This window comes from Callospermophilus lateralis, unplaced genomic scaffold (assembly GCF_048772815.1).
Source record: "Callospermophilus lateralis isolate mCalLat2 unplaced genomic scaffold, mCalLat2.hap1 Scaffold_8674, whole genome shotgun sequence".
Lineage (NCBI taxonomy): Eukaryota > Metazoa > Chordata > Mammalia > Rodentia > Sciuridae > Callospermophilus > Callospermophilus lateralis.
In genome coordinates this window covers 1-53,336 of record NW_027516774.1, presented here as the reverse complement: position 1 = coordinate 53,336, position 53,336 = coordinate 1, and the positions used below count along the sequence as shown (strand labels likewise).

Below are 53,336 nucleotides of genomic sequence, written 5' to 3'. Positions count from 1 at the left end.
ATCCCCAATAAAATTTGCCATCTTTTTAAGTCTAAAATTACCATTGCAGACAACTCTAGTTTGGAGAACACCAGCTTGATTAAAATGCTCCTATAAACATCTTACTTTTAATTATTTGTATACCTGAAAGATATGAACATATTGAATATAGAAAGAAGAGTAATAATACCATAATTACATATTTTTTGGTGTGTGTGTGTGTGTGTGTGTGTGTTGCTGGAGATTAAATCCAGGTCCTTGTGCATGAAAGGTAAGCATTCTACCAACTGAGCTGCATCCCGAGCCCCCTATATTGATGTCTTTATATTAAACAAGTTTAGATTTTAGAGAAAAATTTAGACTCTGTAATGTAATACAATACTCAGAAATAACAGTTGCTGTTTAACCAGAATTGTACAAACCTTAATTTCTTTAAGACTAGTTGTTCTAGAGCATAAAACGTACCAAACAAAATGTTGGAAGTGAATTAATGTTTTAAGAAATCCTTGTCATTTTAACATAGAGATAAAATTTTGGTTTATATCATTATATTAGTATTTGACATTAGGGAAAAACCTTAAATAGCTTAAACTGTTTGTGTTTCTTATTTGTAACCAATTTAAATACATTCAAATCTTTTAAAATAGACCATTTATTTATATAGACCTTTATATTACTGAATTAGACCCACTTGTTTTTTACATTCTGAGATAGAACTTATGAATTCTCAAATTTAGAGAATTTTTTAAATTTTAATAAAATAAACTATTTCATGTTATTTATGGTAATTTAATTGAAATGTACTTGAAACCTTTGGTTTCTATGTACATAGAAATATGCCTGCTGGGACTTTTAACTCTTAGTAACATTGCTTTCAGTGATGACACACAGTAATCTTAAACCATTTTTTAAATAAAAGCACCAATTATGTTTAAGTATATTACCCTATGAATTTAAGAAGTTAAGAGTTCTTTATTTTATATTTAGTAGCATTTTGACTCTGTAGATTAATTATATTTATGATCAGTCCCATATATGTCAAATACAATTTACTTATTTTAAAAAACTAAGGTATCAGATAAGTGCATTTAACAGCATTAGTAATTTTTTTCTATTGAAGAGAAAAATCCTAGAAACAATGGATATTAAACATTTCATATACATTAATATTTTACTAACAACTGTTTAACCACCTAGAAAAGCTTGTGAGTTAGTAACTTTCCAAAACATCTTTATTTTATTTGTTTACCCAATTTAAATTGAATTTTTCAATCATGTGAACCAAAGGTATTTGTATCCATTTTTTAAATTTTAATTTATGAGCTCATATGACAATTTTGGTACCAAACATATGTAGACATGACAGTACACGTTGACTGACAATACATGATGTACATACACAAAACAAACAGTCAAAGCCTTGTAAATTATGTTCATTTTTTTTTAGAAAAACTATTGGATTGAGAGCTAACCCTTGTAAATTGACTTTGAATAAATCAGAGTGTAAAAAAAAATTGTAATTGGATAAAATAGGTCTGAATGGTCTCTTTGGGACAGCCCCTCAGGTTGGGTCCTGATCTACATTGGTTTTTCTGGTCTTTTGGATAGTGTCCACTAAAATCTTAGCCTGGCATTTTGAAAAACCTTTATCAGTTGGACTGTCACAATTAAAAATCTTTAGGGTTACCTCTAATAGTTGGAAGTTACACATGCAAAACTGTAAATTTTTGTGACTATCTGGGTTTGAGAGACAAAAAACAAAATTTGTAGACAAAATTACACTTTTACATATTTTAGAAATGGTAATCCTATACAATTCTCTAATTCTAATCTGCCCTTTATAGGAACTGACATTATCTACTCTGCTGGCTACTGGCCAACTTCCTAAATGAAGTCCTATGGATCAATAAGATTCAGGAAACATATACAATTGTTCAGTTGGACAATAGACATTTTAGATCAGGAACAACTTCTTTGTATAGTCTGGTCATATTCCAGAGGAACTTGTTGGTGTTTCTGAGTATGTTAATTTGTGCTATGACAAGATACTTTCTTCAATTTGAAGGAGGTAGAAAATTGATTCATGAAAATATAATGCAGTCATCAGTTCTACTAAAGTGGAAAGTAGACTCAGAGGTCTTTTGATAAAGTGAGGACTTAGAATTAGAGAGAGGCGTCCAGACTTCCAGATCCCCCATGACTGGGACACTGAATTGGCACAATTATGTCATTAGTTTGTTGCCAGATTGGCAAAACAAGACTAATTGAAGGGTCATTCTGGGAACTAACTGGAGGTATGCATGACCAAGGTCTGCAAAATATCTGTTGAAGGAGTAGAAATGAATAGACATGACAATCTCTTATTGTCTTACTAAACTACAGATGGGCAAACCAGAGAAGTGATGATGTTACATGTCGAGTTGTTTTGGATACTTAGCTGTGAACTGGAGACTCTTATCATAGGAGATAAGAATCAGGACACTGTACCCATACATATTAATGACCCATTAGATAAAAATATGATGAAGCACAAAACTTAACCAATGAGGTTCATTGCTTTAAATTTCAGAGGTAAATCAATTATAAATCCACAGAGATTTGTTTTTTTTATTACCATTGTTCATCTTTGTGAATACCCCCTTCTCCTGTTTATGCAGAGTTGTACTCATTGTGTTGAAACCAGCTAATCTCCACTTCCAGTCTATTACCAGAACTACAAAATCTATATGGAATAATAAAATTGCCAGAAGAAGAGGGCAAGTCATGAAGATAGATCTAATTTCAAATTTAGGAACAAAAAATCTCATATTTGTGTTTTTGGCCTGTTACAGGCCAAAATCTAGCCTTGTCCAAACTCCAGCCCCTTTGCAATAGCTGGAAAGTGCTGGAAGTGGACCTGCTCTTGTGGAAAGCCATGCTTCTGCTTTGGCAAGGTGCCCATCTCTCATCTCTTCATCTCTTTCCATTTTCTTTCAGCTAGATCATTCTCAGAGGCATGTAAACATATATTTTTTTGATAGAAAAAGTATTGATATATGTAATTTAATATTATTCTTTGAGCCAATGTAAAAATGAAGACTCTGGAATTAAGTTGAGCTTCCTTTGCTGTGGAGATGGAAGTTTCATCATAAGGTGGAGGTATAGTAGTTGATACCCATTTTCTCAGAGGACTTGGTATAGGTAATTCCAAGGGTTTCTGGCTTTTAAGATCTGGGCTAGGAAATCAGTTAAAATCCTAACTGACTCACCTCAAAAATGTGACCTGCTGCTTTTTTTCCCAGCTTTAAAAAAATCTATTGATATCCTGTATATTAGGAATTTTAATCAAAATGTGCCTTGGAGAGGATGTTTTTTATATTGCCTATTTGGGTTCTAAATGTCTCTTGTGTCTGAATTTCTACCTCATCCTTAAGATTTATAAATTTTAAAATCTTATTTCATTAAGAAATTTATGCAATCATTTTGTTTGTATTTCTCAAATTTCATCTCTAATATTATCTTAATGTTGAATATTTTGTCCCTGGTCTCTTAACATATTTTCTTCATTTTCAACTTTATTTTCAAGTTTGTATGCTTTGTCTTAAAGGCCTGAGAATCTGTCTTCAGTGTGGTTTAATCTACTAGTGATGCTTTCAACAGAATTTGGTAATCCCAGCAACAGCCAGGATCCCTGAATCCTGAACTCCTACACACCACAGAATCAGGCAACAGACATTATCTGCAACTTCTGAGCAGCCACCTTGAGTGACAAATTAGAAGCAGCTGGTGGGAAGTTCATGGCAACCAGGGGAGTGACCCATGTGTCCCAGAACCTCCTGGGATACCCAAAGCCAAAGAATGATGGACATCTCCTAAAGGTCCCAAATACTGAAAAAAGCCCTGTCAAAACTCAAGAATTTTCTTCATCTGGGCATAGTTTATTATAAATAGCTCTAACAGTTATTGTGAATAGCTCAACTTTGATTATGTATATATTACTTTTCATTTTCATTTGGTGATTGTTAACTTGATAGCCAATATTGTGTCCTGAATCCTTTTGATTGTGTTTCTTCTATTTTTAATTTTGAGTTAGGGTTTGAGTCTCAGGGTGCTAACCACTGAGCAACATCCTCACATCCCCAGTGCTGCTTAATTTTGTTTTGAGACTAGGACTTCTATGTTGCTCAGGGCTTTGCTAAGTTGTTGATGCTGGCTTTGAACTTGTGATCCTCCTGCCTCAGCCTCCCAAGCTGCTGGGATTACAGATGTGCCCAGATCTCTTATAATATTTTAAATCTTTAATTAGAATCATCCTCTCTGTGTGTGTTTTCCTAGATCAGGTTCACATAGGTTCCTCTTACCTTTCTTTTCCTCTTACATCACCTGCTCCTGTCTCAAATCCCCTTAATCATCTTTTTCTTCTTTTTATCTTGGTAGGTACTATTCTTAAATACCTTTTCTTTTCTTCTTTTGACCTGTTTTTTCTCTACCCATTTTTAGTTCCTATATTAAATTATATCAATTTTACTAAATTTAATAACTAACTTTTTAACATATCCCATCACTATATCAAAAGTTCACATACTTGAATTGGAGAAACTGTGAAGAACAGTATCAACTTTTTCATTTTTCACGAGTTTGAATAGTAGCTGGCTATGCTTTGAAGAAATGGTAGTAAATAGGGTTTTGTGGCTTTTGTCAAAGAGGTGCTGATACAGGGAACAACAGAAGAGTTAAAACATGAATATTCAGATATTCACCAAGCACAGGACTTTGAAGAGAAAAAAGCTCATAAAATGGTCACTTACATAAAATAAGCAGTGATAATCACCTCAAAAAATGGGTAGATGCACAAACAATTTTAAAAAGCAAGGGAATAGTCACCCCATTATAGCCCATAACACTTCAACAACTGACTACAGTGATACCACAGTGGATAAATTATTGGGGAAAGAATTTAGAAAATTTATAGTTAAAATGTGCAATGAGCTTGAAGAAGAAGTAACAAATGAAATTAGAGAGAAAATTCAGGAAATAAAGACCATTTCAATAAGGTGATAGAGATTCTGAAAAGGAGCCAAATAGAAGTCATAGAATTAAGATGAAATTAAAATTAAAATCCAATTAAACTTTAATGAAAAGCATCACCAGTAGATTATACTAATTAAAGGCTGATTTTCAGGATTTAAAGGCAAAGTTTAAAATCTGAAAGTAAAGTCAAATAGAAAGAAAAGATATTAAGAGATCATGAACAAAACCTGGGATAACATCAAGAGACCAAATTTAAGAATAACTGGAATCAATGAAGTCTCTGAAATAAACTAAAGGAATAAACAATCTTTTCTAGGAAATTACATTAGAAAAACTTTCAAATTTTAGGAATGAGATGGAGATCCAAATACAAGAAGCACACAGGACTCCAAATAGGCAAGATTAATTAAGAAAATCCTCTGCAAGGCACATCATGGTAAACATACCTAAGATACAGAGTTTTAAAAGGTGAAAGAGAAAAACAGGAGTTTGTTCATATATCAAATGATCTCTCAACTCAGACTTAAAAAGCCCGGAGAGATTGTAGTAATATATAACAAGCCCTAAAAAAAAATGGGTACCAACAAAGATTACAACGTTCAGTCAAATTATCCTTCAGAATATAAGAAAAATAAAAATATTCCATGATAAGAAGAAACTGAAAGAGTTCATAATCAGTAAGCCTGTACTACAAAATATATTTAAACATATATATCATGTAGAAGATTAAAAAATGGAAAATTAAAACCAGCATGAGGATAAATTGTAACAGAAGAATTGTCAGTTAAAGGAGAATAAAGTTTGAATTATGCATTAAAAAAACTCTATAACAACATTAAAGGTAAATGGTCTAAGCTGTTCAATCAAAAGACATACACTTGCTGATTGAATTAAAAGAAAACAAGACCCAAACCATATTCTTTTTGCGAGGGACTCACAATTACAAAGACATCAACAAATGAACGTGAAAATAGAGAAAATCTATAACGTGCAAATGGTAACTTAAAGAAAGCAGAAGTTGATACTCTTATCTCAGACAAAGTAGAAATCAGGTCAAACTAATCAGAAGACAAAAAGAAGTCACTTTTTACTGGTTACGGGAATCATCCAAAATGTATTGTTATTGTGTATATTTATGACTCAAACATTGATTTATCTACTTATATAAAACAAATGCTTTTCAGTATAAAGAAACAAGTAGCTTTGAATAAAGTAATATTTGGTGATTTGAACACATCCAACTACACAGGTTATCCAGATATGATCTAAGCATAGATTCTTTAGAACCAAAAAAAAAAAAAAAAAGAAGAGAAACAACAAAAACAACAACAACAAAACTATTAATCAAATGAACTTAACAGACACCTATAGAATATTTCATCCACTGACAACTGAATTCACTTACTTCTTATCAGTGCATAAAACATTCTCTAAAACAGATCATATTTTAGGGCAAAAAATGAATCTTAGCAAACACAATAAAAACTAGATATTTACTTGCATTCTAGCAGATCAAAACGGAATACCATTTAAACATCAGAGAAAAAAAAACCATTCTAACATCTGAAGTATGAATAATACATTTCATCTTAAAGAATTGGTCACAGAAGAAATCAGGGTAGAAATAAAAAAATAGGAACAAAAATAGAGATACAACATATAAAAATATCTGGGACAGTATAAAGGTGGTTCTAAGAGGAAAGATAACAGTACTGAGTTCCTACATTTGAAAAAAATAGAAAGTCATCAAATAAATAATCTAACATTAAACCTCAGATTTCTAGAAAACAAAGAAAGTAGCATCAAAATCAGTAGAAGAAAAGAAATAACTAAAATTCTAGCCAAAATCTATTAAATTGGGACTAACACAAACAATACAAAGAATCAATGAGACACAGAGGTGTTTCTTTAAAAAGGTAAAGAGATTGATAAATGTTTGGTCAAGCAAACCCAAAGAAAGAACTAGATTAACAACATTAGAGATAAAAAAAGAAAACAAATATCACCACAGAAACTACTAAAGACCAGACTATCATCAGACACTATTTTGAATTTTATATTCCAATAAGCTAGAAAATCTCAAACAAACTTGCATATTCCTATAGATATTTGACCTACCCAAATCACTCCATGAGGATATAGAAAACTTAATCAGAGCAATATAAAGAAATGAAATAGAAGCAACCATTAAAAGATTTCTAATAAAAATCCAGAACAGATGAATTCTTAGTCAAGTTCTACCAGGCCTTTAAATTCTCCTCAAATTATTCTATGAAAGAGAAAGGAAGGGAAGACTGCAAAATTAATTCTATAAAGTCAGTGTCACCCTGATACCAAACAAAGTCACACCAAGGAAAGAAAAATTCAGGCCAATATAATTGATAAATACAGATGTAAAACTTTTTAATGAAATATTGACAAACTGCATTAAAAAACATTATAACAAGACAGTGTTACCATGAAAGTGTTTCATGTCCCTGGGCTTTTATAAACTCAGGCCCCATATTTCTCTGGGACACTTGATAAGTATAGGGTGGACATTGTTATGTGCTATAAGCTCAAAATTCATACAAAACCTTGACAAATTAGAATTAAAAAAAAAAACTATAGAAGAACATTCATAATATTTCAAAATGATAACAATCTAATATCAGTATAAATATTGTTATGTATATTATAGTAATATAGGTGTAACATATAAAATATAAATAATGTATAATTAATGTCCACATTGCTAACATAACATAAATAATTATAATATTTCCTAACATAAATATCCATAATGATTATGGATCTATATAATAACCAACATATTATTTAAATTAATTTTACTTTTAAATGAGTCACTATAAAATTTAATTTGCAGGCTGGGGATGTGGCTCAAGTGGTAGCGTGCTTGCCTGGTATGCGTGTGGCCGGGTTCAATCCTCAGCACCACATAAAAAACAAAGATGTTGTGTCTGCCGAAAATGAAAAAAATAAATATTAAAAAATTCTTTCTCTCTCTCTCTCTCAAAAAAAATGTAATTTGCACAGGTGGCTTGCATTATCCTTCTATTAGTCAGCACTGCTCTGAAGTTTGCATGAAAAGAAGTGATGCAGAGAAGCAGGAACAGCCATGCTCACTTCTTCCTGGGGGAGAACATCCCACAAACTCTTCCCATGGCCCCCAAGGACCTCCTTGTTCCTCAGGCTGTAGATGATGGGATTGAGCATGGGGGTGAGGATGGTGTAGAAGACAGCCAGATTCTTATCCTCTGCTGGGGAGCAGAGACTCTTGGGATGGAGATAAATACAGACAAAAGGAGCATAGTAAAACATCACCACAGTTAAATGTGTGGAGCATGTGGTGAAGGCCTTTTTTCTTCCCTTTTTTGAGCGCATGTGGAAGACAGCAAAAAGAACCCGTCCATAGAGGCAGTGATCCCAAGGAAAGGGACAAGGAGAAACAAAACTGTTCTCACAAACACCATGTACTCATAGACCCAGGTGTCCACACAGGCTAGGGGCAACATGGCTGGAATGTCACAGTAGAAGTGATTGATGACCCTGGATCTGCAGTAAGGAAGATGAAGGGCATAGACAGTGTGTGCCAGGGAGCTGATGGAGCCCAGTATCCAAGTTCCTATGATCATCTTCACACCAGTCCTTTTACTCATGCGGATGAGGTAGTGGAGAGGGTGGCAGATGGCCACAAAGCAGTCATAGGCCAGGATTAAACCTTCAGAACCAGCCATGGTCAGGAAAAAGAAGCTTTGCACACCACAGCCCAGGAAGGAGATGCTTTTCTGGCCAGAGAGGAAGTTGTACAACATTTTGGGGACCGTGAGGAGATGTACATCAGGTCCATGAGGGAGAGCTGGCTAAGGAGAAAGTACATGGGGGTGTGGAGCTGGGGGTCCAAGAAGATGAGGGCAGTCATCCTTGAGTTCCCCAAACAGGTGAGAACAAACACAGAGATGATCAGGAGCAAGAGAAGCAGGCCAGTTTGGTTTTGAGGAAACAACCCCAGCAAAGTAAAATCATTTGATGTTTCATTCCATTTCTCCATGAAAATGCACTGCTTTAACTTTTTAAAAATGAAAATAAAAATAAAATTTGAGAGAAGTAAGTTTGTAATTAGAAGATTCCCTGATTACAATTTTTGAATTTTTCAAAATGTTTAAACACCGGTCTGTGCTCAGTCTGCCAGGCTAAGCAGTCGGGCCTGCCACTGAGCAGAAATAAGAACGCATTCAGTGCTTATTGCTCCCACCTCTACCTTTTGTCTTTATGCTGAATCACAAAGCTCTTCCCCTTGTTCAGTGTTCCCTGTGTTATTGTTTTGTCCATACATCTTCCTTTTCTATTACATTGTTCAAAGGGAAACAGTAAAACATTTCTCATTTACTCAGGTTCTACAAGAGGATCAGAAGGATGAACTGCTAAACATGATGTGCTGGACCTTCCTGCAGAAAAACTTACATGTCCTCCTTTTTTCTCTAATTGATCCCCAATGTCCAAGTCCACAGGGACAGAAGCCTTGGCCATTTCACCTGACTTTGCTGACTTGAAGATGAACTCAATTCAAACTTATAGCAAATTTCTTTTAACCTGCTCACCTTCACATCTCTTGCCTGCTGCCCAGAATTAGTTTCAGGAGGGAGCAACCCAGCTATTTCAGAACAGGATGGAGAACTGTCAGTGGTGTTAGGTAATGGTGACTAAAATCCCCTTCTTTTGTAAATTAGAGATCTAAGGAACAACCAGATGTAGGAATCACTTATGAGTCTTCTGTTGGATAATAGCTACATTAGTAGCAGCAGAGATTATTTTCTATAATATGCTTGGTTTCCAGGGGAATTTTTTGGAGAATGTGACTAAGTTAAATTATGCTGTGAAAAATATATTGTTCTATTTGGGCAGAGGTAGATGATGGTTTTGTGATAATACTAACCCAGTTAGAAATTCTACTATAATGAAAATTTGATGTAGACAAATTATGATAAAATGAAGATTAAGATACAGGTAAACAAGTCTGTCCTACCAGATACACCACTGACTAGGAGACTGAGTTGGAATAAACACTTGAAATACAAGTTTCTTGACCAATAATTTAAACAAGAATAATTGGAAGGACATTCTGAGAAACAAGTGGAATGCCAAATATTTGCAGAGTATCTGTTGCAGGATAGACATGTGGATCTATTATTACCTTATTGAATCCAGATGCTGACAAAACAGAGATGTGTGCATTCAAGTTCTTTTGGATACTTTACTTTGACCTGGATCTCTTTTCATATCATGATATGACAATATTATTTAATGAAATTGTATTCAATAAATATTTGTAACTCATATCATGGAAATATAAAGAAGTATAAAAGTTTTAAAAAATGACTTCCAGTGACACTGCTACATCAATGTTCATAGCAGCACAATTCACAATAGCAAGACTTCGGAACCAACCCAGATGCCCTTCAATAGATGAATGGATAAAAAAAATGTGGCATTTATACACAATGGAGTATTACTCTGCATTAAAAATGACAAAATCATAGAATTTGCAGGGAAATGGATGGCATTAGAGCATTTTATGCTAAATGAAGCTAGCCAATCCCTAAAAAACAAATGCCAAATGTCTTCTTTGATATAAGGAAAGTAACTAAGAACAGAGTAGGGACAAAGAGCATGAGAAGAAGATTAACATTAAACAGGGATGAGAGGTGGGAGGGAAAGGGAGAGAGAAGGGAAATTGCATGGAAATGGAAGGAGACCCTCAGGGTTATACAAAATTACATACAAGAGGAAGTGAGGGGAAAGGGAAAAATAATACAAGGGGGAGAAATGAATTACAGTAGAGGGGGTAGAGAGAGAAGAGAGGAGGGGAGGGGAGGGGAGGGGGGATAGTAGAGGATAGGAAAGGCAGCAGAATACAACAGACACTAGTATGGCAATATGTAAATCAATGGATGTGTAACTGATGTGAGTCTGCAATCTGTATACGGGGTAAAAATGGGAGTTCATAACCCACTTGAATCAAAGTGTGAAGTATGATATATCAAGAACTATGTAATGTTTTGAACAACCAACAATAAAAATTAAAAAAAATTACTTCCATTGTTTCAAATTTCAAGAGAGCCTATATTATAAATATAAAACTTTTTATTATTTTTGCTCATCTTATGCAAGTGCCTTCTGCCTCCCTCTTGTGCCAAGTGATGCCCACTGTACCTGCCAGCAGAACTCCATTCAAGCTAAGCCCACCTGCAGCCTGGGATCACAATCCACATGGAATAATAAAACATGGCTCGAGAAGTGTGCAAGCCATGATGACAGACCTTAGGTTGATTTTTTGAACACAAATATTATAGTGGTCATTTGAAACATGTATTGGTTAATTTGAATTGTCTATTTGATTGAATTAAAAGATGCCAAGGATTAAAAGATGTCAGTGAGGGTGTGTCAAGGAATGATTGGCATATGGGTTAGCCAATTGAAATGGAGACTCTCCCTAAGCATGGGAAAGAATAAAAACTGGAAAAACAGGAAAGCAGCAGCAAATGCAAGCTCTATTTTTCTTGCATGTTTTCTAGATTGCTGCTGTGATCATCTGAGGATATCAGAATATCTCCGTTTCAATCTTCCAAAGCCATGCCCCAGAAGTTTTTGTTCTCGGACTAGGTTAACATTGTTGGTACCTCCTGTTCTAGGGCTCAGCCCTTTGGACTGCACAGCTTCTGGTTTTTCCAGCTCTGCAGCCTGCAGAAAGCCATAATGGATTATCCAGCTTCTGGTTACATAAGCCAACCTACTAAGTCCTCCTGTTATAATTATACTTCCTGCAGATTCTGTTCTTCTGGAGAATACTGACTAATACATTAATTGGCACTGGATGTGTTGTAAGGATGAATTTTCTTAATTGATTTTGTGGGTTTTGGAGAGGCTGTCTAAACTGGTTAGACCTAATGTTAATAAAGTCTCTCCTACTGGTACTAAAAAGAGCACTGATAATTCATGATGTGAACTGTTTAAAGAGATTTGTAAAGTAACTACATTTGATACTACCAATTCACCACTTTTAAAAGCAAGATGTTTAGTGACTCTGTACATGAAAGCTTTGAACAATTCTGGAAAACTAAGAAATATGATGATGTTTATTGGTGGCTTCTGGTTTCATGGGAAAAAGTAACATAGGAGAATGATGAGATCAAAAATTTAGTTTCTAAGCTGCCATCACATATAATTGATCTGAAAGCTGCTAAGTGTATTCTGAAGGAGATTCTTCTCTCTTGTAGTCAAAGGGCTGAGGTTGCTGAAAACCAAACACAAACTCTAATTGTGCAATTGGCTGAATTAAGATGGATGTTTAACTCTGAGCCTCAGAAGGTGTCTGCAGTTAAAGTGAGAGCTCTGCTTGGAAAAGGATGGGATCCTGCAAATTGGGATGGTGATGTATGGGAGGAGGCTAAAGTGGCTGGGGTCATTAAACTTCCATATTATAATGAATTTGTCTTGCCAGAAATCCTGAGTTCCCACCCTTAGCCACAACAGAGGAATCCCTATACACACCTTTGTGGCATTGGCTTCTTCACCCTGGCTGGAGGAAACTTATGGAAACAGTAAAAACCTTCTGTGACTCAGTTGCTCAGCATGAAGATGTTCATACTCCTTAGGACCTACCCTCACCACCCACGTTTGCCTCCCGGCCTATAGCTAGGTCTAAATTCAAGCGGATCTCTAGAATTGACATGTCTTGAAAATAGATCAATACCTTGCTGAATGTCACTCCTCAACCTTGGCTCAGGGTTGTCTTGTGTCATTACTTACTTGGCCTCTGTTGTCCAGGTCTGAGAAACACACTCATAAATAAAAGCAAATCATTGGCCTTAACCCCTAGGTGAAAGGAGACTGGACCCATGGCTTCTCTGCATCTCTATAGAGATCTCTAAGATGTGAAGATGAAGAGGTACATTTACTTGAAAAAGAGTCAAGTAGTTTACCTAGAAAGTGACTCATTTATTGCTGCCCTCTGGACATGGGTTAGCAAGGCAGTGAGATTTGAATGTGAAACCCTCAATATGGCTGCTGTGTTTTATCATGTTTCCTGAGGATGATGTTCAAAATGACAGTTGTAAACCTTTGGTTTCTGATAATGGAGATGATTCCACAGAAAGGCTGCCTCTGTCCTGGATTAGGACATGGTCCCCACAATGTTATTTTAATTTGTCTGTTTACCCAAGATTATTGATATGCTCTGTGAAAATACTTGGCACCTCTCAAGTCTGGAAAATCAGTGGCCTGTCTCCACCTGCTACTCCTCTGACAAAGGCTAACTTGGACACAAAGCTCTGCAGCCATGTGATCCTGCAGGAGCCAGGCAGGGGGCACCCTTCCCACACACTTCACATGACTTCTCCTGCAGTATTTCCTAATTCAAGGAGAAATGATGGAGTCTGAATCTTACTGATGCTTTCACTGCAAGTGAAGTAATAAAGTGGAACCTCCTTTCTCAACAGAAAAGTCTTAACAGAGTCTCTCGAGAAATCTTCACCATGGCTGATTTTAGGACTCTCAGCAAATGAGTCTCTACAAAAGAGTTCAATGTAGATAAACTTCCTATTTTCATGTTGCCCTGTTTCCTTGGCCACTGGCTGGGAAGAAATCAGCACTCCAGATGCTGGTCACCCCATACTAGTTTTTCACAAACCCATGTATACAGTATAGTAGTTTGTAGAAATGTGCAAACAAGGCCTCTGATCTTGAGCTGGGCTTCACAGAGATGTCTATATTTTTAGCATAAGTTACCAAACAGACTCAATGGTAACAGCTGGAAGGAGGAAAGAAAGGGGAGAAGCAGCTCTCCCCTTCTTAGATGTTGTTCTTGTAGAGTTAACTTGCCCAAAACAGTAAAAAAAAAAAAAAAAAAAAAAAAAAGCTGCTTTTATGTGAATTTCTGCAGACTGTGAACTTCTGAGTCCCTCTCCTTATATACTGGGTATAAAATTCTAGAACTACCTGAGCTTGTGGTTCAGGGGATTCATTGATTACAGCAAAAGCTGTGCCCTCCAACCTGGTTGCAGCCAAATAAAACTGTTTCCTGCTATCTTCAGTGTCTTGCCTCATCTGTCCCTACAACAGGTACAGGACAACACCAAAGCTATAGATGACAGAGTTAATACCATGTTGAACTCTAGCATTAACTAATCATAAAAACTAAATGCTTTTCTCCCTCACCATTATAATAGGAGCTAGGAAGTGCTGTCAGCAATGAGGGATAGGGACATCAGCTCTTTTCATAATCTTCCTGGAATCCAAGGGGGAGGCTGGGTGAAAACTGGCCAGCCTGTCTCCTCAGAGCTGGGGGGCTGATTGGAACTCTGTGGGTCACAACTTCATCCTTCTGCTGAGGAAGAGGGTGCAACTGACCTTATGTAAGGAGGGGGTTCTTCCACTTACAGAGCTATGACATGAAGGCCAGGAGACTCCAAGGAAGGCTTGGTTTCCATGAGGCTTCCCTCAGAACCTTAGGCCAGTCTCCTCGCCCCCACTGTCTAGTGTGCGCCTGCTCTCACCACTTGCTGGTGCCCACATGTGTGCCTGTCATGTGGAAAACATCCCATGCATCCAAACCACACAAGTGAAAGAGGCCATAAATCATTTACTTTGGGAAAACAGGAGGCATGGGACTGAAGCCATCTGGGTCATCTGATCTAGCCCAAAATATAAGACAGCCCTGGGAAGAATCTTGTCATTACTACTATTCTTTTTATTTTTAATATTTTACTTTTTACTTGTAGTTGGACACAATATATATATTTTATTTATTTTTATGTGGTGCAGAGGATTGAACCCAGGGTCTCACACGTGCTAGGCGAGCACTTTACCACTGAGCTCCAACCCCAGCTCCAGTATTGTTCTTTTCTGCAGTGTGTGACAAAGTGTCCATCCACCAGTGACCCCAGATTTACCTAGACCAAGGCATCCTCCCCTAGGCACATTACCTTTCACTTTGAACATGGGCAAAAGAGAACGCTGAAAGAATTTCCCTGGATATTTGTCTAGACATGCATCCAGTATGGAAGGAATAGAACCTGAGGTGGGCAGAAGATTTTCAATCCTCTCTTTCCATTTCAAATTCCCCTCTAAAGGAACTCTTGTTTCTAGGCTGTTGGGCCTTCCCTTGCCGCCAGAGAACAGGCAAACGTTACCCCCCAAGCCCTTTGTGGCTCTAATGACTGTGGAAAATATGGTCGCCCACTAGGGCTAACGCACACCTCTGTGGGTCTCAACTTCCTACTCAGACTCTCCTAGATGGCCAGAGTCCCAACCTGCATGCACTCAAGCAGCCAGGAAGGAGATATGGGTCATACCTGAGTCAAAGTTCCTCATCACATTTCCTCTTCTGGGCCCCAGGTGCTGATGAAATGTGGGGGTGGGGGACTTACACCAGTCTGGGATTGTCACTGTCCTGGAAATGGGTCTTGCAGTGGTCTGTGTAGAGCCCCATATTGCATCTGCAACCCAGGTGGCCTGGGATCCTGTCCCCAAAGAAGCAGAAGCAGTCTCCAGAACTCAACCTTCTCATGGGAGTAAGATGTGGCATGTCTGCCATTCTGTCATTGCTTCCCCACCCATTGTTCTCAAGGCATCCCATTCTTCTGTGTAGACATGAGGCCATGTTTCCAGTCCCAAAGTCAGCTTGTGTTTTCAGTTGATCCTGGAATCATTCATCTTGGTAAAAATGTGAAAGGATGCTTCCATAATCCAGTGGAGGCCATGAAGGCCAATCATCTAATATTCTGTGGACACTGCCAGCTTTTGAGTCTGCAGGACTCTGTAGAATAATTTAATTCTAAACTCTAATTGAACTCAAACTAAGGACTTTTTTATTTTATTAGTAAAATATTTTGCTTTGTTCCAGGTGTAGTGGTGAGGACTATAATCTCAGCCACTCAGGAGGCTGAGGCAGGATGATCAAGAGTTCAAAGCCAACCTCAGCAGAGGTGAGGGGCTAAGCAATTCAGTGAGACCCTGTTTCTAAATAAAATGCAAAATAGGGCTGGAGATATGGCAAAGTTGTTGAATGTCCCTGAGTTCAGTCCCAGGCATTCCCCTTGCCAAAAAAGCCCCCTGTTTCTTCTGATGATCAGAATCACAGCCTCTGGGACAGGAACTCATGTGCTGTTCCTTTGATAGAAAAAAATTTTTAAATACATTTTCTCTCAAAGTCATGTTATTATTGGATTGGCATTGGGGCAGAGAATGAAACATTCAGTAACACCTTAACTGCATGTTTTCATGACTCATAGCTGTTATCTATCAGCAAATTTTTGGTTTTGAAACGGTTTGCCTGATGTTAGGAGAAGTACTATAGCATAGCTTAATCATGCTGTGTGCTTCCATGGTGTATGATTCATATCCTTCTGTTTTCAAACTATATATTTGCATCCAGACAGTGACTCCTGTAGATAATATAGAATTTGACCTTGTTTTTATTCTGCCTGATGATCTCTAGCTATGGATAGGATTCTTTAGTAATTTCACATTTCATTTTACTGTTGATGCAGTTAAAAAATTTATGTCTGCCTTTTTACATTCTTCTATTTTCTTATGTTGTTTTTATTCCTCTATTCCTCTTTACTGTGTGTGTTTAGTTTTACTGGGGATTGAGCCCAGGGGTGCACTATAACTGAACTACATTGTCTGTCCCTTTTAAAGTTTTACTTTGAGAGAGGTGGAGGCCAAGATGCTGAGGCTGGCCTAGAATTTTTGATCCTACCAGCATGGTTTGTACCACCATATCAGGCTACAGCTCTATTTTGTTTTGTTTGCTAATGAAGAATGTCTTCAATTATTTGTTTTCAGTGTTTTTATGTATTGGTCTAGTGATAACTTATCATGTGTGAGAAATATGCTCACTTGTCCAAACCCAAATAATTGCCTTGTTATAGACCTGAGCCTTCTGAGAAACTGAGGCAGAATAAAGATCCCCTTCAAATCTCAATTCTTGCAATCAAGTCAGAAAAATTTCAGACATGTCACCTGGTAATAGGCATGAGTTTATTGAAGGGATAGGAAAAGGGGAAGGGAATACTTTCAAGAGAGAATGTGGTTTCTCTCAGAGAGGAGAAGTACACTGTGCTTCTCCTGCACTCCAGTTTTATTGTGTTATGGGCCAGGCTTTATGGGCAGTGACCAAATAGGCTCCACTTTACCTGAGATTCCACATCATTTAAGAAATGCTTCTCCCATGGAAAAGCACCACCTCTGTACTCATTAATAGTTACCTAGCATAGCACACTTGGCAACACAACATAGCAATTCTTATACAATATAAAATTGTTCTTTTTTGTTCCATTTTTCTTGGGTAAGATACCTTGTCAGATTGATTGTCTGGATATTAGTAAACATTTTCTAATGTGTACTGTACTAGGATCATTTTGACCCACTTCCTTCTGCTTGCTTGCTGCTATGCCAACCTGGAAAGCCCCGTGAGAAATGCCAATGTACCCATTGCATCATCTTGCTAACTGCCCAATCCATCTTCTGTACCTCTGCTTGCAGCTATGTCAACCCAGATGTGATTTTTGCCTTTAAATATCCTAAAATGCTCAGTCTCAGGGCTCTTCTTTGCAGAGACAGTTATGGGTCCTGTGGGGTGCAGTTGCTGGTTGGCCAGCTAAATAAAAACTCCTCAATTTGTACAAACTGGTGTGTTTTCTAAGTGACTGGCCCCACAACAATTTGTATCCCAGAGAAGTTTCCATAGAGGCCTGTGCAGGTCCACACACTTGACTTTTGGCTGACTGTAGGGTGACATCAGATTTTCAAGTCGCCACTGTCATGGCAACTCTATGTCACCTTGATCCATGCCGAGTGGTTTTAATTGGATTTATTATAAAAAAAAAGTTATCCTTATCTTCCAAAATCTTGCCTGTGGAAAGGGTCACAAAAGTCTCCCTGCAAAGTAATTTGGGTTCCTCTAAGGGTGTTTCCTGACTGTATTTCTTCTGCAGATAATAGGTGGTTTGCTGAGGAATGTGACATCATCTGTCCATGTTGGCTGGGCAGGGTTGGAGGTAAATTGCTTTTTGGCAAGGAAAGCATGTGGGGATCAGCACAGTGGGCCCATTTTATAGAATAATTCTCTTTACATTGTGTTCCCACTATTGACTTCAATCTTTACCCTAAAAGACTGAGACAAAGGTACAGAGAAAGCACAGCTTTACTGATGGTCTCACAAGATGGAATGTCTGGGAAAGCAGGCACATCCAGAGCCGTTATGATCAGCATTTTATCCTCAGGTGCACAAGGTCCCCTCTACCTAACCCAGTTTCTCATTGGCTAAGTAATATTGGGTGTTCATCTTCCGGATCATCACCTGGGTTCCACTGTCTCCCATTGGGTCATTTAAAGTAATGTGTTGCCAGACACAGTCACACATACTTGCAACCATAGGGTCTTGGGAGGCTAAAGCAGGAGGATTGCAATTTCAAGTCTCTGAAACTTAGTTATGTCCTAAGCAACTTAGCAAGACCATGTCTCAAAATAAAATAAAACTAGAAGGAACTGAAAATTTGGCTCAGTGGTTAAGCCCCCTTTAGTTAAATCCCTGGTATCAAAAAAATTATATTTATGTATTTAAAGAAATATACCATTAGTTGTCTCCACTTTCCTTTGTTATCTTGCAGCAGAAAAGTCTTTGTGTATTGAGTGCATCTTGGCATGTACAGAGTTTTTACTTCTTCTAAACTAACAGATATTTCTATCTCTGTTGGTCAGGTTGATCTCTTCACCTACCTCCTGTGGTGGTGAAGGTGATCCCCCACTCACTGTCTTGACAGGGTCACAGTGAGAAAAAGTGCTGGCAAAGCCGCTCTCCCACTGTCTTGACAGGGTCACAGTGAGGATGAATGCTGGCAAAGCCGCGCTGATTGGTGGGAAACCAAAACCATGAGACCCTTTTTTATGTAATTGGGACTTTTCATTTTCATGCTTATGTTCTTGACAGGAGGCATGAGCATGTTAAATACCAAACAAATTAAATTTCAGATGGCTGAAAAATAACAGGTATTTCATGCCTTGGAGGCTGTTCTACTACCCCTCAGCATATCAAGGACAAAGTAGAAGGCTGTTCTTCTATCTCAGTTCATTGAGGACAAATCTGACAATGGACAACAATCATCCTCTGAAAAAGGTCATGAGAATTTTAGGCACCACATTGATTATATCAACTAGAACCCAAGCCCGTATTTCCAGCCTCTTAGAAAACCTAATCATTATGCTTATTTTACAAAGTTCACCACATGTAGTCTCATTTTTGATTAAGGAAAGTTATATTATACACTTAGGAAAGTTAAAACATATAAAGATATATTCTTCTCTTTTTATAAACCCCTTTTTACTTTACATAGGGATATATGATGAGCATAGTTAATATTGGTGGAAAGTGGATTGATGTTTAGAACTTACTTTCTATTGAGAAAGATTATAAAGATATGAGAACAAGTGCACCTTGACTGAGAAACAAAGAAACTCTTTGAGAAAGCAGCTCAACCAGTTTTATGAGAATAAATTTAGGAATTAATTAAAATAGCTTTATAAGATACAGTTTTAGAATAATGTTAGAAATATTATTTTATTTAGATTCTTAAGTTTAGAAATTCTTAAGTTTTTAGTTGTATGGGTTTCTGATATGTTTTAAGAATGATTTATAAACTTTAGGATGTTTTAAGTATAAGATTTAAGGGGACTTTTTTAGATGGGAATTTTAGATTAGAAATAAAGTACAAGTGTACTTTAAACTTAAAGGTTAATGATTGGTTAGGAGACTGAGAGTCTGGTTACGTAGTTTGGCATTAGTTAATAAGAAAATAGCATATCTTGCGGAAAATAGTAAATCTTGGGAAAATCTGAAAAATGTAAATTAGTGACGTATTTTATTAATGATTCTGTACTTTTAATAATTAAATAACTAAAGGTCATATCCTGGAAAAATGTAAATTAATGTTACATTTTTTGTACCCCCCAATCATGGTTAAGGACATGTCATGTCTTGGCAAAGTTTTAAATTATATAATCAATGACGTATTCTGAATCCATAATGATGAGAAAAATTGTAATAAAAGATGAACCAGAGAAAGCTGCATTAGAGTTCTCTCTGGAGATTGCTCCAATGGAATGACTCCTGTCTCATCTTTTCAATGATGCCACTCATCCTTCAGGACTCCCTGGACCCCGCTAGGGCAGGACCCCGGCACTGTGGGTCAAGTGTATTTCAGGTGCATGAACTCTGGATCTGCCACATGCAGAGGCTGTGGTGCTGTTTGGTAACCTCCAATTATGCTCTGTTTCCCATCAGGCTGCCTTTCCTACATTCCAATTTTACATTTAAGGGCTAAATACTATATTCTGGAAATTGATCCCTGGACTTTTTATTTCTCACACCATGTATATCTCATCAGAATCATCCACATATTCATTCTAACAATTCCAGATAAAGAGAAACATTATCCTACATAGCTCTATATTGCCCTACACATATAGCTGTATATCCCTTTTCTACATTCTGCTTTTGCATATTATTATTTTATATATCATACCTATAAAATTATAGATTGAACAGTAATTGGCTGGAATAGTTTTAGCATTATGTAAAACTATGTAACTATGTCTTTTGAGGACATTAAAGGGAGAGAAATGGTATAATTAGAATTTTTTTCTTTTTTGTTATGGGGGATTGAACTCAGGTCCACTGACCATGGAGCCACATCCTCAATGCTATTTTGTATTTTATTAAGAGATTGGTTCTCACTAAGTTGTTTAGTGCCTTCCTTTTTCTGATGCTGGCTTTGAACTAGCAATCCTCCTGCCTCAGCCTCTGAAGCCACTGGGATTACAGGAGTGTGCCACCATGCCCAGCCTAATCTTTTTTGTCATTTTCTTTATTTAATCAATAATAGATTGGAGTCACCATCTGGAGTTATATTCTAAAACCCATTACATATATGCTCCCTCCCACCTTCTTTGTACTACATAAAAAGGGGACTGGGGATGTGGCCCCTGCCATGGATTCAATCCCTAGAATAGGAGAGAGAAATCAAAACAAAACAAAACAACAACAACAACAACAACAAAAAACACCTGGAGTTCAGCTTTCAGCCCTGGACAGGTGTGTGGCTGCTTTTCCACACTTGTGGAGATATGATCTTTATACATTAGCCCCCCCTCCCCTTGTTCATGGGCGATTTTGTTAGGTAGCATGAATTAGGGCCAGTGTGCAGGATGTGGAAGACTTCACAAAGTCCAAGTTTACAGTAAAGAAAAAACTTTATTTACTTTCCAGGAAGGGGTAGATACCACAGGCCTTATCTGCCCCAAGTATATTTTCATATGCAGGCTCTATGAGCAGAGCTGAGCAGGGTTTTTGTTTCTTTCTGGTTTGACTATCAGTTGAAACCCAGGAAGCTGAGAGCACTGGGTCAGCATCTGGGAGTATGTTGCTTTCCTGGCAGGAGCAGGTGGGCTTGTGGATTTTTTAAAAAAATGTAGGTGTCTTTGAATGATTGACATGGGAAGAACACATGAGAGGGGGGACTCCTCCTGAGACACAAAGTGAGGTCAGTCTGTGCAATGAAGTGATGGGTGTCAAGGGGACAAATGCACATGAGCTCACAGACATGTTATGGGATCCATGGATGCATGGATCCTCAAAGCCACAGATAATAGCAAACCTTACATAGAGTATTTCCTATACATACCTGCCCATGATCATTCTTTCTATAAAACCTCAAAATCCTTGTCAGCCCCTGAAGACAGGGCTAAGCACAGGGTTCCCTTGTCTTCCTGGTGCAGCTGCACTAGTCAAAGTTCCTTTCCTGCTTTTCATCATGACATTTTTTTTCTATTTGGTTTTGGTGTAAACAGCTGACCTGACCTATGGGATCACCAGAGTCAGGCCACTGCCTAGGACTCCTCTAACCGTAGAATGTAGAACATGTACAAAAAATGCACAGGCATCCAATTTATTTCCACTGCACATTGCTGCCTTACAGGATTGCCTCCTTCTCCCACCCGCCTTCTGCTGGGGATGGGACACTGAGCCAAGGCACCAACACTAATTACTTCCTTTCATAGCTCAGGCTGCCTCCTCTAAAAAACATTGGCAGGAGGTGATGAGAATTACTAAAATAATTGCCAAACTGTTTGCATTTTTAGATATCATATATGTGTGACAAAAGTTTCAATTTTTTTTTTTTTTTTTTTGAGGTACTGTGGAATAATCCCAGTGGGATTCGACCTCTGAGCCGGGTCCCCAACAGTTTTTACTTTATTTCCAGACAGGGTCTCACTGTTTGCAGAAGCTGGCATGAACTTGGGCTCCTCCTGCTTCAGACTCCCCAGGAACTGTTGTTATCATTGCTGTTCCTTTCCGTGGTGAGGTTACAACCTAGGGCTTCACCTGTGCTAGGAAAGCCTCTCCCTAGAGCCACAGCCCAGGCCCAGAGGTCACCTTTTGTGCCGGGTTCCCAGCAAAGGCTTCCTTCTGGGATTGGTTCCCAGAACGCAATGAGGCCCGCGAGAAACAGGGCGGGGCCCAAGGATCTGTCCCTCTAGCCTAGGTCTGCCATTGATCGGGTGATGTTAGCTGTCACTCACTTTGCGGAGCCGCGCCTGGAGGCGGTCCATCAGGGAAGCCCGGTGGAACTGTCCAATCAGGTGCGCCGACGGCGGGGGAGGGCGGGCTTCCGAGGCCTGGCGGGCTTTAGCGGTCTGGCGGTCTTTTCTTCTTCAGCAACTCCGTTCCTACCTTTCAGAGCCCGTCGTCCTCGGCTCGGAAGACTCAGGTGACTGCGCAGCCTGTGTACCGCGCTAGCTTGTGTGCCCGAAGGTCCCTCGAGAGGACATCGTGTTCCTACGGAAAGCAGAAATGGCAAGTTAGCGACCAGGGCTGAGGGCACCTGTCAGCGCCTGCCTTGAGGCCTGGAGTGCTGGTGAGCTGCGGAGCCTGGCAGAGTCGGTCCTTGCTGGTGGCCCGGTCTCTGTCCCCTGGTCCCGCGGGTTGGGCTGAGGGGCAGGTTCTTGAAGTCAGAAGCAGGCGTGCGGCCTTCTCCCCCCCGGCAGGTAGCCCTAGCCGCGGTCCCCTGGGCCTGAGGGCCGGGCTCTGTGGCTAGTCCCTGAGGTCAACTGCGGACGTGCAGTTCCCGCTGGTGGCCCTGGGCCGTGGCTCTGAGTGTTGAGTGGGCGGCTCGGGTCCCTGCTTGCCCTCCCCTCCCTGCCGGCTGTGTACTCCTACTCTTCCACATGTGTCCCAAGTAGGACCTCAGATCGCTTTCCTTCCCCCACTTAGGCGCCTTTGAAGTTGGCTGTGGGTGCTGAAACTGCACTTGCCCTCTGCTTTCTGAAGCGCCATCTGCTCCACAGCTTTGTCAAATTGTCCTTCTTCCTGCTGTTTCCAACGGACACATCTTAGCAATTTTCATTTTTCCCCCTCGTGAAATATTGCAAAGCATCTATCTATCTATCTATCTATCTTTCTATCTACCTATCTATCTATCTATATTGGGAGCAAAACTAGGGAAGCTTTGTCAGTGACATCCCAGCCCCCCCTCCCCGTTGTTTTATTTATTTATTTTTTTAAGAGATCTTCTCCCAGGTATTTTGGATGCTAGCCCCCAAAATGTGATCCTCCTGCTTCAGCCTTCAGAGTCCCTGGGATTACAGCCTGTGCCACTATTCCTGGCAAGAATAACACTTTGAAAGCATTTGTTTTCTGTTATAGAATATTATACTTGAGGGGAAAGAATAATCACCTGACACAAACTGTGTTTGGGTAAAGTAAGTGTTTTAAATGAAATAAGGGAGATTGTATTGGTACTAGGAATATTGAATCTTGGGGTACATCACCAGCCCTTTTTTGTTTATTGTTTTTTTGTGGTAAATTATTTATTTTACTTTGTTTTTATTAATTATACATGACAGGAGAATGCATTTTTTGACACATCATACATAAATAGAGTGTAAGTTCTCCTTTTTCTGGTTGTACATGATGTAAATTCACACTGGTTGTGTAGTCATATATGCACATAGGATAGTAATATCTAGTTCATTCTACTGTCCTTCATCCCCATCCCTTTTAAGCTTTATTTTTAGACAGGATCTGGGTATGTTGCCCAGCCTAGCCTGGAACTTGTGATCCTCCTGCATCAGCTTCTCAAGCTGTTGGGATTAAAGGCCCTGGCCATCCCACCCGAGGAAAATAGTTTATTTTGGTTCAAATATTAATGATGATAGTCAGACACATGAATTCATCTCATCCTGAATGATGTACGTGTCCCACCCTGGAAGAGATTCATAATTATAATTATATTTATATACCCAGCCCCCTCTATAATTCTTTTTTTTTTAATTTTGATTCAGATTATTGCCAGCTTGCTTAGGGCCTCACTAAGTTGCTGAAGCTGGCATGGAACATGAAAGCCTCCTGCCTCAGCCTCCTGAACCTGGGTTTTTTGAAAACTGATTTCAAAAAACACTTTTCCTGCAGCATTCTTTATCAGATTTTAGGTGATGGTTGACTGGATAAACAATAATCTGCTGTTCTTACCAACTGCAGGCTGTTTGTTTAGTTAAATTCTTTTAAGGAATTTCTGCTAATTTTTCACAGTGATTGTTTCTAACATAGAAGAGTGAAGGTTGTTTTGAACATTAAGATAATCCTGTGGTGATTTTAGTACAAAACACAGAAACTTGGATGAGATCTGCTGTGTGCATTGTGTAGCCAGTGACCAGGGTCTCACACTGAGATGTGAGGCCACTATCCTACATAAGAGAGGGGCTGTCTGAAAGGGGAGTGAAGGCCACACCATGCTTGCTATTCTCCACTGTTCTTCATGACTGCTTCATGTGGCTGTGGTGAACAGTTCAGGGCTTTTGGTCATGATGATGTTCTTGTTCTGATGGTTCTGCTTGTGTTTCCACTTTTCTCTGGAGGGCAAGCTTGTGGAGCACTCCCTCTCCCTGGAGCCATCGTCATTTTGGATTTAAATGACTTTTCTTCTTCAAAGATCAGTTGATGTATTTGTGTGAGTGTATTTTGGGAGCTCTATTCTGGTGTATTTTATGGCAGTACCAGGATGGTTCCAGGTTTTCAGTTCTGTTCTGTTTCATTGCAGTAGTCTGATGGTTCCAGACTCTCTATTCTGTCATTTTGGTGTATGCTGATCTTTTTTTTTAGTGCTTATGATTTTTATAGAATTGTGTAGCTTATGACAGTACTGTGATGGTTCCAGACTCCCTGTTGTGTCATTTTGGTGTGTTTATCTTTTTCCTTACTGCTCATCATTTTTGTAGAATTGTTTAGCTTATTCTATAAAACTAAATTTCCACTGGGTGCAGTGGTGCATGCATGTAGTTCCAGAAGCTGGGGACACTGATGCAAGAGGATGACAAGTTTAAATGCTAGCCTCAGCCACTTACGAGACCCTGAGCAAGTTAGTGAGTACTGTTTCAGACCACAAATGTGCTGGGGATATGGCTCAGTGGCTAAGTGCCCTTGGTTCAATCCCACCTTTTTTTTTTTTTAATTTGCCCCATAATAAATAAATAAATAAATAAGCAAGCAAACAAATAAGTAAAACTACATTTCTTCTATGCTTTTCAAAAGTGTTAGTCTTCCACATTTGAATGTATAATAAATGGACTTTTGTCTACAGAATAGAGGGATGGAATGCCTTTTGCCACCTAGATTCCAGTTTGCCTACAGCATCATTGTGATTTCTCTCCATGACATCTGCTGTCACTTATCTTTCCATTCTGGGAAGGCCAGCTCATGATGGCTTTCTCATGGTACCTTTCTAATCTCTGCTGATATTGTGGTGCTCAGAATGTCACATGTTTTAAGTCCTTGAGTATGGTTGTATGTCAGTGGTAGGGGCACCTTCTGGTGGGTGATATTTTTGGCTGTCCCATCACTGTGCAGACACCATAGTGTGCTTACAGTTGTACTTGTGGTGGCCTGTTTCACACCCAGACTGTGTTGAATAGGTGAGGATCAGGCTGATTTACCTCACCCTGGAAGTGCTCCCATGTTTGGTTTATTTGTAACAGCATCATTACAAGCATGAGGAATCTCTTTCTCAACAGACAACCATTGCACATGTGGCCTATCTTTGTTCAAAGGGCCCTTGAGCAGAACATGGCTATGTGGCACGTAACTGTACCTTATGCTAATGAACTGGCTACTGTTCAGAAGAAATTGACAGTCATTTATCATTCATTATTGCTATGAAAATTAGAAAAGTAGTTTCTGCTATTTATTAAGAATACTGTTTTTTAAACTTATATAAAACTTTGTAAGGGTGTTATTTGGACAAGGTGATATCTTGGGGTGATATCACCTATTTCTAAGACACATGCTATCTTTCCACTTACCCCATTCTGCTTTTACAGTAACCAAATTATCAAATTGTTGTGTTTATTAATCATTGTACTTTACTAGTTGGCTAAAGTGGTTCTGGAGTAAAGCACCTGCAAATTGTAGTTCTTCTCTTGGTGCAATCACACAGGATGAGCTCAGTCCCCAGTTAATACATTGTGACCACCTGTGTGAAAGATTTTCTAAATGTTTTCTGAGGGAACTCCTTAGTGACCCCACACCAAGAGTTTTTGCATGGGGGCTGAATATAGGCACTTTTTAAAGGAAGAAACAATATACTTTAAGAAGGAAACAGTAGATCAGTAAATGCCAAGTTGTTTACATTAACTGAGTAGGCACAGTAAACCACTGTGGTTGGCAGGATCTGTCCCAAATGCTGAGTTTCCTGATTCTAGCAATTTCCTAATCAGTTAACTTTCTTTCTAAGTATAAGTAATATTGGGGGTGCTAATATCTGCTTTCTACTCCACAGGAATTGTTAGAATGGGTATTGGAGGTGCAACCAACAAAAAAGTTAGGAGTGATGTGGGAGCCTGTCTTTCTTACTGTGAACTCATCAAAGGAAGGCTGTAAAACACTCTACTGTTTTCCTTTTGAGTGACCCAATTACAGTGTTGGAATAACTAAGGAATTGAGTGCAGTAAAGATTTGGTGGACCAAATCATGGAATTGATTGTGAGTCCAGAGAATCATTATACATCATGCTTCTTGAATATTGATTCCTCATTCTGTCAATCTCTCCTGGCCTCCACCATACATTTGGGGGATATTTTAGATCTCGGTGACCCTTGAGGATGTGGCTGTGAACTTCACCCAGGAGGAGTGAACTTTGATGGATCTACCCCAGAAGAAACTTTACAGAGATGTGATGCAGGAATTCCTCAGAAACCTGGCTTCTATAGGGAATAATGATGTTTCTTTATTTAATCAAATAGAGATCTAATGTTTATTTTGGTCATTTATGTGGAACGTGAAAAGGAAATCATTTGGTGAATTATTGCAGCAAAAAAGGCACCTAGAATTTGTTAAGGAATTTCTAGTTCCTAAGAAGTCATAATGATAATTCTGGATTGGTGTTCTGGGTTGGGGGAGGGAAAGGAGAAGACAAGAACATTGAAGATCAGATTGAAAATTCTGGGAGCAATCTAAAGTAATCATACTCATAAAAGGAAGCAATGTCCTTGAGGGAATCTGAGAATGTCATATTTTTAAAACAAACCAACTTAGGAATATTCACAACTTGAAATTAATTTATTCTTATAAGATTTTTTTTAACTGGAAATATATACTTAACTGTGACAGATATTCAGTCTTCTCAAGTACTTGACATGCTGAAAATAATATGAAACTGCTAGTGTGAATATCACTATTTGGATAATAGCCATAGGGAAGCTGTGTTGCAAAGGATTGTTTCCTTTGAATCTCTCTTATTTTCAGGCAATTTGAACAAGTCAGAAAATCTCACCGTTACCTGATGTTGGTACTAATGTAAGCCTAAGACCCATGAATAAATACAAAATCATGAATGAATCAAATATTGATAATGTGGCGGTCATTATTCCAAGAAGTCATATGGTAAACCTCAAAGGTAAAGAAGATAATGTGGGGAAACTTTCAGTGAGATTCATAACCCGACAAAGATAAATTTTAATAGCGTAAATCCATGTGACTGAATTATGTATGCAAAAGACTTCATATGTCCTTCTTTCCTTCATAGGCAGATTACATCTCACTCTGAGCAGAAAAGCTACAAGCATGAGGAATGTAAAGAGAACCCGTGTGAATTTAAACAGTATAGGAAATCACTGGTTTCTTTCAAAAGTGTTCATACAGAAATGTTAATATAACCTCAAGATGGACTTTATAAAAGTACAGTAAGTGGGAAAGTCTTCATTTGTTCCAGTTCCATTCAAAGACACAAGGAAACTCATATTTGGTGGCAATCCTATTAATATAAACAATGTAGTAAAGCCTTTTCTTCTCTCACAAGTGTTCAAAGACACATGATTACACACAGTGGAGATAAACCTTTTCAGTGTAAGGTATGTGGGAAGGTTTTCATTTTCATTCATTATTTAGAAGACCTCATTCTGGAGAGAAATCTTATGAAGGTGGTCAACCCCCACCCCCCTTTTTTTTTACTCAAAAGTCTTCAAATCTCATGATTATGCACACTGGGAATGGAAGTTTTAAATGTAAGTTATGTGGGAAAGTCTTTGGTTAGACCAGTTTATTTAGAATACATCAGAGAACTCATACTGGAAAGGAGCCCTATGAAAGTAAGCATTGTGGTAAATGCTTTCCTAAACCCAGTTACCTTCAGATCCATGAAATAATGCATACTGGAGAAAAGCCCTATAAATGTAAGCAGTGTGGCAAAGCCTTCACTCATTCCTCTCACCTTCATGTGCATGGAAGAACTCATACTGGAGAGATGCTCTACAGTGTGGAAAAGCCTTCACTCAGTCATCTAACCTTCACTCACATGAACAAATTCAGAAGAGAAGCCCTGTGAATGTAAACAATGTGGGAAATCCATCACTAGTTCCAGTCACCTTGGGATACATGGAAGAATGCATACTGGAGAGAAGCCTTATGAATGTAAACAATGTGGTAAAGCCTATAACACTTCCTCTTATCTTCAAATACATGAACAAACTCATACTGGAGAGAAGCCCTATAAATGTAAGCAGTGTGGCAAAGCCTTCACTTGTTTCTCTACCCTTTACTCACATGAACAATCTTAAACTGGAGAGAAGCCCTATGATTGTAAACAATGTGGAAAAGCCTTTGTTTCATCCAGTGAACTTCACTCACATGAATGAACTCATACTGCAGAGAGATCATACTAATAGAAACAATTGGCAAAGTCTTCTGTTATTACTTTTTCACTTATAAACATGTAGAAAGTTTGCTGGGAAAAAATTCTTTGAATTTAAAATGTGGTAAATTAATTTTCCTGTCAACTTCAAAGACAAGAAAGGGCTCAAACTGATGAATATATTTCTCTATATATTTGTCCCTGGGATTAAGTCTGGTGGTTCTCTACCCCTGAGGTACATTCCCAGTTCTTTTTTCTTTTTTCTTTGGATACATGGACTTGCTGAGTTCCTTAGGGTCTTACTAAGGAACTGAGGGAGGCCTCAAACTTACGATCATTCAGCCTCAGCCTCCTGAGTCTCTGGGATTACAGGTGTACACCACCAAGTCTGACTGAATAAGTTTTTAAATATGAAAAATATGACAAATCATTCCATTTCCCCAGTTGTCTTCAAAGCCATTTCACTCACACTTGAAAACAAACCCCCTAAATGTTTGATGTTCCATTTTCCTGTTCGTATATGAAAATACTCATGGAGAGAAACCCTGTGAATGGGAGAAATGTGGGAAACGTTTCAGTTTTCCCCGCTTCTTCTCTGGACTAGGAAGATTCTTATTGAAAGATTTATGCCAAATAAATAAATCCTGTGCAAGTAAGAAATGTAAAGTCTTCAGATGTTCTAGTTTTGTTCAGTTGTATGAAAAGACTCATACTGTAGAAAATCCTGTAAATAAGCAATGTGGGGCAGTATTCAACTTTCACAGTTTCCTTCAAAGACATCAACAGATTCACATCAGGGAAAACCGTTCTGCCCTTTAAAAAGTGTGGTAACACTTTCAACTTTTCAATTGTCTTTAAAAAGCATGAAAGAGCTCATTCTGGAGAAAATCCTTGAATGTAGAAATGTGGTGAGGCTTCCAGTTGTTTCAAATCCATTCAGATTTGTTCAGACTTAAGGGAATTTTATTTTATCTATCTATTTATCTATCTACCTATCTACCTATCTTTATATTTATTTATTTTGGTATTAGGGATTGAACCTAGAGATGTTTAACCACTGAGTGATATCCTAGCCCTTCTTAATTCTTTTTTTTTTTTTTTTCCAATTTTGAGCCATGGTCTTACTGAATTTCTTAGGTCCTCACTAAGTTGCTGACTCTGGCTTTGAACTTGTGATCCTCCTGCATTAACCTACTGAGCCTTTGGAATTACAATCATGTACTGCTTTCAGCAAATGACCTCTTTCTTGAGAAAACTACTATAGGTGTGTGAAAAGAATGTTTGACTTCATTCCTCCTCTTTTCTATTCAGAGGTAATGGAATGGCACCCTGGGGTGGAACTAAGTGTTGCATCAGTGTGAAGATGTGAAAACAGCATTCTTTGCTGGGTTAAATCTCTTTTTACTTATTATTAGATTCAATTTTCCTGTATTTTAAGTTTTTTTTTTTTTTTTTGCATCTGTAGTCAACTCTCACATATTATGACACGATCTTATACATACTATGCATAAATATGTGTGTAAACCTAGTATATAGTATAATTTTGTATATAGAAGTATATATTATATAGAATAGTTGACAAAATTTCTAGTTTAAATTTATAAACATTTATTTGCAGCATTTTAATTATTTTTTAAGTTTCCATCTATCTACTTCCTTAAGAACATTTTCTTTCATATTTTCTATTTTTTTCCACTAAAGACCTTAGCAAATAAATCATATTTTAAACCTCTGGTTTCATACTTAAAGTTAACTTTTTAGAGGCCCATGTGTAATTCTAATATTTTCTGTCTCAAATATCTTACAATTTTATATATGTTGTGATGGAATAAAAATGTGAGAGGTTTTAAATATGATTACCAAGGTCAGAGAACAAAGGAGGAACAGAAAAGTAAAATTATCATCATCATCATATCTGCAGTGCTTAAGCATTGATCCCTATCCTTATCTCTCTTTTTTTTTTTTATGTTGCTACAGGATCTTTCTAAATTCTTCCCAAGGGCCTCATTAAGTTCCTGAGGCTGGTTTTGAACTTGTGATGCTCATGCTGTTATCTTTTATATCACCAAGAATACAGGCATATGCTAGCATGCCTGGTTCCTGGATGTTTCTTGATACCCTGATGTAAATCAAAACATGCCTTGTTTGTGTGTAGTTTCCAGGTGTTGACCAATTCAGAAGCAAGAATTTGTTTCTAATGGGTTTATGTACATTTATGTCCTTCAAGCTGGAAGATTCTATGCTTCTGTTTTTAATAATTATAGCTTGGCTATTCAGTATCACTTTTAAAAGAGAATTTTGAAAGCTCCCCAGGACTACTGAAAAGTTTCTTTCAACCTAATAAGACAATCTGGCAATTTCCTAGTTTTATATATTTGATTCAGTAGAAATATTTCATATTGGTCTGTGATTAGTTGATGCAGAGTCTGGGTTTCTCTGTAATAAATCCATTTGCCAAAGGCAGGAGTTACAGGTGTGCTAGTGGCCAGTGTGAAGCACATGAGTGATTGCAAGTGTCCTGGGGTGGGGGCATGCTCTGTAGGAGTTCAGTCTTGGTGAGTACATGAGTGCAGGAATCAGACTCCTAGGAGGGCCACAGTATCTCCTGGCAGGAGCTGCCTATGACTTCTGGGCAATTGGCTGGTATGTGATGTGGCAGGTGGACGGCTGCCTTCTGATGTATTTGGTTGAGTAGCTGAACCAGTAGGGAGCAATAAGAAATACAAGATTCTTCACTGTACTGATGACATGTTTTGAGAGCCCCAAACCTTAACGTCTTGGATCTTGAGCCACATATTTTCCTTCAAGTATGCTTTTCCCCACAAACTTTTGTAGCTTGATCCTTTTGTGGAGTGAACTGAGATGGATATGAAGAGGTTTTATATAATGGCATAGTGTTCTGGAAATTTTGAAGACCTGCAGCAGATTTAAATTCCAACTCGTGTTACAACTTTATGGAAGATTGGAAAATTCTCAAAATGCTATGACTCATCAGGTGCAGTGCCACACAGCTGGAATCCCAGTGGCTCGTGATGGTGAGGTAGGAGGATTGTGATTTCAAAGCTAGTCTCTACAAAAGTGAGGCACTAACTAACACAGTGAGACCCTGTCTCTAAATAAAATACAGAAGAGGGCTGGGGATGTGGCTCAGTTTTGAGTGCTCCTGAGTTTAATCCCCTATAATTTCTCCCAAAATACATATGAATCAAGTTTTAATATACTGTATGATGGGAGGATGGGCCTGTCCATTATACCACTTTTTTTTCCCTTTGATTTCTCATGGTTTGGTAGTGCAGGAATTCTGTAAAATGAACAAATTCAATAAAAAAAACACAAGTATATGGATTTCTAAAACAATGAGATAGCCAGAGTTATCATATTTTAAACCTCTGGTTTCATACTTGAAATTAACTTTTTAGAGGACATAAATGTACATAAACCCATTAGAAACTAATTCTAGGAGGGCCATAGTATCTCCTGGCACTAGCTGCCTACCACTCTTGGGCAATTGACTGTTATGTAAGGTGGCAGGTGGATGGCTTCCTTCTGATGTATTTTGTTGAGTAGCTGAACCAGTAGGGAGGAGTAAGAAATATAAAAAAATTTTTCATAATGACTATTCCCACAATCTCCTGCTTTGGGAATCCTCAGTAATTGATGGTCATTACTGGTGACCATGATTTCTTTATTCCTAAAAGAGTTGTGAAAGCCTCTGCAGTACAGGAGTCTCTGAAGCTATTAAGAGTGCCTGTCTGTTCAGAGCCTTTTGGTGGAAGAATCCCATATGGGCTTGCCTGATTTGTAGATGGCATCATCATAGAGATTGTGTGAGACTTACAAGTGAGGAACACATTACCACTAGGTCCCCTGCAGCCTAAAAAGTGTCAGATTTGCTTGTTTTTAAAGAGTGTGTCAGGGATCCTTGGAGGAGGATGTCAGCAATGTAAGGTCAACCCTGTGCTCCTGGAGAAAGGGGATGCTGTAAGTCTAATCTCATGGTACATGTCAAAATCTGTTGGGTACTCTAAAAGAAGTACTTGGTCCTTTTAGAAGTAAGTACAATTTTCAGTAGAATTGCTATTGAAATAAAGGCAACAGAAAACATTAGCCAAATCTTTCTGTTATTAATGTAGAAAATCCAAGTTATATATTTTTTTCTTTCAGAATTGCCTTCATATTCTCTCAACGATTTGGCATATTGTATCCTCTCTTATTTGTTTCAAAAAAAAATATTTCTCCCTGGATTTCTTTTATGATCGATTCTTCTTTCACAATTATATTATGTAATATTCAGGTGTTATAATGGTTTCTGCTTTTTATCTTGTTTTTTTTTTTGAATTTTATTCCATTATAATCTCAAATGCAAGGAATTATCTCTAATTTTTATATTTGATAGACTTGCTTTGAGCCCTAAAATATGATATTTTAGGGAAAATTCCATGTGCCACTGAAAATGAACTGAATTTGGTTGTCAGTGAATGAAATATTTGATGGATGTCTTCTGGATCCTTTTGGTTAATAATGATTTTTAGTTCTGAAGGCTCTTAAATTAGTATATTTCTGGATGATCAATCTACTGGGAAGAAATATGTGTTGGAATCTCCCAATGTTCTGGTTTTCATGAATCTTTATATTGGGAAGGGTTTGTTTATGTGGGTAGTTGCATGAATGTTTGGGGTATAAATATATACAATGATTATATTTTGTTGGATGATTCCCATAACCAGTATGAAATGGCCTTGGAGTATGTTAAAATGCTACTGCAAGCAAAGGAGTGCAGGCATCTCTTTGAAATAAATCATTTCCTTTGTGTATACACCCATTAGTAGTATTGTGAAATCCTCTGAAAGTTCTATTTTTAGTTTCTAAGGAACTCTCCATTTTTTTTCCATAATGACTATATTATTTTACATTCCATCCAACAGTGTTTAAGAATTCCTCTTCTTCAACAGCCTTGTCAGTTTTTGTGAATTATTTTTTTCCCTTTTGTAATAAATAGCCTTTCTAAATTGGGTGATATGACTGCAGTTTAGATTTGCCTTTCTTTGACAATTTATAAAACTGAGAAGATGCAGAAATGAGAAAGTTTTAAATACTAGGATATTTCAGTTTGTGCTTAAAGAAGTTTTATATATGCCTTCTCAATAATTTGGTAGCTACAGTTTTCTATTTGTATATATTTTTTCATTTTTTATTTTGGTAAATTAAATATAAATCTATCCTTATTTTAGATTCATTACCTAAATATATTTTAGGTGTTAGTTACTTAGACCATGCATTTATTTAAAGCTTGTATGTTTATATTTAATTTCAGAATGCAAAACATATTCTTGTGTATGTATATGTGTTACATGTATATATGCATGTAAAATTTTATATGGTTTCATGTATGTGTGTGTACAGTGGAATAGCTAGGATCTAGAAAAGTTCATGAGCTTCAGGCAAGGTACTTACAGCTGTTTCAATGGATAAAAATTAAAGTGGACCTGTTATCTCAATTTGATTTATTTTTACATGAGAAAAAAATGTCCTCACATTATGGAAACAAATGCATATTGGTTAAGGCTGCTTCCATGTGATGTGAAGGCTCTATTTTATTATGTTATAGTTATTATAATGTTAGCAGATTGGAACATGGGTAATGAAATAGATGCTGTGTTGGCTTTTACGACACACAGTAAAGTATATAAGATTCATGTGTCATTTATTTTTATCTCTTCCCTTCTCTTTTTCCAAAATTTTGAATCAGGATAATTTTGGCCATCTCATGGTAGATGAGTCATTGACAATCCTGTGTAAATCAGAAATGGCAGAAATTATTGTAGAGGTTGTTGACTTTGAATAGTATGTTTTTACTTGCTAAAAACTAAGTTATTTAAACATCATGATACATGATGTTATCAGTCTAAACTGCTTGTTTCATGTTGACTTGAAATGACATTTAAAGAATAATTTGTTCTCATTTTTTTTTCTTTTACAAATTATCAAAATTCATACCTTAATGTCATTTACTCCATAAAGACTCAGAATTCTACCTAAATGATCTTAAAATTCATTTGGCTATCCAAATTAGAATGACTGAAGCTCATTTAAAAGTTTTGACTTTTATATTAGGATAAAGATAGATAAGATACAGTGAAAGCATTCACATTAATGTACAATCATCACTGCCATGCATTTTCAGAGGTTTTTAATCAATATAAACTAAAACTCATTAATTAAATGCTCTCTCTCCCCTTCTGTTATTCCCAGACAACCACCATTCCAATTCTTATTTCTGTTAATTTGACTCCCCTGCTTTTTCTTGACTGGCTTCTTTCCCAAAGTATAATCTCTTCAGTGTCCATCATTACTGTAATCTATGTCTATATTTACGTTTTTGTAACCCCATTTATTTTATCAATGTGTAAGTGTTTCACATTTGTTTCTCATTAACCTGAAGATGGACATGGCACACAGATATCTGTTTTAGCACTTCCTTTTTTTTTTTTTTTTTTTTTTTCGTGTGTCTGTACCCTAGAGGTGGAAATGCTGGCCCATTTATTAATTCAAGGATAATTTTTTTTGAAGAATCACTGTATTGCTTTCCATAGTGGCATCACCATGTCAAAATTGCCACAAAACCCAGCAAAGCTTCAAGTTCTGCACATACTTGTCCAAACACATTTGTCTTTTATTTTTGGATGAAACTTTTCCTAGTTGATGTGAAATGGATTCTCATTGCAGTTTTGATCTTCATTTCTCTGATAAGTACAGATACTGGGCATGAATAATGTTTTTATAATTCATTTGGATATCCTCTTTTGAGAAATGCAGTCTTCAAGTTGTTTGGTCCTTTTGAGTTTCCCTTATTCATTGAGCTGCAGGTCTCTTAATGCTCTGGATATTATTTCTAATCGGATGTGTGATTGTGAGAATCTTTCCCTCCTGTGCTGCCTTTGCACTTTCTTTCTAGTATCTGATGATACAAAAAAGTTTTAATTTTGATAAAGTCAAACTGATTTTTTGCATGTTATTTTTTCTTTTGGTGTCATATTCAAGAAATCACTTCCTAATACACTGCCAAATACATTACTAGAAAGATTTCCTCTGTACTCTTTCATTGATATGCCTGTCTTCTACCTCCCCCACGCTGCTCACCCTTCCATGGCTCAGCACTCAGCACCCTGTGCTGGCGAACTGACTCCTGGCCTCATCACCCTCTGCAGGGTGCACGCCCTCTTCCAAATCTCTCAAGGACTGTGTCCCTCATGATGGCTCAAGGGAGAGTTGACTACATCCTTGCAGTTATCAATACTAGTGTTTTCTCGGATGTTTTAGAATCTTGTTCCCAAGGAGAAAATACTTTCAATAAAATGCTTCTCATTTGTTTTGTGATGTTTTCATACAATAGCAAAAATATTTGATTTCTGAGAATTTTCTTTCCTTTTGCCATATGAAATCTTTTATTTTATTATATGTTTCTATGAATGCACATAATCATCCATTAGTTATACATTATTATTTCTATTTTGTACTTTTTATATTGTCAATTATCTCATGCTGTTTCTTCTTTCTCATATTACCCAGTTTGTCCTTTAAAACGTCTCTTTATATTTTTAACAATCAATGTGATTTATTTTCCAGTAGTCCTTTACTGTTCCATCATCTTGTAAAATTAAAGAGACATGTTTTGTGGATTTAATGACATCAGATTCTTCTCCAAAGTTATGGAATTTTCTGTAAAGCGATCATTATCCCAATAACTTCCAATCTAGGGAATACTCTTGCATCTATTCTAGTGTATACACTCTGTGTTGCCAAGAGCATCCTGTGTGTGTGTGTGTGTGTGTGTGTGTGTATGTGTGTGTGTGTGTATGTGTGTGTGTGTGTGTACAGATGTATGCACACAAGAACACTTGTATGAATCTTAATGTTTCATGATGTGAACTTTCCTCAAGTCTGTTGAACTTTGGTTCTAAAATAATATATAAACCTAGAAATCACATACCTTTTGGGAATACTTCTCAAAATTGTTCAATGATCAACTTCATCAAGACCAGAATCCCCTATTCTCCTCTGATCTGAATATTCTTGGGACACAGCTCCTCCATCCACTTAGGCAACTGGCAGGTCTTCTATCCAATTTCTTTTTGTTGAAGGGCCCATAAAGCCATGTGTTTGGTATATAAGTGTCACAGAAGCACAGAGACATAATACAAATGCTTTTTGGTAAGAGTTTGGGTACAGCTGGGAAGCTGCAGAGAATATTGGCATAAAGTTAGGGACTGACATTCTATAGCACTCTTGAGATTAAATGAAGACCCAAAGGAGACTTGGTGGAGGTGAACACTGAAAATCCAGAGTATGATGAATTACTGTGACTTTGTATGTGAGGTATTTGGCAATAAGATTTCAGTATAGATTTCAGAACAGAGGAAAAAAGTTGTTGATCCCTGACTGAACAAATGCTGGACCTGGATGTGTTGTGCAAGGATCACTCAAGAAGGTAAAATCATATTTCCTTACAGCGAATATTAGAATACTGAAAGTTTGGAAGTAAGTCTTACAAATATAAATATGGAAGAAATAAATCATGCTCTGAGGATTTTACATTATTTTGTAATCTGGAACTCTACTGGATGCATTACGTGAATTTTCTATGCCTATATTTCTGGGAAAAAAACAAATATAATAACTTGTGAGTGTGTTTATTGATATAAGACATTTGTATCCTACTGATATTTTAACAAATGTTATTTTCTGTACATCTTCAAGTTTCTTACAAAACATTTTTATCATAATATTTCTCAGAAATATTATTATCTAAGGAAGAATATGAGATTTCTTTTTGGTAAATACATAAAACTGGTTCTTCATTTATGATGTACAAATTTAATGAATAATGCCACAGCCTGATTCACAAAGGAATTTTCCAAATTGATGTAATAGTCACTACTCAGCATACTGATTCTTGTGTGTCATTGCAGGATGAGCAATATTAAAGCTCTGTGGCAAATTATGAACAAATGTCAACTGATTTAATCTTGTTGGGGTTGTTTCCATTATCAAGAGTAGGTCTTGCAGAAAGACTGTCACGTGCCTATAATTCCACTGGCCCAAGAGGATGAGGCAGAAGGATGGCAAATTCAGACAACCTCTTACTTAGTGAGGCTCTAAGTAACTGAATGAGACCTTGACAAAAATAAAAATTAAAAGGTCTGGTGATGCTCCTCACTGGTTGCGTACCCCTCGGTTCAATATTCTGTAACAAAAAATTTGGTCTTTCCTGTATATTTTCATTGTTCTCATCATCTTGATTGCTCTAATTGACAACCTATTCATGATCCTTCTCATCCTTTTCGATATCCACTTCTGCAAACCTATCTATTTCCTGCTTAGTTGGCTGTTTCTCATTTATCTAAGTTACATCTCCATAAGTGTCCCTAAGATGGCTTCTGCTTTCCTATTTCATTGAATGTGGAATTCAGTGTTTCTCCTTTCTTGCTTTACTAGGTGGAGACACACTATTTCTGATATCTGTGGCTTGTGATATATAAGTGGAATTTGTTTTCCTCTCCTCTAGCCCATCTGCATAACAACAACAAAATACCTGATTACCTGTACTGGTGATAATGTTTTGTTTTGTTTGGTACCTGCTATTGAAATTAGGTGCACTCAGCCACTGACTCACATCCCTAGCCCTATTATAGGGTCTCACTGAGTAGCTTAGTACCTTGCTTATGCTTAGACTAGCTTTGAACTTGTGATCCTCTTTTCTCAGCCTCCTTAGCTGCTGGGATTACAGGTGTTTGCCACTATGCCTAGCAATACTGGGTCTTTATAAAGGGTCTTTATCATCTTCTGTGCTTATATCACATATGCACTCCATATCTTTTACTGTTGATCCAAGGCCATCAATCATTGCTTCTGTGATATCTCCACCATTTTGGCTCTGGCTTGAATGAAGATTTGGGTCCATGAGTACACAGTGTTTGTGAGCACTACCCTTTCCTCGTGATTGTCTTAATTGGAGTTACTTCCTTCTGTGGTGAAGTTCTCCTTGCTCTCTGCTTTATGCACTCAAGATAGGGAAATAGAAGGCTTACTCCCCCTGTAGCACCTACCTCACTGCTACTATATATCCTTTTCTTACACTTACCCACAGCCAAGATCCCTCTGGTCTCCACCAGAGGACAAGATTCTGGCTGTCTTCAACACCACCCTCACCCCAGTGCTCAACTCCATCTTCTACAGCCTAAGAAGGGTATGGGGCCCTGAGCAGATGGACTCAGAGGACCTGTTCTGTGTTATGTAGATAAACCTTCTGCCTTATTCCCCAGGACTTGTCTGAAAGTCCACTCAGCAATGTGTAGTAACTGAAAATATTATTTTATACCTAGAGGGTAGAGACTAAAAAGAATCTAGAATATAAATGAACTGTTCATCTGTACAAATTGTGTTTTAAATATGTGTAATTTGAAATAAGACTTTTTAATGATGTATTTTTCACTAATTATGAATGTGTTTATTTTCTGCTAATTTACTATCAATGTGGAGATTTTTTTTCTTGGTCTTGTTGAAATACAATTGGAGAATGACTATCTGGATTGGCACTCAACATAACAATTTTATTATTTTTCAATTTATTATTTATGCACATCCAAAACAGAAAAAGCAATTCTGCTAAATAATGAAGCTAATCAAAAGTTGTAAGCTTTGTATTTTCTTCCCCTCATTGAATAAATTTAATCATTATCATTTTTTTTAATTTAGGGAAATTATTACAGGATTCAGCAAAGAACTCATTAGGAATTTTTAAGTCTTTATATATCACGTGTCAAATTAATGCTTCTTTGTAGGGGCTGAATCCTAAGAGTGTGAATATCAGTGAAGACTGAGAGGTACCAACAGAGGCCAAGTGTGGAGGGGAGGTGAACCAGAAGATATAGAGGCCAGGGTTTAGTCTGATGAGTGGAGGTAAAAATACGGAGGCCCTCCTACCATCCCCTCCAGCTTGACACACAATCCACTTATATCCCACATGACCACTACTACTCATGCATCCCCTAATGCCTGTCAAATGAGGCTTTCTTTACTTTCTACTTGCCACATCTCGTACATTTATTGAAATGAGTTAGGGAAAGTCAGCATTTATGCATCAAGAATTTCAGTCATTCTTAGAAGATATTTGAAGATGATCTTAATAATTTTCAGCTCATTTAACTAAAGTTTTGCTGAATATTTACAGTTGTAAAATGTTTGGTATGAATTTCTGATGAATAAGTGCAAAAAATTTTATTATGCTAAAGTCACAAATCTTAAGAAGTAATTTATGTTCTAATAAAATATTTAACTCTTGCTAAAAGTGAAATTCATATCATTCAGGGTTTAGGCTTCAAAAATAGGAAACACACACATACACACACACACACACACACACACACACACATGCTGAGAGTCATAGCCAAGTAGGAATGAAGCATGGCAATTTCTTTGTCAGCCTACCCAATGTTGCTTATATGGAGGACTCTCCATTGTGGAAATGGGCTTGCCTTGGACCCAGGTTATTTGCAGTGACATTGCATGAATGTTTGAGAAAGGTGACCCTGCTCAAGGACCAGGGCGGATCCGGGTTTAGGGCAGTTCCAGGTTTAGGGTGTATCCTGCTGGGAATAGGGCGTATCCTGCTGCCTCAGGCACCCGCTCCACTCCTTGAGTTCCCGTTGAGTTCTCACGGGATTCAGAGAGCATTTTGGGATGCAGAGCCTGGTGGAGGTGTGGATTTTCCCCAGAACATGCATGTAGAATGCTGGTGAGAGTTTTGGGAATAAAGAATTGCTGTTTGAATCTACAAGGCTGTGAGTGGCTCGTGATTTTGTGCCCAGCCAGACTGCAGCACACACGCACAACACAAAAATTGGTTTTTGGCAGTGTCAAGTATCCAAACCTGAGACACGCACCTATGAGGCAATCTCTCTACCACTAAGGTATGCTCTTTGACTAAATTAAAACTTCATCCACAGCATTCAAAAGATTCTCACTGGGCTGGGGTTGTGGCTCAGTGGTAGAGCACTTGCCTAGATATATGAGACACTGGGTTTGATCCTCAGCACCACATAAAATAAATTAAATAAAGGTCCATTGACAACTAAAAAATATTTTAAAAAAGATTCTAACTTTTTTCCAAAGTTGTGGAAATTTTGCAAAAATAGAATGTGTGCATGCTCAGCCTAGTTATGTATTATAAATCTTGTAATACAAAGTACACTTAATTTTTTCTTTACTCTTAATAGTTGGTTCCTCTGGCTCTTTATAATAAAATAGCATTTTGATCCCCCAGATTTTTTACTTTTCATTCCTATAATCTTTCCATAAACTTTAAATTTCATTTTTGTATCTCAATTAATGGGTATTCATTTCACAGTAAGAGTCTTTTGATCCTTAGAATTCAAACTTGCTGAACTCTAATACGTTCCTGCTAGGTGTTTCTGCTAGGTGTTCTTGCAATGATCAGGTGTACATTTCTATTTAGTTATAGCTTCCTAGTGAAGCATAATACCTAAGTTCCCAAGAACTTCCTGTCTGTCTTTCAAATCAGACCATAAGGGTGTTGTAGATCCCACAGGGCAGGGTTCTGGAACAGAAGAGAAAACCAGCTTCTCACCATGGCTAGTGCCACTGCCAACAGAGTTTCTCTTCTCTCCTGGGCCATGTTCCTCTGTTACATCTGCTGCTCCCACCATAACTACTTTATCTGAACCCAGTACACCCCTGTGGCTCCCTTGGTTACAGAGGAACCATGATCTTGTCCAAGAAGTGTGTTTGCACAATGTCAGAGGACAAACTAATATCTCTGTGTACAAACCTATACATAGAGCAAATGTGTGAGCCCTGCTGCTGAACTGAACTCTGTGCTAATGCTGTCACCAGTTTAGCCCCTCAGCTTTCATACACGCTCAGAGATGAAATGATGAACCATCCAACATGGCACAGCACAGCACTGATGCTCTCACAGGCCCTTTCTGAATGGGGCACACTGTGTACGTACACAAGTCTCATACCCTAAGAGAGCCCTGGGAAGGACAGCATTCAGATATGGAAATTGATGGGAATGTGATATGGTGGGAATGTCTGTCCCCTCCAATACCACCACCACCCTTTGCGGTGGCACTAAGAGCCAGGACCTGTAGGGGGTGCCTATCAGGTCATGAATGTAGGGAATCATGAATAGAACTGGTAACTTTGCAAAAGACCTCCTAGTGAGCTTGTTCATTCTCCACCATGTGAGGTCACAGAAAGAAGACACCATGATTAACCAGGATGCAGGCATTGAATCTGTACAAATAGATTTAAATTCTTATATGCTTCCCACCTTAAGGTATCTTGGCATCACAGTTTGAATGCACTAAGGTCCAATCTCTGCTTTTCTTGTTAGTTCCTGTCCTGGAAAGGACCTGAAGGATACAGAATTAAGCAGTGGTGCTGAGTGCAGGCCCTATCTTTATTCCAGGCTGTGAATGATGGAGCCAAACAGGAGCCCAGTCCACTCTTTGACACATCATTTCCTTGGGGGAACTTGTGCATTTCTCTGAACTTAGTTTGTTTGAAAGCAAATGTCAGCACTGTGCCCTGTAATATCAATAATGACACCACTAAAACTGAGCCTGCAAATTGAACTCTTGTAATTACCCATTTAAGGTAGATCTGACATGCCAGAAGAAAAACAGTAAGGTCACACACAACTGTTTCAGGAATTGCCCCAGTAGGTCACAGAATCAGCCTGCTGTCTTTTCCTGACTGTATGTTTTGTTCTTAGCATCTTTGATGGTACAGCCAGCCATGACCTTAAGATTACCTTTGCGCAGTAGCTGCTGGACCCATCTTGAAGTGCTTTCCAGGTTCCTTAGTGACTTTTGCAGATTCTTCTTCAAAATTCTTAAGGTTTGATATGGGTTGTTCTCTCCTAAGTCCAGTATAGACGATAGAATTCCTGTTTCCTTTGTATGAAGCAGGCTGGCTGCTACATAAAGATAAGAAAAGAAGGCAGCAAAAAAAATTTAAAAAATTAAACACACACACACACAAACACACACACACACACATACACACATGACACAGAAAGTAATTTTAGAAGGCGAGGGCAGGACACCTCTTTGACGTTAGGGGTCCAGCTTCCACACTGGAAAGAGAGAACAAGAGCTTGTGTTTGCTTTATTTTTATGGGGGAACTTCAAAGGCTTTCTACAGAATGTTCTTAGCAATTAAGCTAGGAGATGAACTGTCCAGTTCCAAATGGGTCATGCCCAACTCTGGAGCTCCAAGATCAGTCTCCTAGCCAAGTGAAGACAAAAGTCATGTGCACTGGGCAATCAATTCAGTGGGAAGAGCCACAAAATAGCTTGCAGTGCCAAACCAGAATCTCTTTGGCTCCAAAGCTGAGTGAAGATGCTCAGGGGTGGCTCCCCACAAGGTATCTAACAAGAGTTCATGTGTGAAACAATGCAAGAATTTTCAGAGGTGAAATGATCTAATTATAAAATGTGTGACCTGATCAATGTATTAATGCACTGATTTGGATTAACTAGGTGGTAATGGAAGATGGTAGAGTGTGACTGAAGAAAGTATATTCCTGTCTGTTGCCTTTTGTGTTTGTGTTTTTCTCTGATGAGTGGAGGTTCCTCTCTCTCTGCTTCTTGACCCTAGCATGAGGGCAGCAGCTTTTTCCACCAAGACCTTCCCCCATGATGTTCTTCCTGACCCTGTTTTGTGATTTGCTTTCTATAAAAATAAAAAAAATAATAATAAAAATAAAAATTTAACAAGGGACAAAAAAAAAAAAAAAAGAAGAATCAAGTTGACTGTGTATAGACTCAGGTCTATACAACCATGAGTTCCAAGTAAACTTTCCCTGCTCTGTGTTGTTGACAATAGTTCTTTTGGTCATGGCAACACAAAACAGATTAAAATACAAATAAACCCCTTAACCTTTCCTGTGTACTCCATATACTAGCATCAACTTAGTCTTTTCACCAGGATTCTGCACAACAATTCTATTCTATTCTTTCTTTCTTTCTTTCTTTCTAAAAATATTTTGTAGTTGTTGATGGACTTTGTTTATTTATATGTGGTGCTGAGAATCGAACCCAGTGAGTGCCTCACACATGCTTGGCAAGTGCTCTTCCACTGAGCTATAACCCCAGCCTGCAACCCTATTCTTTATTCCCAGATTTAAAAATTTTTTGGAGACTCATCTGTCCGTATTAATTTTTTGTTTTAGTTTTAATGGTTTCCATACTGACTTTCCAATGAAGGTCAGAGATGATGTAATTTTCATGCCAGTATCTCTTTGCTATCAGTAATATGAAGAAGACCAAGGCCATCAGAAATGATTTTCTGAAATCCTTCACTCTAGTATGTCCTTGGGATCAGAAGAATTAGAAAGTTGTGTCCACAGCCATGCAAATGTACCCAAAGGCTCTTTTCCCCCTCAAATCCCTGACATTTGGAGAATGAGTATAGAAAGAGGAGACACCTGAAATTTGTTATGTTCTTTCCCAGCATCTACTCCATATGGTCTTGAATGTTGTATGATGATGCAGCTCAGGGAGACTGATCAAATCATCTCCACATCACGTTTCTGGTGCCCTACTCAACATGCATCATTGTGGTCATATTTTATCCCAGTTGTTAACCTGCAGTCAATAGTTTGCATTGCCTCTCATTCATTTTTCCCCTCCAAATGTTAGATGCAAACTTCACAGCACATGTGATCAATTCAGATTATTTTTAATGCTCACCATGTGCACTATAGTGTTTAACATCTTAAGATATCAAAGTTTGATATGAGGAAAAAGAAATGAATATTTTCTTTCTTTCTCATTCACAATTGTGGTTTAGCATTGTGAAAACATGGAATGTAGCAACAATTGACTTATAAAATCTACATCAAAGTTATTCAGTAATTTTTTCGTGGTTTTAAATCTAGTGGGTAAAACAGCAATTACTTTTACAAGGAGATATTGTATCACTCTGAATACTGATAATTTAAGACATTTTTGTGAACACATATATGTATGTTCCCATTAGTTGAAGGCTAGTTTGATATTTGGGCCTTAAACTGAGTCATTCTCTTCCTTTTTCAAAACTCTGAACAATCATAAAACAATTTTACTTTTCAGCCAGCTCTATAGTCACTGTCCTTACTTTTTCAAGTACTTCCCAGACACAGTTAAACTGACATTTACAGTATGATTGCAACACCCAGGGTTCTTAATTGAAAGAAAAACAAGTAATCAATCCCCCCATACAAAAAAAAAAAAAGATTCTGAAAGCTATCTGGTGGCCCATAAAATCTTCAGATGCACAGAAAAATCAGGTTGAATGTGTGCACATGAATAGTGCCTAACAGCCATGAGGCAGAATTAATAGAAATTGTCACTTAGTCAAACCTCACCTAGATGTGCTGAATAACTCCAGGACTTTCAGGACAAGGGACCTCAAGACAGCCCATGGGTTTGTGGAATGTGGACATTAAATTGGATGGAGAGTTACCTCCAGGAAGGAGCTGAACATGTGACTGGTGGCTCATGGAATTGGCCAGGCAGATAGATTACAAAGGATAGGTCATAGTAACAGTATTCACACGGTTGCTTGTGAGACATTGGATTTTAAAACTAATATACCCTGTTAGAGGCACACTAAGTACTTAGATTTTAGGGAATCAGAGATCCAATGTCCAGTTCAGGTGACCACTGATGACAAAAGCTCAAGTTGATCTTTCAATGAAGGCAAGAACCATGGCAATTATTCTAACATGGAATGGGAAAAAGACAAAGAGAGAAAACTGTGGCATTGGTCCCTGTGGCAGAAAGAACTCCTTTATGTATTGTGTGCCTGGAGAAAAATTTCAAATGTAAATGATTCTGTTTTCTAGGAGTCATTTGGATTTCAATATGTCTGTGTAAATTAAAACTAAAATTTATAAGGATAGAAAATTTTTCTTTGTTTGTTTCTGTTGTTCCTGACATTTTTTTTTAAATTGGTACTGGGGATTGAACCATGGGGTACTTAAGCACTAGTTACATCCCAAGCCCTTCTTTTTTCTTTTAATTTTGAAACATGATCTCCCTAAGTTGTTGAGGACCTTGCTAAGTTGCTGAGACTGTCTTGGAACTTGCAATCCACCTGCTGTGTTTAAAAACACAGTAATACTGAAAACTGTGACTCTCAAATATTTAAATATTCATATGTTTGGTCTTTGAGTTTATCAAAATCTTTCAAGTATCCAAACATGTTAACAATACATTTAGTACAAAAGATTTTTGTATGAATGTACCCATGTACCCACGATGTTCAAGGATCAGCTGCTTATGGTATTTCCTAAATCCTACCAGCTGGTTCTTTGAGGTGATCTTTTGTTCCTCTGAAGTTTGGACAGGAACTTGTGGTTCTGGAGGAAGCAAAGGTTGGAGCTTGGCAGGTTTGTGCCTTGCCTCTCTGGAATGACAGACCACCAGGATGGATAAAGATTAAGATATCAGCCATAATCCCTGAGTGTAGACCAGCTCTGCCAGTCTACATGCGACATTTACTTAATACACAGGTGTGTCAGTTTCCTTTTCTCTAAGTTGAGGATAATATTAATAATAATCATAGCAGAAGGTCCACACCACTGTTTAGGGGGTAAGTGAGTAAATAAATCTGCACTGTGCTCATTTATACCTGACCAGTAGTCCATACTCCCCAGCATCAGCCATTGCCACTACTGGAGTTGACACCTCTCCTCAGGTGCAGTAGAGATGGACTGGAAAACAGAAGCAACCAGGGCTACTATGTTCTCCTGAGATTTTCTGACACTCTCTCCTGGAGAGGATCCTCTTTATGGTCATTCTGGTAGCCTACCTGCTGACCCTGGTGGGCAACAGCACCATCATTCTGGTGTCTCTGCTAGACCCCTGGCTTCACACGCCCATGTACTTCTTCCTCACCCACCTGTCCTTCCTGGACCTCAGCTTGACCAACAGCTCCAGCCCCCAGCTGTTCCACAACCTGAGTGGCTGCAAAAAGACCATCAGCTATGTGGGCTGTGTGGTCCAGCTCTTCCTGTTCCTGGGCCTAGGTGGAATGGAGTGTCTGCTGCTGGCTGTCATGGCCTATGCAAGTTTGTGGTCGTCTGCAAGCCCCTACACTACATGACTATTATGCATCCACAACTCTGCCTGGGCTTGGTGTCAGTGGCCTGGGGTTTTTGGGATGGCCATTTCTTTGATCATGTCACCAAGGATGTTGTGGCCACCTCAATGTTACCACAACAACGTGGACCACTTTCTGTGTGAGATGCCCACCCTGATCTGGTTGGCCTGCATCAGCACTGCTGCCGTGTAGGGCATCATCTTCATCCTAGCTATGGGTATTGTGCTGTCTCCCCTGATCTTCATCTTGGTGTCCTACGGCCACATCGTCAGGGCTGTGTTCAGAATCCAATCATCCTCAGGAAGACATAGAATCTTCAACACCTGTGGCTCCCACCTTACCGTGGTCTCCCTGTTCTACGGGAACATCATCTACATGTACATGCAGCCAGGACACAGCTCCTCCCAGGACCAGGCAAGTTCCTCACCCTCTTCTACAACATCCTCACCCCCCTCCTGAACCCCCTGATCTACACCCTCAGAAACAAGGAGGTGAAGGGGGCACTGAGAAAGTTGCTTCTGGGACACAGAGATGGGGTAAAGAGTGAGGGCCTGAGGAGTGTCATGTATTCAGCCCAAGGCAACTGCAGTGGGCCACTACTGGTCTATGAGCTGTGGAGCAGAGGAGGTGTCAGCCTGCAGGTCTCAGCACCCTTGCATTGCTGGCCTTCTGGAAGTCTGTTTAAGGTCAGCATTTTGAGTTCTATGAAAGAACTGCTCAGGGTCTGTCATCAATACCCTAGATGTCCAGACCTGACCCCACCAACTCATACCAGGACCATGCTGGAAGCAGCTCCACTCTGAGTCCTGCTTATGTTGTGTGTTTTTAGTTCATAGTAGTGCTCTCAGCATTTTATCTAGAATCTCTGAGATCTATCAGGACTCTAGGTGTGAACCACTGTCTCTTTCTGGATGGCATCAAATGCTGAGTTCAGAGGGGTTTTCCAGGCAGTTGGTGTTTGCCAGGATTCCAGAGCTCCCAGTTCACCTCACCTCTGTCATTTTGAGAGGCCTGTGTGACTGGCATCCTTCCCACTGTACCCACTTGGTGCTTGAGATTTGGAGGTTGCATCAGGAAATTTGTTCAGGAGAGGAGAACCAGGATTTACCCAAGGCCTCTCTGATTCCAATCCCTGAGGTTCCTACTGCACAGCAAACTTTCAAAGTGAAAAAGTCTTTCAGTCTTTGACAGGTAGAGAATCTCCCCAGGACTCCTCCACTTCCTGTGCACACAGATCCCCTCACAGCTGGGAGGCACACTCTGATTCAGGGGGTCCTGGGAGGGATGAGGGTCTGCACTTCTTTCATCCCCCAGGTGACATTCACTCCTGGGACTCAGTTCACAGTTTGAGGACCTAGGGGCAGGTCACCTTTGCCCTAAGGGCAGACACCTCTGGGGAAGAGTGAAGACAACATCACAAGACCAGGGAAATGAGGTGTGAGAATATGGCACAGGCTCCTCTGCCACCACAGCCCTTCCCATCCCTGTGCCTTCCCAGACCTCCTTGGTCTATTCCTGTCCCAGCCCTCTTCTCATTTCCTCCTCTTCACACCACAAGGTACCAGCGCCATTGTGAGTTTAAGTGGAAGCAAATCAGAGCTCTCTGGATGGGCTTCTTGGGCTTCAGGGAACACAGGTGTAAATATGTAAGTCCCCTGTTTAAATGACTAAGGGTGTGGCTAGGCTGAGAGTGAGGTACAGGCGGTTTCCTGTGAGACCCTCCCCAAAATGAAACCAGGAGTCCTGCTGGAGCTGAGCCAGTCCAGGGCGAGGTTCCTGGGAATGGGGCAGAGATCCCTGGACTCCTGGAAACCCTCCTTGGTTTAGAAAGATCTCAGTGGTGATCTGAGTAGACTCCATGCTCTTTATCCCCAGGCAGCTGGGGATGTCCAAACTTCCTGCTTTCCAATATGCTCCTGAAAGAACAAAGCATCACCAGTTTCGGACCTCAAAGGTCATTTTCCCCTCTTGCAATTTTGGAAGCCAAAACAAGACCAAGTGCCAAATGAGCAGCCAAGGAGACTTTTATTTTTGCCAAGAAGAGGGTAAGCAGAGATAAACTCCCAAGTGAACCCCCCCCCCCCCAAAAATGGGGTGGTGATTTTTTAAATTATTTTTTTTTAATGTAGGCATATGACAGCAGAATGCATTTGATTCATTGTACCCAAGTGCAGCACAACTTCTCCTTTCTCTGATTGTACACAATGTAGCGTCGCACCATATGTACAGTCATACATGTACCTTGGTTATTAATGTCCATCCACCATCTTTCCTGTCCCTATGTGCCCTCTTTCCCCTTTTCCCAATCAAAGTAGGGTAAAAGACATGAGTGGGCAGACCTCTGAAAGGGGAAATATTCATGTGGGTTATATTGATGAAATCTGAGGTGGTCTGGTGGTCACTCTGCCAGCAAATTCATCAGCCCCTGAAGAGGGACTCTGGCCTCCATCAGCCTGTCCTCTAGACAAGATTCGGGTGGGGAAGAAATTCAGTGAGACCACCAAGGCAGGCCAGGACCAGGCAGGTAACCATCGTGGTTTGCCTAACTCTTAAGTGTTTCAGAGCAGGAATCATCAGGGAAACTGGGGCCCTAGGAAGCCCCCTTCAAGCCCCAATTTTTGCCATCAAGTCTGAAAGATTTTAGGCAAGGTTCTCAAAGTAACAGTTATGGTTTTATTATAAGGGATAGAGAAGAGAAAAGGGACAGTCTCAAGGAAGAGAGATGGTTCTCTCAGATAGGAGTGAGACAACATGCCTTTCTGCCTTCCAGTTTTACTGGAAGTACCAGGGAAATTTCCACAGTTCTGCCCAAGTCCACCTTCTGACTTTTTACTGACAGCACAGGAAGTGCATGGACCTCCTCCAGAGATGGGGTGGTGCTCACTGAGGACATTGGGTCCCTGAATGTTCCTCAGTTTTCTGCCAACTTACTTGTTTTAGCACCCTTTCAAGACATCAGCAAATTATCTTTTTTGGTGATATTTTTGTTTGGTTGCCAGGGTAACTGAGTTGTGATAGCTTCTGTGATAAGGGAGGGTCCAGGCCACCTGTTAGGGAATGGCCTGAACTTGAAAAACTAGTTTGTCTCAGGGATGTGATTATGGATGGTGAGGTGTTAATACATCTGATCCCATCAACTTCTCTGACGGAGAGGAATTTGATTCTCCCAGAAGTCCTGTAATTTTGTAGACACTGGCCCCATGTGTTTGTGGGACACTTGAAGGGTTTATAGTCCAAGTTGCTAGGGCTTGGGGGCTATAAGTAAGAATTAGACACATAATTGACAAAATAGGAGAAAAACAAAGTATACAAACAATAGAATTTCATTCAAAGCATTTAGATGTGATTACATATCAACATCAGTATGAACATTATTACTTTAGAAGAACATATAAGGTATATGATAACTTATAATGGCACAAAATAAAATGTGATTAATATCCCCATTGTTAATTTAATGTTTTCCATTAAAGTCATTAATTATTATTATGTTTGTTTATATTGATCAATATATTAGTTAAATTAATTTTACTGACAAAAGTGTCACTAGAAATCTAATTATAGATGTCGATTACATTATACATCTATAGGTCAGCAGTGCTCTTGATTTTTTTCAGTCTGTATGGAGAGAAGCCATGCAGAGAAGCAGGGACAACCATGCTCACTTCTTCCTGAGGGAGAGCATCCCACACACTTTTCTCATGGCCCCCAGCACCTCTTTGTTTCTTAGGCTGTAGATGATGGGATTGAGCATGGGGGTGAGGATGGTGTAGAAGACTGCAAGGATCTTATCCTCTGCTGGGGAGCGGAGACTCCTGGGACGGAGGTAAGTGTAGACAAAAGGTGTGTAGTAAAATGTCACCACAGTTAAATGTGCTGAGCATGTGGTGAAGGCCTTTTTTCTTCCCTCTTTTGAGCGCATGTGGAAGACAGCAAAAAGGACCCGTCCATAGGAGGCATTGATGCCAAGGAAAGGAACAAGGAGAAACAGGCTTGTGCTCACAAACACCATGTACTCATAGACCCAGGTATCTACACAGGCCAGTGGCAACATGGCAGGCACATCACAGAAGAAATGATTGATGGCCCTGGACCTGCAATAAGGAAGATGAAGGGCATAGACAGTATGTGCCAGGGAGTTGATGGAGCCCAGTGTCCAGGACCCCAGGATCATCTTCCCACACAACCTCTTACTCATGCGGATGGGGTAGTGGAGGGGGTTGCAAATGGCCACAAAGCGGTCATAGGCCATGGAGGCCAGGATTAAACCTTCTGAGCCAGCCATGGTCAGGAAGAAGAAGCTTTGCACACCACAGCCCAGGAAGGAGATGCTCTTCTGGCCAGAGAGGAAGTTGATGGCCATCTTGGGGACCGTGGAGGAAATGTACATCAGGTCCATGAGGGAGAGCTGGCTGAGGAGAAAGTACATGGGGGTGTGGAGCCGTGGGTCCAAGAAGATGAGGGCAGTCATTCCTGAGTTCCCCAAACAGGCGAGAACAAACACAAAGATGACCAGGAGCAAGAGAAGTAGGCCAGTTTGGTTTTGAGGAAACAACCCCAACAAAGTAAAATCATTTGATGTTTCATTCCATTTCTCCATGAAAATGCACTGCTTTAACTTTTTTTGTGAAATGAAAATAAAAACAAAAATTAAGCAATGAACATGACAAAATAAGAGGAGAATAAAAGAAATTATATTTACTACTGTTTGTTTAGAATGAATTGGTAATCCTAAAACATCACAGCTTTGCTCATTGGACTTTTAAATAAAAGTATCTGTGTAATTCAGATAACTAATGTGTAGTAGTAGCTCATTTTTTTGTATCTTTTTCCATTTTTAATTGGTACATTATACTTGTACATAATGATTGTATTTGTAGTAACATATTATATATGTAGATAATATAGCCATGTAATATGGCTGACATCACTCCCTAGTATTTCCCTCTTTTCTGTCTGCCTTTACCCCCCAATCCCTTTCCTCTTCTGATCTTCCTGTTGTTTTCATGGAATTCCTTTTCCTCTGGATTTTTTTTCTTCTCTGGCTTCCACATGGGAATGAAAACATGATTTTTAACTTCTCAGTTCTCCTCCTTTCACTTAACATAGTGGATTCCTGTTTCATCTATTTTCCTTCAATTGGCATAAGTTATTTATTCTTCCTAGCTAAATAAAAATACATCTTGTGTGTGTACCATATTTTCTTTGTTTTAAGAGAAGAGAGAGAGAGAGAGAGAGAGAGAGAGAGAGAGAGAGAGAGAGAGAGAGAGAGATTGATTTTTAATACTATTTTTTTAGTTTTCAGTGGACACAACATCTTTATTTTGTTTTTATGTGATGCTGAGGATCGAACCCAGCACCCCATGCATGCCAGGTGAGCATGCTACTGCTTGAGCCACATCCCCAGCTCCACCATATTTTTTTAAAATCATCCATCCATGGATGGACACCATCATTGGTTCTATAGCTTGCATATTGTGAATCATGCTGCCATAACCATGGGTATGCATGTATCACTATCATATGTTGAATTTAGTTCTTCCATTTAAATACTGAACAGTGCCAGGGCTGAGTCAAATGGGTCGTTCCATGTCTAGTCTTGAGAAATGTCAATACTGATTTTCATTATGGTTAACTAATTTATAATGTCAACAGTGTAAAAGTGTTTCTTTTCCTCCACATCTTCTCTAGGGTTTATTATTATTTGTATTCTTGATGACTGTCATTCAGAATGGTATGAGATAAATCTCAGAGTAGTTTTGACTTGCATTTTTCTATTGTTACTGATACAGACTAGAAAACACAGAGACAAAGACAGACACCTATTCTCATCTGATCCCTGACAAAGATGCCAAAAACACAGTGCAGAAAGGATAGTTTTTTTTTTCAAAAATTTGCAATAGGAAAACTGATTATTCATATGTATAAAAATGA

The 53,336-nt window shown here is 38.6% G+C and overlaps 1 protein-coding gene and 2 pseudogenes across 1 annotated transcript; 1 reads left to right on the top strand and 2 right to left on the bottom strand.

Moving 5' to 3' along the window:
• Positions 1-8,111: 8,111 nt before the first annotated feature.
• On the bottom strand, positions 8,112-9,040 carry LOC143641161 (olfactory receptor 2L13-like; annotated as a pseudogene).
• A 13,571-nt stretch (positions 9,041-22,611) lies between these two features.
• On the top strand, positions 22,612-48,205 carry LOC143641160 (olfactory receptor 2W3-like; annotated as a pseudogene).
• A 2,858-nt stretch (positions 48,206-51,063) lies between these two features.
• On the bottom strand, positions 51,064-52,002 carry LOC143641158 (olfactory receptor 2L13-like). The gene has a single exon (XM_077108529.1). It carries the CDS (start codon positions 52,000-52,002, stop codon positions 51,064-51,066), a length of 939 nt encoding a protein of 312 aa, XP_076964644.1.
• Positions 52,003-53,336: the final 1,334 nt, after the last annotated feature.

What these genes read in the sequence shown, in the direction of transcription:
- LOC143641158 (XM_077108529.1), bottom strand. Translation starts at nt 52,002, where the DNA reads ATGGAGAAATGGAATGAAACATCAAATGATTTTACTTTGTTGGGGTTG.